This window comes from Watersipora subatra, chromosome 8, assembly GCF_963576615.1.
Source record: "Watersipora subatra chromosome 8, tzWatSuba1.1, whole genome shotgun sequence".
NCBI classification, from domain to species: Eukaryota; Metazoa; Bryozoa; class Gymnolaemata; order Cheilostomatida; family Watersiporidae; genus Watersipora; species Watersipora subatra.
Window position 1 is genome coordinate 1,419,126 of NC_088715.1, and position 61,464 is coordinate 1,480,589.

The 61,464-nt window shown below is 36.3% G+C and overlaps 4 protein-coding genes across 4 annotated transcripts; 2 read left to right on the plus strand and 2 right to left on the minus strand.

Annotated features, from left to right (window-relative positions):
- Positions 1–15,665: 15,665 nt before the first annotated feature.
- Positions 15,666–16,706, plus strand: LOC137401923 (uncharacterized). The gene is made up of 2 exons (XM_068088396.1): positions 15,666–15,872; positions 15,957–16,706. The coding sequence occupies exons 1-2, from the start codon at positions 15,666–15,668 to the stop codon at positions 16,704–16,706; spliced, it is 957 nt and encodes a 318-aa protein (XP_067944497.1).
- Positions 16,707–37,928: 21,222 nt separating this feature from the next.
- On the plus strand, positions 37,929–38,660 carry LOC137401925 (cortactin-binding protein 2-like). The gene has a single exon (XM_068088398.1). The coding sequence runs from the start codon at positions 37,929–37,931 to the stop codon at positions 38,658–38,660; it is 732 nt and encodes a 243-aa protein (XP_067944499.1).
- Positions 38,661–38,767: 107 nt separating this feature from the next.
- Positions 38,768–41,280, minus strand: LOC137401926 (uncharacterized). The gene is made up of 2 exons (XM_068088399.1): positions 40,288–41,280; positions 38,768–38,830 (listed from the first exon to the last, which is right to left on the minus strand). Exons 1-2 carry the CDS (start codon positions 41,278–41,280, stop codon positions 38,768–38,770), a joined length of 1,056 nt encoding a protein of 351 aa, XP_067944500.1.
- A 487-nt stretch (positions 41,281–41,767) lies between these two features.
- LOC137401927 (uncharacterized) lies at positions 41,768–42,631 on the minus strand. The gene has a single exon (XM_068088400.1). It carries the CDS (start codon positions 42,629–42,631, stop codon positions 41,768–41,770), a length of 864 nt encoding a protein of 287 aa, XP_067944501.1.
- Positions 42,632–61,464: the final 18,833 nt, after the last annotated feature.

Genomic DNA, 61,464 nt, shown 5'->3' on the forward strand with positions numbered 1-61,464 from the left:
AAGTACTGACTTATACAGCATATGCGAACCTAATATCAGAGAATAATTTTTACTTACTGCACAACAAGCATCCCAAAACAGTTAAAACTTATCAGTTTAATTTTAAATGTTTTTTCAAAAAATTATATGTCAACCTGTTTTATTTTGTTGTTTCTGTGACCAAAAATGTAAACTAACTCTAACTAACTGAAAATATAGACCGTTTTCATAACATCGTTAACATCATAACTGCAAATGCTACAGAGATAAATTATTACGAAGACTTGACAGCGAGCGTGATTTAAACTTCTACTGAAGATGAAACTATACAAATTATCTGTTATGCATAACCTTTGGCTAGGTCCCGCAGCCTTAGGTATAAGAATTAACAAGGTTAAGTACATTTACCTATTCTAGTTCATTTAAAAGAGCTTTTCACCATAACAACTTGCCAAACAATGATGACATACGCTGCCAAAAGGTTTGAAGTGTTATTCTTTATTATAGTTGTTTCGTTTGATACTCTAAATAGAAAAGGTCAACAATATGCTATGTGTCGATATTCCATGCTAGTCATGACAATGCTACATCCATGGAATGTGTTGCACTAATGGTACATGGAGTGACAATGATCACAAACAAACTAACTAGCAAGTGCTAATAATTTTGGATGACTGGCGGATAACAAAATACTATAGCAGCTGCCAAACATAGGTTGCACTGTACAAAATTGAATCATATTATAGCCAAGTTTCAACGAGAAAATAGTTTAGGTCTATTAGTGCACTTATGTAATAAATGTTTACCTCATAAACAAGGTGGATTAGTACTGAAAGAAATAGTGAACTGGTGCATTTCGGCCAGAAGTTAATTTTTCGACTTTTCTTTCAATTGGTATGTAGTACATCAAGAAAAAATAATCACATAACAGGCTGAATTAGCAAGCGCTAACAATGTTGGATGTCTGAACGATAGTACCAGGTACCACATAGTGGTTATTTCTTAGTTGGTTACCTAGTGCAGTGCACCCATTGATGCGCTATGTATACTAGAAGAACTTGTGAGCCTGATGTGTTTTCTTTGATGGCTAAGTTGTTGATTTTTCTTTCAGGTGATATATACAGCTAAGCCAGGGCATTTTTGCAAATATTCTGCTAAATATTCTAACAATGCAAAATCTAGCGTTCAATATTATTTGTGCATATTTTCCACAACCAAAAGCTATACGGTCTGTTGCAGCATTAAGAGCATCTGAATACTAGACTGATGGTTACAAGCTGTTATATCATATTCTTCAATTCATTGCTAACAAAATTTACCCTTTTGAAGAAGACGACTCCAATATAGCACTGGGGGAAATTTATGTGAGGAAAAAGGTCTATTATAAATAGATAAATATGTAGCCTACTCTTAGCATTGCATTAACTAGTCCAACCAAATTACAGTGGTTAACTAGACATGTAATGTAAGCAAGTTATACTATAAGGTAGAATTGAGAAAAGGCTTCTAAATCATAAACAGAGATGAAGCAATAATCACAGACTAGTAACTGACAGTCTCACTTATGAGAGACCCTCATGTGTAATAAGTATGTGTACAATAATTCTAAAAAGCAACCAGGTGGTCGAGTGGCACAGGTGGTAGATAGCTTAGTTAGGAAGTTTAGTATCAAGATTTGATTCCAGTGTAGGCAATATTTTTGCATAATGCTCTCAGCATGATTTCAAATTAATGGACAGACATGGCTCTAGTTATAGAACAGATTGATTTGTTGATAAAAAATTTGTTGATAACTTTACCCACTGAAATCTAGTCGCCTTTACCATGATCCTAAGTTAACCCCACACAGTCCTGTCACCATTGGCAACTGACAAGTATTAACAGGTACTTATGCTGTGATAATCACTGCAGGTAGGCAAGCTTCTTCACATTCAGCTTTATTTATACAATACAAAGGAACAGCCAGCAGCCCTGCACCCATGACTGCACGGCAAGATAAAAGCCAGCCCATGGACTCTGCACCCAGGCCATGACTGTGCGGCAGGTTTCACCTGACTGTGTGGGAAGTTTCAGCTGCTGCAGAGTCAGCGCCTGGGTGCAGGCTAGTTTGTTGGCACTGTGACAGCTGGTTGTTTCTCAAAGAAAGGGTTTCATTCAATTCAAGCTGGTTGAACATGAAGTAGATTTAATCAATTATACTCAAATTCCATTCCTCTGCTAGTTTAGATGCGATTTGACACCATATTAGAGAGAACAGACAACCCCTAATTTTTTGGTGCTTGGACACGATTATCACTTTTGAATTTCTGTTTTTTGTGCACAACGTACAATAATCTATATCGAGAGAGCATAACTCTAAATTTTTGATACTGAATGATATAACTAGCTCACAGGGCCACCATATTGTTTTGGCATATGGTGTCATATTGCACAGACTAGGTTCAATCAAATTGGCTGCTCTCTGATTTTTATATGAACTTAAGTAGATTGATAAAGGTTTGTTATTCATATTTTCCAGCTCATCAGTAAAAGAAATTCTTTTTTGTATTTAATCTTATCACCTGGCGACAAACTAATAAACCGGCACAAGCATTCCAAGCTCGTATCTAAACGGATTAGCTCTCAACGCTCGTCAAAAGCCTCCAACTTTTTGTAGTATATCAGTCATTCACGCTCGTTAAATATTTTAAAAGATTCCGATAAATGGACTTATGAGGAAAAGGGCCTGGGGCTACAAAAATCAATAAGCTTAAAAGGAATTCAAAACTTTTTTCAGTTTTAAACAATTGTGCGCACAATTGCTCAAGGAGTTACCTACTCTTGTCATGTATCACCATAAAGATAGCTGGATCAAAATATCTTCAGTGCTGGACTTGTTTTATATGGTTGGTTAAGAGTATGCAGATTACAATGTGCTTCTTAGTCTAGACCAGTAATTCTCAATTATTTCAAACATGTTGCCTCATGCCTATAAATAATACTATTTGTCTATAAGATTGTCGTAAGTACACCTCTTCATGAAACTGTATACTTACTAATTTTAATGAAAAGATAGGAATATACATCAAGTTACAACAAAAATAACTTTATTAACTGCCACAGACATGATTAAACACATCATACTGCTGCTCTGTGCAGAGTGTGCATGCTCAGTGCAGACAAAACCTTCATACTGCAGGGCAAATGCTTCCTGCACATAATGAGAGAGTCATTGTTTCTTAATATAGTGAAGGTGCAATAGCACTTTATCCATGTACAATATGAAAAGAAAAATGACAAACATGCAAATCCTTGCTAGCTACTTATATAGTAATAAAATATTAAACATAAATAAAATATATATAATATAAGATATAGAGGAAAAGTGGAGAGTGTTAACTGTTGGTATTGTGATGATTATCAGTAGAATTCATATCACCAGGAGTCTGTAGGTATAAAATAAATGCTTTAGCTTTATCCACATGGCTGCCACATCTAAATGTATAAATGTTAGATATGAAAAAAGAATGCTTCCCATGGGATTCGAACTCACTACTTTCATTTCAGCTGCACAACACACCAATACCCACACTAATTGATCACATGTTCACATTTATTAATAAACATGCAGTTAGTTATTCCCCCTTACAACTCTCACAACACACCAAATTACCAGGATGTTAGTTATTAATATAATTTGTAGTGATGAGCCTATATGACAGCCTTTAGTCACATTGATATGACAGTTTACTGTTCTAGTACCAACAGGCCTGATGGTAAAAGTTGGCTAGTCCAATGAGTTGCCTTCTGCTGCAGTTTTCTAGTTTATACGCATAGGCGTGCACAATGATAGGAGTCATAATAGACAGTCAACCCTTGGGCATTTGTTAAATTAGCAATTTCTTTTTATTGCATTAAAAGTTTTGATAAATGAAAAAAAGTTTATATATAATCGCAATGCCAATAAACATAGTACATTTTTAAAGTTTTAAATCACGTTTAATAGCAAATTTTGAAAAAAATACTACGAATTAAAATATATTTTTCATAGTTCAGAATTAAAAAAATGTCCTTTGAAGATGATTTGAAATAACAGAATGAATGAAAGTCTCAACATAAACACCCAAATAAATATAAATATCTACGAGTAGCCTGACAATCTATAGTGTAGTGAGAGATCATCAAGTGGTATGATAAAGTACAGACTGGGTAAGTTGATTGGTGCAGGTATTACAGTGTCTGCCTACTAAGGTAAACATCATGAGCTCAGGTCCAGTGCAAGGCAATTTTTTATCCTGGTCTCAGATCCTGGCTTCAGACATACACAGAATTTGTTACAGTAAAGATTTCTTGCCTAACTCTTTTGTCAACAAATTAATTTCTTCAACAAGACATAGTTGAATAGGTAAAACCTAATATCTGACAAGGGTACATATAAGCTTTCATAACCTTTGTACCACGCCGTCTATAAAAATGATTTTGATACAAGATTAAAATTTTGAAATTGTACATTACAAGTACTCTGACAGGGTGACAGGCTAGTGGGCTGTGAGAGATCAAGCACTCGATAAAGTTTAGATGACAGCTTAATGTACAATTATTCTGTAAAGTTCATGAATAATCGATTAGTGCAGTTGTTAAGGTGTTGTCAACCAAGCAGCATGTTGTGAGTTCAAATCCTCTACAGGGCAATATTTTATTCCAACTTCCAAACCGTAATTATACATACATAAATATGTAGCCTAATCTTGTTCAGCATTGCATAAACTAGTCCAACCAAATTACAGTAATTATCTAGACATGTAAGCAAGTTATACTATAAGGCATAATTGAGAAAAGGCTTCTAAATCATAAACAGAGATGAAGCAATAATCACAGACTAGTAACTGACAGTCTCACCCACTATGAGAGACCGTCATGTGTAAAAAGTATGTGTACAATAATTCTAAAAAGCAACAAGGTGGTCGCGTGGCACAGGTGGTGGATAGCTTAGTTAGAAAGTCGAGTGGCCAGGTTCGATTCCCGTGTAGAGAATATTTTTGCATAATGCTCTCAGCATGACTTCAAAATAATGGACAGACACGCGTACACGGCTCTGGTTATAGAACAGATTGATTTGTTGATAAAAGATTTGTTGATTACTTTGCTCACTGAAATCTAGTCTCCTTTCCCATGATCTTAAGTTGGCCCTAAATGGTCCTGTCACACTTGGCAACTGACAAGTATTAACAGGCACTTATGCTCCGGTAATCACTGCAGGTGGGCAAGCTTCTTCACATTCAGCTTTAGTTCTACAATACAACGGAACAATTGAAAGATCATGGTTTTGATTCAATAGAAGTTGTATGCCCATGACGTAGTTTAAACAAAATGGAGGACAACTCCAAAAGTGCTAAGAGTTGTTCAAGATAACCAACATCACTCTAATGAACAAATTAAATCTCACTTCTCATTGGTGCAAACCACTATTGGAGTTTTGCTAAGACTACGAAAAATTCTAGACAAAAAATCCTATGCAAAAACTAGAACACAGATTATACGTACATGTATATTATTAAATATTCAGAGATGTCTGAAGGCAGATGCTTGGTGCAGGTGTTAAAGTGTTGATCTACAAAGTTGAATATCCACGTCATATTCATAGCAGTCTTTTATCCTCACCTCCAACCCTGGATTCATACAGACACAACTTTCATTACAGTAAATATCGTATTTGTAACACAGTCAGTCACCCTGGACTCTCTTACTTTCTAGACAAAGAGGCCACCCATTTCAGCTGGTAATATATACCTGCATGTATGTGTATTGCGGTGTCGATTATAGGCACACAACACACGATGTATTAAACAATATTTACTGTAATAAAAGCCCGGCCAGTTCACCCGCCCGATTGAAACCTCGCTTAAATGTAACAAAAAAGTTGCTTCACACGAGATTCGACTCACAACTTTTAGTTTAGCTCACAACACACTCTTACTTGCACTAATTGACCAGCTCAATCAATTTGTAATAATAATGCAGTAAGTTATTACTCATGACCATCTCTCACGACACTCCAGATTGTCAGGATGTTAGTTATTAACATAATTAGTCATGATGAGTCCATATGACAGTCTTTAGTCACATTGACATGACAGTTTAATGTTCTAGTACCAACAGGTCTGATGATAAAAGTTGACTAGTAAAAGAAGTTGTCTTCTGTTGCAGGATGCCAATTTACATGCATAGATGCGCAAAGTGTAGAAGTCGTAGTGAACAGTCAAGCCTTGGGCAGTTTGTTATAGTACCAATTGCTTTTTCATTGCGTTTGAACTTTTAATAATTTAAAGATAATCATAAAAGATAAAATGGTCAAATAACAGATTTTTAATAATAAAACTCTGATTGCATTTAAAGTTTACTCCAAATTTAAACTACTGAAAAAGAAAAAAACAAAACGCTCCTAGTTTAAAGTTTACTCGAAGATATTCTTTGAAGATGATTTGAAATAACAAAATTAATGAAAGTCTCAGCAGAGTTAGTCATCGCAAACCTCGACAACAGTTGTATTAAACTTTTCGTTAACGATAGATGGCCGAAGAGAAATGAATTGAAGTGAAATGAATATGAGAAGTGAATTGAGAGGGGAGATTGACATTTGACCTTGAATGCATTTAATAGTGTCAGCTGTAAGTAGTCATTGTGAATTAACTGTGTTTTACATCTCAGCTGAATAGATAGTGTCAGCTGAGATGTAAAACATGCGCCCCGCTGTAGCTAAAAGCGCGACAGGCCTATATAGAAAACGCGGACAATTTTGTTGTAGCGCGTGAACTCGTCAGCTACAAACAATTGGGAGTTGTGCGACCACCACTGCAAACCATGTATCATGCAAAGCTGTAAATCATGCAAACCATGTAAATCTTTGAACAAAACCATTATTTTGAAGCTCAAAAATGTGTAGCATGTAATACTAGTGATTGTGTCTGACGACTTCTCAAGGTGTCAGACACAATCCAGCCTTCTCAAGCCAGGTACCGCACCTGCCATTGTATCTATCTCTATTGACTTGTGGCTAATTAGGTCAATTGGCATGTTGCGATTGACCTCAATTGGTCCATTGGCATTCTTCCATAAAGCTCCAAGTCTATTCCACTCTAAATGCGTCTCCAAAGGTTGGCTACAGAAAAGACACATTTTGTCTGGCATGTAGCAATGCCTTTAAGCACACAGGAAATATTGAACCTTATTAAGATATGAATTAGGTAACATACATCCACTCATTTCCTAGCCTTAGTATACAAACATCCTATACACTAAATACCAATCAATATGAGCTAACAAAATAGCCAATAGTTACTATCCACATTGCAGAGGTGGAGGTACTAGCACAAGTAATACTAGTGCTACTAGCCTCCTAGCTACAGCCTCAAGTACTTTACTATCTGGTATCGAGTACACTTGTCTTCTCTAGGTTTATGGTACACAGGCTAAATTAGAGGAGTTAGTTGAAAATCATCTTTTGAAAATTAACAGTTGGTGATTGATTAATAAAAATTATAGATTCTAAGAGAATAGTTAGTAGTAGGTAGATTATTATGATGAGTATTATCAATACAGTCATATATTAACATACGAGTATCCAACATACGAGAAATATGAGACACAAGCATATGAGACGGTGTTTGAAGCAACCAAAAGGTGCCCTAGAATATGAGAGGCAGCTTTAGAGAACGGCATGACTTGGCTTTTTTTCCTAGAGTATAGCAAAGTATACAGTGTCTGGAGAAGACAACTGGGACTAGACTGCTGTTCTAGTTTTTCTAGTCATATTCGGTTGTTCTAGACTGAGAACAACCAAATATGACTCATAGAGACTACGCTGATAAGAACAGCTAAAACTAAGACCACAACAGAAAATGGCATACTTTAAATAATAGATAATTCTTTTGGGATTACATATGTAGATGACATACAGTCAAACTCAGATGACTTGTCTTCGGATAGCTCAAACACATAGTTAACTCGAATGGTTTTGTTTGATCTGTTCCCTCGCAATGATAAATTGCTTTAGATAACTCAACCTCAACTTGGTTAACTCGAACAGCTTTTTGCCCAATGACTACCGATACGGTTGTTATCATTTTAGAATATTACTGTTCGGTCCTGTGAAGTTTGAGTTATCCTAGTTTGCTTGTATTTAACTCCCCTTTAAGATCGAAATAACATGCACCGCATACTGAATGTGTAACCTATACACTGTACTATAAGATATAGAAAAGTTTTTATCAAAAAACTATAATGGAATTAACAAAGTGACTTGGCTCTTTAGCCTTAGAGCTAGCTGGCAAGTGTTAGTCAGCTATATTAATCAACTCAGTACTTTATAATTCTTAAAACTAGCTCCATATTTAAGAGAACACAACTATGAAGTGATTGCGGGCAATGGAGTGTTTAACTTAACAACACCAGCAGTTGATGATTAAAACACTGAAAATAACGGCTAACCAAGGAAGTGTTTGAGAGAAACTGCTACTAGTGTCTAACAAAGGTGGATGTAAATGCTTGTGTTTTCACTTGTTAAATTGTAGCGTTCCCATTTTAAACATGAAATTCCGTCATATTACCTACACTAGCGCTTTGGTGGTCCAGGGTGCTGTGAGAGATTGTCTGGTGTTCCAATAAAGTGCAGAGAACAAGTGTGTGCACATTTATTCCAATTTTTTAGAAGGCAGATTTGGTCATTTGAAAGTGTGATGAGCTGTCGAGCGAAATGTGAGGAGTTCAAATCCCATAAGCTGCAATGTTTTTTCACAGCCAGCAACCGTGGTTGCAGGGAGGCAGACACGACTCTTATCTTAGTAAAAAAAGATTAATATCTATATTAATATAGTATCTAGTATTATATTAACAAACCCAACTTTTTCATTGAGTGTGTGTTCGTTGGTCTGCCCAGACACCATGAGTTTCCTTGTTCTCCACACTCGAAAGCACGTAGCATATGATTATGAAGTTTGACTGATTTCAGCCAAACTTTGTATGTATATGCTTCATGCCTTCCGATATATTACAAGCATATTTAGTCTCATAACCCTGAGTCATTGTTAGTGAGCCAGTCATTTACTCTTTCACTGCCGTAGGTGCATAAATGCGTTTTTGTGGTACGACTGCCGTAGACGCATTATTGCGACTTTTCCAGCAATTAAGTAGTTACCTAATTTTATTGTTCGTTGACAACATAACCCACATTTTTTAAGACTTTTATGAACTTTACAGTGTTGTCTGAAGATTTGTCTATAAAATTAGCTTAAAAAACAAAGCAATTTTAAACTTTTGTTTGAGAATTTATATTTTAAAAACGAATGTGTTTTTTGTGTGAGGTCATTAATTACCGCACCCGAGTCAGAAAACATTTAATTAGTTATGTTGATGACATTATAGCCAATTCAGATTCATATTTTCGTTAATATACAGATAATTAAAGCAGCAGCGCTGTCTCTGAGAGTGGTGAAAGTAATAGTTTTGTAAGAGTAAGAAACATGGAAGATCGTTTTAGCTTTGCATCGATCATAGCTTCACATAGCTTTATCATCGCACAAATTATATATCCAATGAATTTTGCATAGCAATGCTGGTTAAAACGTTGGCAAATTAAAATATGGAACAAAAATGTTCTAGATAGAGATTGAAATTGGGAAAACTACTGTTTACATATCACAAAGCAGTATCGGCAGTTTTCGGCAAAATGGCTGGCACTTGGCAGATACCCGAATTTTTACATAGTTGGCAGTGAAAGGGTTGAGTGACCATCTCAGACTTTATATTTTCCCTTGTTTACTTTAATACCTTTTAGAAACACTTCACTACTTACCTGGCTGATTATCTGAAGGAATGATATCATGCCTCTTTACCGCCTTTGTCGTATTTTGAGGGCTGCTATTGAGAACTTGTAGAAAGACGTCATCATGAGTGTCAGCTATAGTACCAGAAGTCATCATCGGAGTATTTGGCTAAGCGCCTGTGTCTGATATTTAGCTTCCTGGCAATAGATGCAGTTCATCTTTACCTTATCTATAGAATTATTGTCTGTTGTCTGTCTGTTCACTTTTTGTCACGACCTAATCTTTATTTCTTGATTAATGTTTTGACTATTATTTATTCAACTCTCTCTTTTTCACGCCCTCCTCTCCGCCTCTCTCTGACTCTCTCCCGCTCTTCTGTTCCCCCTCTCTCCCGCTCGCTCTCTCACTTCGGCTCCCTCTTTCTCCATCTCTTTCCCACTCCTTCTCTCCCGCTTACTCTCTCTCCCTCTTTCCCTTCCTCTCCTTTCCACGCTCTGTCTCCCGTTTCTCTCTACCTTTTCGTCTTTCTCTCATTTCCTCTCTTCCAAACACTCTCTCTCCCGCACACTCTCTCCTGCACATTCTCTTTCCCACACTCTCTCTCTTCATCTCTCTCTCTCTCTCCCATACTCTCTCTCAGCCACACTATCTCCCTCGAATATTTATTTATAGAAAACTAAGCCCTATCAACGGAAAGACAATTACTAGATGGGAAAAGGAAAAACAACTGCAGCTAGAGTATAGAGTGTATAGTGTGACCACAGTGTAAAAAGACTACTACTGAATGAAAAATCTTCTGAAGTTTGGCTACCTAATTACAAAGTCTTGGCAATATTGTAAGACCTCCTAATAGTAGTTACAGCCATGAACCACTATTCGCTATTGGTTAACTTTACTGTAAAACCTCATACAATTGGTTCAAATTAATACAAGACCTCATGCCATTACTAAACTCTATCACTTGGATCAAGTTGTTCTTTAGCTTCAAGTGTTCATCTTTAGTCACAGCAGCTTGGAATTTAGCTTGTACCTGCTGTAACTGTAACAGACCTCAGGCTACAGCTGCATTTGTACCATAATAATAACTGATAATAATAATACTAGAAATTCCACTGTCATACAGCCCACGACCAAAGTACTAATGAAAAAAAGAAAGGGTACTGTTGGTTGTCGAAAAAGTAGTTCTCAGCAGGAATTGACAGAGTATAATGTAAATGAGACTTGTTTGAGATGATATAAAATAGATTTGAGGGAGCACGACTCTAAAAAGGCGCAACAGAAATAACAGAAATGTAACAGAAATAAATAATAATAAAATAAATAATTAACTATCTCAAACTTTTGTTTTACAATAATAAAATAAATATTAATTCAAGCTGTAGACCTAAACTACTGTATGTAATTTAAATAACAACAGCAATAATGATATATGTTTATTATATCTCTTATTATATTGAAATGCAATATTAAAAGTAAATGGCAAGCTGCCGTGTAATATACAATTTGAAAGTTAGTTGTTGGTTAAAATAAATATTACTTCAAGCTGTAGACCTAAATTACTGTAAGTAATTAAACTAACAACAGCAATAATCAAATATGTTTATTATATATCTGAAATGCAATGTTAAAAGTAAAACATATTGTAATATACAGTTTGAAAGTTGGTTATGTTGAATGTAGAACTGTTTTGACGGCGATATGTAACAGAAATAAATATTAATAAAGTAAATATTTAATTATCTCAAACTTATGTTTTACAATAAGAAAATAAATATTAATTCAAGCTGTAGACCTAACCTACTGTACGTAATTTAACTAACAACAACAATGCCAATAATAAAGAAATATGTTTATTATATCTCTGAAATGCAATATTAAACGTTAAACGGCAAACTGATGTGTAATATACAGTTTGAAAGTTGGTTGTGTTGTGATGAATGTAGAATGGTTTTGACAGCGATATGTAACAGAGAGCAAGCGTTGGCATTTACGCGTCTGGAAGTTTTATGCAAACTGGAGTGAAATAAAGAAATATTCTTGTCATAAAAGGGCGTTGTAGTAATGCCCTACCTTGTAGATAAGATGTAAAGAAATCTTGCTGATGTTCTAGATAATTTGAAAAACCTTTGGTAATTGGACAAAAACGTAGGCTGATAAACTGTGTATCACATTTTCGTACCAGTAAATCGGTCTACGCCTCAAACAGTAGACAAACAGTACACAGTAAACATTTCTACTATCTGTCGCACGGCTTTATTGGCGTTTCGTAGGTCGGTCGAAACTATTAATAAACCAAGCTGTTCAAGCGTTTTGTGGCGATTTGTGGCAAGACTTTATCGTTCTATTCTCGGTCGCTCGGCGTTTCAATTTCCGGTCTTAACTTTTATTAAACGAAGCTTTCCAAGCGTTTTGTGACGATTTTCGTCCTAATAAATCGGTCTATTTATGTATAATCCCATCAGATGGGTTAGTTTTAGAAATTTGCGTCAACCTTTAAAAGGCTTGGTAACATATTTAAATAGGTTTATATGCGTTTTGTATCATTATTATACTTAAACGACTTTACTGAAAGATAGTTAAATTTGTTGATAGGATTTCGTTGCAAGGGTTTGGTGACGGCCGTCAACGGATAATTTTTTGGGAGTTGTGTGCACATGTGCATTTATAATAATTCTCCCAATCAATCGTTTCACTCTTGTTTGGTCGTGGGAAAATGATAGCATAGCCTTTGATTCACTTATCCCCAAAGTTTCTTGCCCAACATTTAATGTTTTACTATAACCCGCTGTGGGACATTACATTTCTAGTAAAAGTAATTTGGTGTAGGTAATTCACTTGTTTTGACGTTTAGTGTCCTGTTTTGTCTTGTTTGTCTTATGAAAAAATAATAAATTTTTCAATGAATACAATATATTTATTTTTTTCTCCATCTTTAAACCTTGTCAATTATTCCACAACCAAACACGAGCGAAAAAAACGAATGTTTGGAAGCTTCATGATAAATGCATATGCGCACACAACTCCCGAAAAACTATCCGTCCATGGCCGTTATCAAACCCTTGTACAATAATCAAATCAAAAATTTAAACCATTTTTGTGTAGAGTCGTTCAAGTATAATGATTAATAATGACACAAAACACATATAAACATATTTAAATATGTTACCAAGTCTTGGAAAAGTCTCTGCAATATCTTAAAACTAACCCATCTGATCGAATTATACATAAATAGATAGATTAATTTGGCCTAAACTCGCGATAAAAACTTGACTAGGTTTTTTAATCAAAATTTAGACTGGCCAACAAAATGCTGATAAGGCCGTGTAACAAAGAGTAGCACCATTAAGTTGTGCGCATTTCACCAAAAAGACATGCACATTTCACCAGTCTATGGCATTGTCCAATTGCCGAAGGTTTCTGTAATCAATGCAGAAGTACTGAAAAGTAATGGTTTTTTTTTTGCCGATTCTACTGGACTCTGACATTTTGGACAGTGATAATGAGTACTTTGGTATTCCAATTGATGTCCAAAGCAGTGAAAGTAATGAAAATGACAATGATATTTTTTAACCATTCTTATAAGATTATTACAATATTTAATTATAAGAATAGTTATTCGGTTTTATAGGATTATTATAATATTTAATTATAAGAATATCCTTTCGAATTTACAAGATCGAAGTAGGCCTATAGTGACCGATGGTGTGCAAAATGTTACTGTAATTATTTTTCTAAATATTTTGTTGATGACACTGCGGCTGTGGCCAATATTGCGGTACTGCTAAGCCGTATTTAATATCAAACTTAAGTAATCGGCCTACATTTTCTTATAGATATACATCTATTTCTATGACAACAAGCTAAAATCTGTTTAGATTTTTGAATTCAACATTATTTTATAGATATAAATGCAGAAATCTAGATGAATATCACAACTTTTTAGTATTGGTTGCTATAAGCAATGATATACAGCCTCCCCCCGCCTGTGTATATTACACAGCGGCATGCCATTTTACTTCTAATATTGCATTTCTCCCATTGCAGGGGAGAGATATAAACATAACTTTTTCCTTTCATTATTGCTGTTTGTTGTATATAATAACACCCAGTACATTACAGCTACCATTGCAGTTCTCTTATTGCACTGCAGTGCCATTCGACTGCTAATATTGCATTTCTCAACCGGTAGTACCCTTTCTTTTTCAATTATCACTTTGGTAGTTGGCTGTACATACCTGCCAACTCTCACGCATTGGGCGTGAGACTCACGCAATCACCCCAAAGAAAAAATGAAAATGTGCGAGATTCTTGCCTCAATGTACACAATTTTATATATACTATCATTGATACATCAATTGCCCCAAATCTCATACATTGCCCCACTCTTGGGTTGGCAGGTCTGTGGCTGTATGACAGGGGAATTTCTAGTATATAAATTAAATTAAAAAAAATAAATATAACAAAATATGAATACAAGTTATTTTTGCCTCAACTAGAGCTGTTAAAATAATTGGCTAATTTAAATCTTTATCCCATCCCCACGAACTATTTTATTAGGTTTACTCTATTTACTAAGTTGTGCAATCTGCTCTTTTTTAGACTGTTCAAAAATGGTATTCCAACAAAATTATTCGAAACCTAGAGCAACCAACTAGGCTTACAATGATGAAGCAATGTTTCTTTTTACATTGTACCTAGGATTCTCCAATTCCAATCAAATTAGTTTGGGCTGTCATCGTACTGGTAAACTTATACTTACTTACTGTTGAGCCTAAACTTGTGTATAGTTATATTTATACAAATAGATGCCAGTTAAAAAGTATTAGTACGTATTAACTACTGGCCCTCATAACTTGTGATAGTGTTCTTCATAGTTGGTTTGGAATGGCAGACGCGTGGCGAATATTTGTAGGTTTCAACGGGGCCGTCAGCGCATTTGTCGTAAAAAGCTCAAATGGAGTCGCTTGTAATAGCTTATTTGTCGAGAACTCGTTCGAAAAAAAATAATACAGGACATACACATGTATTTGCTGATCATCATAATAGATTATTTTCTTTGAGTGCTTTATCAGAACATAGACGTAAATCTTACTAGAGGAATGTCCTCCCTCGCTCCCCGTACACGGTAGACATTGCTACTGATAAAATAGTGTGACTCAAAACCTACCGGAAATTTATTTACCTACCCACTTGGAACTTGTCATTCATAATTCATAATTGACATCTGATGTAGTAAATAAACACAGCTGCGAGCAATTACAACTTGAGTTTCGTCTAATAGTTTCCAAAAATAGCAATATAGACTTTGCGGTGGTATGACACGATGCGTTGGGCAAACATGTTATGTTCGCCAACTGTTATGTTCGCAAAACTGTTATGGAACTAAGGGTACATAATCGCGAGCTCATTATCTTTTATTACTGCGCTTTTGCACTTCCAAAATTACAGCTAGCTACGTGCGAGCCATGTATCCCAAGAAGCATCTGCACCTGTTGTCTGTGAGACTACATGTATGTGTTTAATTAATATTGTAACCAATTTTCAGTAGTTATGAATGTTCAACAACATACTTTATCCGCAGGGTTATACTATATTGTCGGTGTTTTGCTATCGCGTCAATGTTGTTATATTAGTTAGTCTTGTTTATGTATCTATTATTGGTTTCCCAGGCTAGGTTTCCGCCAGGGAGTCGCCATCTTGATATTATTTTTTCAGTCACTTGTCTGTTGCAAATAAAGCTGGACTTACATGCATCTTATTACATAAATGATATAACATGGTGTCAGGACTTTGAACCACGCATTTGCCGTTTTTGTTATCTGCACTGTGAATTGACTTCATTTCGACGGGAATATTAAAGAAGATTGCGGCTAGTATCATATCGGAATGGCGGAGGCCGATGCTGCACGCCCCCCGCCGTTGAGGATAAAAGTTGACACTCCTAGACATTTGGATTTTGTTAATGCCTCCACGCAGTGGACAGAGTGGTTAAAAAGGTTTCAGCGGTTTAGGAACATTGGTGGCTTAGCAGAACAGTCTAATGCAGTGCAGATCGATTCTTTGCTCTATATAATGGGTCCGGAAAGTGAGGATGTATAGGCACAGCTGCAATTTACGGGAGATGAAGCGGACAGAACATTTAAAGCATTAGTGGATGCCTTCACTGCTTACTTTCAGCCACGCAGAAATGTTCTCAATTACAGGACACAGTTTTACAACCGTAAGCAGAGTGCTGATGAGTCGGCTGAAGAGTACATTCACATCGTTCACACTTTGGCAGTTAAGTGTCAATTTGATGCAGGATTGACACAAAATGATATGGTCAAGGACCGACTACTCTTTGGTATGTTTGATACTTTGCTTAGTTCTGAGCTACAGCTTGGTGAAGACGTAACACTAGATGCTGTTATATCTAAGATGCGCGCTAAAGAGGCAATAGTGAAACAAATGCAACTCGAAACGAAAGTGGCTGCAGTTAAATTAACCGGTACTGCTAAAAGTAATCAGAAACAAACACGCATGATATGGGACTGCAAATATTGTGGAGGTTCTCATCCGCCACGTTCATGTCCAGCTTTTGGAAAGAAGTGCAACAAATGCTCCAAAGCTAATGACTTCGAACGTGTGTGTAAGCAGAGCAGAGCTCAGGCTGCCGAGGTAACCGCGAATGATACAGCTAAAAGTGAAGACTCGGATTTCTTCATTCATACACCAAACTTACATGCCGATGCTGTTAGCAATGACACTAAAACCATTTATGTTGATAGGTTTGATTCTGCTATTATTACTCATGTTTTTAGTATCACTAATGAATGGTTGGAAGATCTTGTTGTGAATGGTCAGGTGTTAAAAGCGAAAATAGACACTGGTGCTCAGGCAAATATTATCACATCTAATGAACTTCAACGGGTTGCCCAAATTCTGTGATTAATCCTAATCGCACGAGGTTGACTGCCTACTCGGGACATGTTCTGCCTGTTGTAGGTGTGAGTGAGATGGAGGTATCATACAAGGGACAAAAGCATTCTCTTAGCTTTCACATACTGAAAGGGGAACGAACAGCACATACTTTGATTGGATTGCCGTCCATAAAACGACTGGGCCTTCTTAGTGTCTCTGTGGTAGGTTCAGTAAATTCTGATACTGTAGGTAGTAAAGGTAAGTGTAGGATAGCCGGTCAGTTCCCAGATGTCTTTGAAGGTTTTGTTAAGTTGAACATTACACATAGTATTATACTCAAACCAAATGCAGAGCCATATTCTTGCCCACCAAGGTCGGTATCGCATGCACTCAAAGCCAAACTGAAATCTGAGTTAGAGCGATTGGTGTCATTGGGAATCATTGCTGAATGTAAAGAACCAAGTGAATGGGTCAATCAAATAGTGTCAGTCCTAAAACCTGATGGATCACTCCGGATATGTCTTGACCCACAACAGCTCAATGCAGTGACTATCAGAGACAGATATGTTTTACCAACTATCAGTGACATATACGCAAGGTTATCTGGCTCCATAATTTATACTACTTTGGACGCACAACCAGGATTAAACCAAATACCAATTGATGAACAGTCCTCCAAACTAACAACATTCATGACACCTTTTGGTCGCTTTAGGTACCTACGTTTGCCATTTAGTCTCATATCCGCACCGGAGTTCTTTCATAGGACTATGGTGGACATAGTAGGGGATATACCAGGGGTGGAAGTATACATTGATGATGTATTGATACATGGCACTACAGAAAAAGAGCATGATGAGAGACTTAAAGAAGTTCTCACTCGATTCCGAGCAGCTGGTTTGAAATTAAATGCAAAGAAATGTCAGTTTAGGGCTCAAAGTGTGAAATTCTTGGGTAATATTTTGTCCAAAGATGGTATCCGGCCATTTCCAGACAAAGTTCGAGCAATACAGAATGCTAAGACGCCCAGCAATAAGTCAGAAATTCGTTCATTTCTTGGTTTGGTGACGTACCTGGCTAAGTTTTGTCCAAATTTGTCACAGTGCACAAATCCCTTACGACAATTGGGTAAAGATGGGGTGGATTTTTGTTGGGAGTCTGCTTAGGAGCAAGCATTTCAAAAGGTGAAAAGTTTGGTCACAAACGCACCAGTATTGGCACTCTATGATCCTAAAGTTGATGTAACTGTGAATGTAGATGCAAGCTCGCATAGTTTAGATGCAGTACTCATGCAAAAGGGACAGCCAATAGAATTTGCAGCACAATCGCTAACTTCGACACAATGTTTGTATGCTCAAGTGGAAAAAGAAATGCTAGCCATTCATTTCAGGCTTACACGTTTCCATCAGTATGTATATGGGCGAGAAGTGATTGTCGAATCTGATCATCAGCCTTTAGTTAAAATTAGCAGGAAACCCCTCAGTGACTTAACACCCAGACTTCAACGAATGCGCATGCAAATTCAGCACTACCAATACCAAGTAGTACATGTACCAAGCAAGCAAATGTTTGTATCAGATTACCTCTCAAGGTCTTGCAAGGCAAAAACGCATGAAGTAGACTTGAATTTAGATGATCCTATGCCTCAAATCTGTGCGCTCAGAGTTCGTGATGCAACTGATGTTGATGCTTACAAAGAAGCTACTGCTAGTGATGATACATTGAAAATAGTAATGCACTATACCAAGACAGGCTGGCCAAACCAGAAGCGATTGTGTCATGCATTGGCTAAACCTTACTGGAAATTTCAGAGTGAAATCAGTGATTGCAATGATTTGCTGTTTTATGGTAGCCGGCTTGTGGTCCCTTATGAAAAGCAACAGGAGGTACTTTATCAGCTGCATGCTAGTCATTTGGGTATTACAAAAATGCAGCAGCGTGCAAGAGTAGCTGTGTTTTGGCCTGGCATGAACCAAAGAATAGAAGACAAGATCATTTCATGTAGCGTATGCAAAGCTCATGAGAAGTCCCAGGATAGTGCACCTCTCATACCCAGTGAAATTCCAGATTACCCTTGGCAAATCATAGGCAGTGATCTTTTCCAGTTAGATGGTGGCCACTACTTGCTGAATGTGGATTACTACTCCAAATGGGTAAATGTCACAAACTTGGGTGAGTTGTCAAGTAAAGCGCTAATAGAAGAATTCAAAAAACAGTTTGCAGATTACGGAAGGCCAAACATCATCCGATCAGATAATGGACCGCAGTACAGTTTATGTGAATTCCAACAATTTGTCGAGCGATTTGCAATAGATCATGTAACTTCCTCACCTGGATATCCTAGATCAAACGGACAGGTCGAACGGTCAGTTCAGACTGTTAAACAGTTGATGATTAAAGCAGAGGAAGATGGAAAATGTTTTTGGAATTCCCGACAGCTTTGCCGCAATACCCCTCTAGCAGGAGACCTGCCATCACCTGCACAATTGTTGCAGGGTAGGTCATTGTTTGATGGCATTCCAGTACAAAAGCAGTGCTTGTTTCCTAGGGCCTATGATAGAAATCAGGTTATTGCAGAGACAAAGGAAAGTTAAGAGAGGAAAGCAAAGTTAGTGCAGAGACAATGTGCAATGAAAAACTATCATGATGTGAAAACAGTGCCGGAACATGAGATACTAACAGAAGGGCAGCAGGTAAGATTTAAGTCTTTAAAGGGTAACTGGGAGAAGGCAGTGGTGATAGGACACCATGACAGCTACAGGTCATACTCCATAAAGAATCCAGCAACAAGTATGGTCATAAGACGTAATAGAGAACAGTTAAAGCCTGATAATTCAATGCCTAGCTCTGTTACTTTAGTTCAGCCAAATTCATTAGAACCTAGTCAGGTAGGTAATCAGACCACAGACACTAGCCCAAAAGTGATACCAACTCAAAACATTTCACCAAATCCTGTTCCCCTTCCAGTTGCTGGAGGGCCTCGTCCTGGTGATGCTACCTCTCCCACACCGCAACAGGCTACTACCAGTGGGCGGACTCCAGTGCGACGCACCAGATTAGGCAGAACAATAAGGCTTCCTGTTAGGTACAGAGATGAGTGACATAAAAAAACATGGATTGTGTTTTATTTGCCAGAATTTCATGGCATTTCCCTAGATTGTTTCATAGTTTTTTTTATAGATCGCTTTATAACTCATGTTACAGCATTTCCTTTTCAATTGTAATGCGTTATTATCTTCTCTTGCTTGCTCTCATAATACTCATTACTACATACACTATGCAACTACTCACAATCAACATTACTTGTAGCTGTTTGTGAACCTGAGCACCTGTGCTTTCATTGGTAACATTTTGGGTTTAATTTATGTTCACGAAAGGGAGATCTTATATTAGTTAGTCTTGTTTATGTATCTATTATTGGTTTCCCAGGCTAGGTTTCCACCAGGGAGTCGCCATCTTGATATTATTTTTCAGTCACTTGTCTGATGCCAATAAAGCTGGACTTACATGTACATGCATCTTATTACATAAATGATATAACAAATGTAAGCTCGTCAGATCTTTTATTATCGTCATCATTATAATTGGATTTTCGCGCCACTTGGCGAGCGTAAGAGTGTGGGAACATATATATTGGTAATTAAAAACCCGTTTTTAAAAAAAATTTGTTTTGGTGTGTTTACTGTAGTATTATTGCGTTTGGCGATTCAGTTGCTAAATGTAGACTTGAAGAATTGCAGTTCCACTCGAAGTTTATTAGTGTTAACTTGTACAAAGAATGACTGCCGATTTCATTGGCAAAAACACGTAGCACGATATAGGCAAGGAAGACAACCCTTAGCGTAAAGCCAGCCTGGTTACACTACATAAGGTTTTGCATAAAGATCTGTGTGTGAAATTGTTGATGTAGTGCAAACGTTTTGCATGTTTGCACAAGTACTTGGTGCTTCCAAGCTTTTATAAAATGAAAAATGTGGATTGTAGTTTCACAATCAGCGTCCATAAGTGGCTTCATGTGCATAGTTGATGCATGAGAGAAAATAAATTAAAAACTGGTTAATATCGCTAGCAATACATGCATTGCGAATGGTGGCGGTAAAAAGCAAGAGAGAAGTCTGTAGTTCAAACAACACGACATCTCATTTACTCTTCGATTACACTCAACAGAAATTAGACATCTAATAACCTAGAAACAGGAAGGTTTAGCACTCAAAACATCCAATAGTACACAACTTTTAAAAATCGATGACTGGCTGAAATGGAAGTTCATTGCAGATTTTCGTATACCAAAATTTTATGTATAGATGTAGCGGCTGCAATGAAAGAATATGTCTAAGATGAACTTTTTACCTTGCTGTTGAATGGGCGCAATTGTGTTTGGGCAATTGCAATTATTAAGGCATTGATACTTCCTTTGTTTGTAACCAGTCCAGTGGAGAGGTTAAAATTTCTTTAATGGTTGTCTTGCAACAAAATTCACATTACAGTTATTTGATGTCAATTATTCGCCATGTCTCACTTTGTTGTGATGTAGGTGCCACATATGTGGGAATGTGATTACAAGCTGTTAAAAGCTAAAAAACGAACAGTTAATCGCAGCCGCACGAGCCCGCCATAGTTTGGATTCTCTTTCCAAAATGGCTCAAATGTGACGTAGATGTGTTAGATGGTTTCTGTTTACACTTTCATGCAACCTTATTCGTCGAAATATTTTCACAAATATGCTTCACGCATTCAATAAAATCATGTCTATTGTTCTTACGCGTCTGTTTTATCATCATTGTAAATGCTGTCACTTTTAGCAGTGATATCTTATAACTTGCCTTAAAAATTCATTTAATTTTATAGCCTTGTCTTGATGGAGTACATATCATTGCCTGATAATCATGATGAGCCTGTTGGTCACCTGTGATAATCACAAATTGCTGCAAAAATTATTTTCAAAGTATTGGGTCACATGATCAGATTACGGCTTGTCAGTTAGACCAGGCTGAAACCAAACTGTAAAGTAGAGAGCATCAATGTTTGATACATAGATATATTGCAAACACTTTCGGTAAAACCCAAACTGTTTGCCATAAACTGGTGCTACGATGAGTTTTATATTGAGGTTTTTATTGGGATTTCAATTCTCGTGAGAACATCACGTGACAAGACAATAACCAAATTTCATTGCTACGTCATCGAAATAAAGAGATTCAAATCTATGGTGGCTTTTCGTTTTTGAGCTTTTAAGAGCTTGTAATCACATTTCTAGACATTTGGCACCTACAACACAACAGAGTAAGACATGGTGAATCTTTTGATACCAAATAACTGTAATGTGAATTTTGTTGCAAGACAATCTTTAAATGATAATTTACAGCTGCCGCTACAATTCAAATTTTGATACATTACGTGCTACGGTATACGGCAGTTAATGCCCGTTATGACCTTTTAAAAATATGTGTACAGTTGGAAAACTCAGTATGATAGTGTGATTGTTGTAATATCCCCTTCTTATATATTTAGTACTATACATATACATGTATATCTATATATCTGATCTATTAATATAGGCCAATAATCTGGTCAGTTTTTGATCTTCCTTTAAAATGGCCAAAAGGAACATCATTATGGTGAGACATTGTTTGACATGTGCAAACATTTTGGTGTATAAAATGTAGCCTTTGTATAACATATTAAACTTGTATATAATATATTAAGTGAATGCCCTTCACATTACCTTGCATTACACTTGACATTACAATGCCTACATTACATTACATACTACATTACCCTTGCACTATACTACCTACAACTGTTTATAAGTTGCTTTTGTTACTCCTGCTACTCTGTGCATTCCTCTGGTGAGGCTGAGAGCCCAGCATGAGGTGCGATGTCGTTAGGCATATTATAACCGATGTAATGAATATATTCATTATTATTGATTGTTATGTTCAGTTGAAGGCAAAGTTTAATAGGTAAGCTCATGGTCTCTAGAACTAGAAGTGCCAAGATCCAATCCATTGTGAAACAGAATTTTTTGTCCTTAAAATTTTATCTCTATAGCATGACAGACAGGCTATCGCATTTATATATTTTACCTAAATGCTCAATGGCGTTGAAGGGCTAATAAAACAACTACGCAATGAATTTGAGTGATTTGCCCGGTAAGCCAGCGAAGGTAAACTTGTCTTCACTAAAACAATTATTGTATTGGCAGACAACTTAATAATAGTTATGTTTTGCATAACTATAATGAACTGTTTAGTTAATGAGCTTCAAGCTTGATTATTTTTACGGATGCCATGAAAATGCTAGCAGGCAATAAAAGCTTGGCTATCGAATTGTAGTGGATTAGATTGCTCGTCTGTATACAGGGAGAATCTGAGATCAAATCATTTGTGAGGCAGATCTTTTTATTCCTAAATTTTAAATGCAATAACTGGGCTGGCGAGGGTATATAAATATACACTCTTGCAGAACTATGATCAGGCACATTTCATCTAGGTTGTTCAGCTAGCTCTATCATCATCAGCTCATCAATATTCTCCTGAATATGTTATGAATAAGTCAAGTATGTTAGTTTCCAACACATTCACAACCCCAAACACTAGTTTCCATTTCAGTCGGTGCCTGTGCCACTCCCTATTCATTGGAATGATGTCATTCCCATAAGCCAAAGCTTTCCACAAGCTATTTGCAGTGTTCATGCAGTCACAACCAGCCAAGCTATGTTCAATAATTGTAATATTGTATGCAAGCTTTAAGATCAAAACGATTCAGTTGAAACCTCAAGTTGAGCTGGTTGTTTTGGGAGATGTCAAAACACTTGTCAAACAATATTTTTGTGTTCTTTAGTAGTTGTGGTTTTGTTGTCTCATTCTTCACTCATCAGTTTTAATCTTGACTGTGAGTTTTCATGCTCCTAAAGTCTGATGAGATGAAAGGAGAAACATATCAGTTTATTTTCTAGTCTCAGATTTCCATTGCTTTCTATTATTCAGTTGTCTTCTCTTTATCATCTATTTAGTAAGTTTACCCTGTTCTACTTTTAGACTATCAACACAATAGTCCACGATTGTGGTGTTAAGTCATATGACAGAAACAACAAGTCATCTTATTTGTGTTTGTACTCCTATTTTCAAATTTCAAATTTTCAACTTTTCATTCATTTCAAGCATCTACATACATCTGCGCTCGATGTTTACATTCTCAGTGCTGGTGCTTGATGCTGCCAGCCATATTATAAAATCAGAGCAAACCATGAACTGATGACTAAGTTTATGCTGACTGTCATTGTAACAGTTTATTTCTATAATATGCTCAAAGTTCAAGTTTAATCTGTCCCTTTGGTTGATTACAACCTCCAATATGACAGCTGACATCAAAAAGGTCTTTTCATTCTACTGTTTTTATATTCAGGAGTTATGCGCTCTTCTATGATAAAATAACCTGATTGTTCAGCCTCATTAACTAACAGATGGAATGGAACAATAGTGCAAGAATATCTATCATATATTAGGGATACTTGATATTCTATTACATAGACCTGCACATGTCTGTAAATTGGGAGTTACACTCTCTATATGCATATTGCTCTAATGATTGGGAAATGATCAGTTAGTGACTCTAATAAGAGCATTTGTCACATTCATCAACCATGAATCTTCTATAACAAGCATTTCATTATCATAGCATTTCAGCCTTACCTATTTACAGAGATTTGTCATTTGCTCATGACATGTCATTGCTAATATTTATTTTTAAAGAGATTTACTTCTCCACCCCCCCCCCCAAGACTTGCTTATCTCAACCCATCATTTACCTTGATCATTACAACTAGCTACCATATTTCTTGTGTAGCCTTCTTGTTACCTTTTGTGCTGTTCCCTTCCCGGTTACTCGCTTATTCTGGCAGTTATATTGTCAGGCCAGATAGGTAAGTGGTTGGCTCCAGTTTCAGCATCCCAGTACTTCCGTTAGAGAAGGCTTAGTCCAATGGCCTCATGTCCAATAGAAAGCAAGTGTAAGAAATGTTTTAACTCTTTCAGATTTTTTTCGCTTCAAAGATTCTCATTGGGTTAATTTTTTATTTTTAATTTTGTGTATTAAAATATACCGTAAAACCTTTAATTGAATGGCATGGCGCTCTATTTTCCAACCATTTTTTTACCGTGGCGATCAATTAAAGGCGGCATTCAAATAGAGACAGGCAGTGTGTTTTTTCAAATGGCTCGTCAGAATTCTCGGAAGATAAATCTAGCCATATTACTGGTGAAGCAAATGTCACCTATATTGGGCTCTCTATTCCGGTGGAGCAATATGAAACTTTTCGGATCCAATAAATCTGCTAACTTGCATAACTTACCAAAGATCTCTTAATAAATATGCATCGAGAAACCAAGAATGATCTCTACCAGTTGATATATATTGCTTGCAATGGACCTGTGATTATATTATAGCCTAGGGATGACCAAATGATTTTGGCCATTATCCGTTACAGACAATTCTGGCAAATGAAAGATCCACAACAATCTGAAGATGTGTATTTTTCTTTTTTATCATGCATAAACATGAAAGTAGTTATCTACATCTTAAACAAGGCGTCAAATATGATTTTAGAAATTTTTGCTTGTATACATAATGACTACAAATCAGTGAATATATGTGCTTCAGTAAATATGTCTGATATTAGTGAGAGAAATGAGGAGTGGGCTTTGACTTCACATTACTATCAGAACGCAGTTTTTTGCTACATACAGCGACTCCTAAAGTTTACGAAGATGAATATTTTACTTTTTATGAATGAATTACTTTTTACAAAAATCATTGATGAAAACAAGGAATTCACAAAAATTCTGATATAAGTTTACAAAAAACATTTTTAAAGCAAATTAAAGAAATTACTTCCAAAGATCCGAATCTGGATCTTGATTCGCCATTTGGCCATAGCTGTTATTGCCTGTGTCCTTTTTTGCATTTTGTTGGCCTTTTAAATTTGTATTTAATTTTAAATTTGAAGATATATTTTTATTTTATATGTATGTTTCACGGTGTTGCAAAAAAGCTCATTGCATTCATTGATATAGTTGCTACAGTTTGCGTCCAAAACTAGCTTTTTATGTTCAATAGAAGTTGAGTTATAGACATCAATCCAATGTAAGCCGTGTTAAGATAGCCACAAGGATGCTATTAAATAATAGGCTATTAATCTTCATATTTAGAAGTTATACAAGACAATCTATTAAACGATACAAATGTACATGTATATCCATGAACAAGTGACATAAATGAACTTTACAGAAACAGATTTTATCGTTATTTAACAATGAATCGTTTACAACATCAATGATTATTATTAATGTAAACAATTATGAATTAACTTATTATCATTACAATTATGTGGAGGCTTTTTTCTACCGAACACTTGATATTATGGGTTCAAAAATGTCAAAGATAGTCAAAGCTGCGGTCAAATGCAGGTTACGTTCAATAGAGGGTTGCTATTTATTTATCAACCCTTTTCTCATATATAGTTACGGCCAAATAGAAGTGGTGTTCAAATAGAGGGGCATTCAATTGGAGGTTTTACGGTATGTCAGATTTGAATTCTTTTATGTTATATAGAGAGTATTATTTTAAGATATGAAGGCACTTTTATGTATTACTAGGCAAAGCATCTAGAGATGTTAACAAAATTATCCCTCGCTACTTTTGGTCTCCCGTTTAACCCACTCAGGCCTGTTCCCGGTTACTACGGGTTGAATTTTGATTCACTCTATTGCTTAGTTGTTTAGGTACATTGGTCTTATTCATTCGCCAAACAAAGTTTAAGAGCCTTGGCATCAATTTGATACCAAATATGTGATTGTTGAATAGATTTTTAACTAACAAATTACGTGATAGATATCAACTGTTTTGAAAATCTTTTGATCACCATTTTGAGAAAAGTTTATCCGAGCGATGGCAAAAATTTTTAAGTGATTAAAAATTACTACAGACGTGGTAAATAGCTCAGGGGAAAAAATAGCAACGAAAGTGATGTTCAAGAAGAAAATGAGAACTTTCTGATGGAAGAAGGCAAGTTTTATGTGGCTATTTATATAATTTTACCGACAAAAAACGATGAAAAGCCGAAGCTTTTCTTGTGAATTTCAAACAAACTTTGTTCTAACAGTGCAATATATGGATTTTTTCATGATACACGTGATTATAACATTTTCAATCCAAATCAATTTAGATTCTTCTTGAAGCATGAACTCATCACTCTACTACCCCATAATAAATAATAATTTTATGATTTCCTTGTAGGACTACAAGATAACTAAAATTTCTTATTTCTTTTATATCCAATTATTCAACCCATAGTTAGTCAAGCATAATTATAGTTCTCAACCTCAACATCTACTATAAACTAGCCCCAACCACTAGGCTCTAATATTGGTTGATAGGGGACTCTTACCACAGTAATCATCTTCATGACTTTCTGTGTTTATAACTACAGTATCAAAAAATATTTGCAATTTGTATTACCAGTTTTTAGCTGCAGTAGACTACTTATTTTTCAATTTTTATCAGGTATTTACCATGAAAAGCTACTAAAGCACAATTTTTTCTAGGCTGTACGAGAAGTTTGAAAGCAAATAGGTTGCTGTCTACCGATCATTTTTGCTACAAGTAGGTGAAGACAGTCAAGGGCTTGTGAGTGATGATGCCATTGATGCTGAGCCTAGGGCTTCAACACCAATACCTGATGATAGTGACCTGGATGGTAATTACGACTCACAAGATGCTAACATTTAACCAAGCTCCGAGTTTAGTTGTGACATTCCTTTGCGTCCAGCTCCATGTTTTAAGTGGTGGCATACCGAGCGGAACTTTTAAAATAATTCTTTCATAAATATATGAGCGTGTTCATAAATAGTGATGGAACATTTAGAGTTATTTGATGCCAACCAAATATGCATATTTGTTCCCATTATAAAATTATTGGAGCAGCTGATGCAGTATATTCTTGGCTTTCAGATAATATAAAATTTATAGGTTTTGAAATAGCAGTGCCAGAGCTATAAAGTGAAACATGTTAAATGATTAGACACTTTTGTGATGTCTCATCATTTACCAATGTTGCACATCATAGCTCCGGAACTACTATCTTGAAAGCAATAATTTTTATATCATCTGAAAGCTAAGAATATACTACACCAACTAACTTAAAATGGCAGCAAATATGCATGTGTAGTTGGCATCAAATAACTCTCACTGTGTCATCATTTTTTATGAACACACCCATATTATACATGTATACTTGTATATTATTTCGTTTTCATGCATATTCAGTTTTACTGTATTTTTCACAATATATTTTATTGTATTTTAAAACATATTTTCTTTGCTGGTGATTGTCTGTTAGCTGGTAACTTCAGTATTTTTTATGCATAATATATTCATAATAACCTCTGCAATGCATTTCAATATAAATTAAGAAATTGTTTGACTATATAATTGATAAAACTGTCAGTGATGTAGTGTTGGTTAGAAGCTCGTAACACCTGTTCTATTGCTTGGAATTGAGAAATATTTTTTTTGTTTGCTGCTGATAAAATTTGCTATGAATCTAACATAAGTCCAACAATGTCAGTACAAAAAAACTGCTTGTGAGTTGCTATGAAACTTAAAAAAATAATTTTGATCGAAGAAAAGTTCACGGAAGTATTAAAAATTGTGGTTAGTAGAATTTGTAAAGGTGCAGAGACATTTGTAGCAAATTGGAGCCTTGAATGTTTTTGTTAAGCTGCAAAAATCAAATCAAGATTATTTTAAAAAGAATTCCAGTTATACTCAATTTCGTGTAGCTCTGTTTTAATTGTAAGGCTAGTGAAAAATTAATTAGGCTGGGGGGGCAGTCAACCCATAACTAATTAGTCCTGAATGGGATAATATCTTCTTGTTCAACAGTAAAAATAGAGCGATACCTCAACATATACGAGCTTAATGAGTTCTAGAACATAGTTCCTATTTCAATTCTCATATCTCAAAACAATTTTTCTTATGTAATAAATAAATAGGAATTAGTTTATTCCTTCCAGTAGAATAAAGAAGCTAGAGTGGCTATTACAACGGAAATGTGTTTTTCATTGGTTTAACTCAATACCTGCAGTCACAAAGTAACAAATACCTAATGTATCCAATGGTTATGGTCTGCAATGAAAGAATATCTTTATATGCTGTACTGTACAGAGTTCTCACCTTTGAGACAGACAGTAGAGGCTAGCGATGGTTCAGGAAATACTTGACTACAACTCAATCTGAACTCTACACTTTTGTCACGCTACGCAACAGTAAAGAAACTTTACATTTAACCTAAATTTATTTAGCTGACTACGCATACAATTATAAATAAGTTTTTATTTTAAGGTTAACTTGCAACAAAATTCACATTACATTTATTTGGTATTAAAAGATTAACCATGTTTTACTCTGTTGTGTTGTAAGTGCCAAATATGTGAAAATGGGATTAGAAGCTTTTAAAACCTCAAAAACGAAAAGCGGCCGTTGATTGGAATCTCTTTATTTCGATGACGTAGTCACGAAATTTGGTTATCGGCTTGCCACGTATTTTCTCACGTGAATTAAAAGGCCAATACACGGCTCAATATAAAACTTATCGTAGTACTAGTTTATGACAAACACTTCGGGTTTTACCGAATACCCCGGATCATATATAGATGCTCGCTACTTTACAGGTTTGTTTCGACCTGGTATAATCGGCAAGTTGTAATCTGATCGTGTGACCAAATACTTCGCAAATATTTTCTGCAGCATTTTTCGATTATCACAAGTGACCAACATGCTCGTCATGATTATCAGATAATGATATGTACTCTTTCAAGCTAAGGCCAAAAAATTAAACAAATTTTTACGGTAAGTTATCAGATATCACTGGTAAAAGTGACAGCATTACGATGATGATAAAACAGACGCATAAGAACAATAGATATAGTTTTATTGAATGTGTGAAGTATACCCTACAGGATGAATTTATTTGCGAAGTTATATTTTGCGAAAATTGTCATTTCATGCATATTCACTGATTAATTTATTCGCGGCTAAAAACTGCTACTCTCTATGAATAGTTAACCCTATTACTTCTACCAATTGAGTTAACCCTACGCAAGTGCGCATTGCGTGTTTCGTTTTCTATATTTAGCTTACAACTACGGGTGGATCGTGCTGAGGCGGGACAGCTAAGCTATAACTTTTTTGTTGCGTTCAGAGGTTTTTACGAATATTCATAGATTTTGAGACCTTGGATGAACCAACAACTAGTGGTAAGTAATGAGTTTTATCAAAACCATTTACTAAATTAGTTGAATTTTACTTTGGTTCTTCGGTAAAACGCAATATTTATTTTTCTATCCCTACCGCTTCATTATTTGTTTCAGTGTGAGAGAGATTTTTTATCATACACGCAAGCACAATACTGCAAGGGTGGTATATTTCATTCTTAAAAAATCACGAATCATTCAGGGAAGTCTGGAAATTGAGTTAGAAGTGACCGCAGCTACTTACGAGGAGAATATATATGTTTAAAAAAAGAACAAAATGCCCTTACAAGCCCAAATCTGTGGCCAACCGGAAGAACTTTGCAATAGTAAGCCACAAGGAGAGTTCTGATGATAACTTCCTTACCAGCCATGTAGTAGCGAAATAATTGCCTTTAACATCTACCCAAGACAGTGACAACGATATAGAGCTGCTATTACTAAAATAACTAGTCAGAGAGCACCACTACACGCTAGTATTCACTTTTCAAGAGGTTCAGTTTAATTTTATTGCTCTAGACAACCGCCATATATACTAAATTGTTTATATTTACTCCATTCATAGTTGGTAAAATAATATTTGTATTTGAAATATTTTATTTGGACACTCAAGTTTGTAATAAATTATAATATATTTATACATGAAATGAAATATATAATTTAATCATGTTTGCTGCAGCGATATCAAGGAGTTGTTGTCGATGAAGGGTCTAGGTGGACTAGTTGCTTCTCTGCCAATATTCCTGCCTTGATGAATATTACTACTTGTCTCTAGTTTTCGTAATCGGAGTAAGTTGTTTCATTCTCAATCCGCAGTCAACACAAGAAGAAAAAAATATAACTAAGTGTTAAGAAAGTACAAAAACAATTGCTGAAGTATTTAATGAAAGCGATCAGTTTTTAAACAAACGAATTAACTAATACAGTTAGTTACGGAAAAAAGTATTTGCACTGCAAATTAAATACATACCATAATGTCCAGATCAGAATCATGGTTGTCCTCAACTTCGAGATTAGCGATTGATGGGGTTGATTTCGAAGTAAAAAGACAAGGAGAGATTTTTTTGCGATGATGAAGCCATGGCGAATAACTTGTGAAAACGTTGAATAATTTTGTAAAGAGATTTGATGCAATGGCAATAAAAATTGAAGCCTGGTGATGATTTTAAAGAAGTTTTGGAACTCGGCTACGTTTAGTACTTTTGCCTAGCTGTTATTTTTGCGTTGACGCCATTCTGCCTATCTTGTGACAACCTTGAATCATTTTGTAAAGAAATGTGATGCACTGGCAATGGTGTTAACTCAAAGCTCAGGCAATGATTATAAAAATGTTTTGGAACTCAACAATGATTAGTATTTATACTAAAAACAAGCTTAGCGGCTAGTTTTTAATTTGATGCAGTAGTTATTTTCCCTTGTGATTAAAAATAAAACTAATTATTCATGGAATTTAATAATTTACGAAATTGATTATTCGTGAAATTGCGAATTTCTATAACAAGCGAATATTTTCATACTGGAGGGCATTTGGGAAATTATTTCAACGAATAAGGTTGGAAAAAAGTGGAAACAAAAACCATCTCTCACAACTACATCACATATGAGCTGTTTTAGAAAAGGAATGCAAACTACGGCGGTCTCGTGTGGCTGCGATTTTCTGTTCGTTTTTGAGGTTTTAAAAGCTTGTAATCACCTTTCCACATATTGTGCACCCACAACACCACAGAGTAAGTCATGGTGAATCTTTTCATATCAAATAACGATAATGTGAATTTTGTTGTGATTCAACCTTTAACCTAGTTTATCAAGGAATGCTAGATAACCTAATTTCTCTGTGGTGATTGCCACAAAATTAAGGAAGAGGTGAGGGTCAGCAATATAGTAGCCCAGTAAAATTTTGCTTACAAGCTATGTTATATGACAGACAATCTGGTGAATGCCAGCTGGTCACATTGGTTGAGTGCTCTCTTCATTTCCATTCACTGCTTTAAAATAGCTCAGCATGTAGATTGGGTGGCCTCTCCTTGTGTGGCAATAACTAAAAACTGTCAGTTTGAGTTCAACAATAATCATAGTAAAGTTTAAAATACTTTATAACTATCAACTACATGTATAACTAATAATCTGCTTCAACTAGTAATTTATTAATAAAACTATTTATAGCTCTGTTTCTCTTGTTTCTAAACAGATAGAGAAGTTGTATCACATGTTTTAGTTCCGTCCTGTATCACACCTGTATTATTTATTAAAGATTTTGTATGTTTATATGAAATTTTTATTCAAGGCACATAATGGTGAGTAACAATCATGCTAATTCTTACAGAGCAGTTCTTTTTTCTTTTACAATTTCAGGTCAACATAATAAAACCTTTGATATGAACGAGAGTTTTATTACTCTTCGATAACTATCTGAGGATTACATACGCCCAACCAAAGGTTGACAATGTATGCTCAGTATACATTGGGATTATTCTGTACTTTGCTCGTATGAAACTATGTCATCTGCAGAGGAACTTGGGCTGAATGACAAAATAAGCTGACTTGGAGGGTATTTCAGAGGATATTCAGTTTATAATTTAGAATTGTTTACTACTAAAATTACCGCGAAACCTTTATTTGAATGACATTGCATTCTATTTTTAACCTTTCCCCTATCTATAATATCGATCAAATAGAGGGTGTTGTTGTATTTTGCAAATAGCTCTGTGAATTTTGGAAGATAATTTTTACCATTTTACAGGCGAAGCCAATGTCTTAACCCTTAATGTCATTAACTCTTTTGAATGCAATAAATCTGCTAACTTGTCGAGGATCTCTAAATAACAAGCATGGGAAGAGGAGCAGTATCCCTGGCAGTTGATATATATTACTTGCAATTAACATGTGATGATACTATAACACATGATTCTGTTGCCCCGCCTTGCAATTTGTTAGTGCTTTGAATTTTTTTATTTGTACCAAGTTTGGAGGTATATCTTTATGTTATTCTATATTTAAAATTGTTACATAAAAGCTTATTACATTCATTGATAGGTTTGCTACAGTTTGCAGTGAAAACCAACTTTTATATGCGATAGAAGAAGGGTTATGAAGGTTGATCCATTGTAAGCTGTGTAAGGATAACCGCAAAGGAGCTATTAAATAATATACTATAAATCTGGAATTTTACAAGCTTTATAGTAATAATTTATCAGACGTTACAAATGTATACATTCACGAACAAGTGACATAAATGAACCATACTTCTGCAAGTAGTTTTAGTATGTATAAACAAAAATTTATAATTTTGAAACTGAGTATTTGCTCGTTAGGTTCGTAAATTGCGTTCTGATTGTTGCATTCAATAGAACAAGCAACTTCTGGCTACTCAATACTTTCCATAATATTTTCTGACCTCAAATCTTCCTTTGCGTTGCTGAACTAAACGATATTAGCCTCCAAACAATTTTTCGTGCAGAGATAAACACTTACGCGTTGCATTTCACGCAAATTATAAACCTATAGCTGATTCGCTAAGCCCAACTTTTAGACTAAAACTAGTCGCTTCACATACCCTCGTAAATATAATCCGTTTTTACCTACATCAAAGTATCAAAACCGCATCAAACAAATGAACTACTATTAGTCTGATACAGTTATTAATCATTTCTACCGTGTTTCTTTCAAAGGTAATTATAATTATTTGTTATTAATGGAACCGAGTCAGTATTAGTACAATTTTGAGAACAATTTTCTACTGGTCACTCGCTATTATGAGTTTGTAAAGTTAAAAAAATGTCAAAGTGATGTTTAAATGGAGATAGCGTTCATTTAAAGGGTTTACAATAAGTTTAAACAAATTAAAAATAATTTATCTACTGCTTTTTGATTGCAGCTGCTAGTACCAAACTATGTCTTTAGAAAAGTTGTAAAAATACTTAAATAGTGTCCACTTACTGCTAGCTTGCCTTGTCACATGACACACTCGCCAAAGATAAAATATCTAATTTTATTGATTCAAGCAGGCGTACCTTATCACAACTACGGCCACATTTTCCGATGGGCAGACAAATACTTATTTCAAACAAAACTTTGTGTGTCTTTGAAAAGTGTTACAAACTATTAAGCATCCTTGACCTCAATGCTGTTTATTATCTGCCCTTAAGCTGAGTGTTTGGTATTTAGGAATTTATCTGAGGAACAGTAGCCTTAACTAGTAGACCTTGACTAGCACCCGCCACTGGCTATCTTACTATGTGTGGGGGTCCTACCACACTAAGTTGTCGTCAGAATAGTCACTTTTAAAATCACTGTTGTCGCTTTTAAAATCACTGTCCTCACCTTTTTTAAGTTGGTGACCAGAACAACATCTTTCTCTTCACATTCCTTATTTTAATACAAATATCCATTCTGCTGGTAATGGGTTGCGTTAAAAACATAAAATTTGCTCAGCTTTCAATTCTTCTAATCAAAAGCATGATTAAACCAGCGACCTCAACAAACTTATTAATGATGTTTGGGAGCGTTGCTGATTAGTCCGCGAAGAGTGACAGCCATCTTAGGTTTTTAGGGCTACATTTCTTGTACTGAAACTAGACTGAGATTGTCTTTAATAATCACTGTCAGTCACAGACTTGGAAACGGATTTGCTGTCAATGTCGCGGCATTTGCTGTTTACTTTAATTACCTGGCAGTCTATAAATGCTGAGCCAGCTGCTTCAAACCAAAACTAGTAAAGTTTCATTTGATCGTGGTGATTTATGGACAAATAATAAGTTAGTAATGGTATGGCCACACATAACAAACTTGTTGTTGGTTCTGACCGAAATCACGAATCGAACGAAACACACAGAATTATTCTGTGCTGTTAGAATCGTGCTAGCAAGAACGATTCTAGCAGTTTTTGCAATTAGTATAGTCCAAAACATGTATAATGACACACAATAAAAGTATAAGTGCAATTCAACATAGTACACATGATGCAAGTGCTTAGATTGTGCTATTGTATGTATTTATTGTTTGAACACTGTTGCTACAAATCATTTATTTTTAATAATAAAAATTTACTTTTTAGCAGCAAAAGTTTTGTGGTAGAAAATGTTGTCATCTTTGGCGCAATCAAGTCGGTTGCATCGTATTTACTTCGGTGAATTGATTTAATATTGTTCCTGCGTGTGGCATGATGTTCTCGGACTACATAAATTTTAAAAGTTGCTAGAGTCGTGCTCACTAACACACAATAGTGCAACTTAAACAGTTACATCGTGTGTACTATGTTGAATTGCCTTCGTACTTTTATTGTGTGTTGCAATAGGTGTCTTGGACTATACTAATTGTTAAAGCTGCTAGAATCGTGCTCGCTAATAATTTGTTTAGTCTATTAAAAGCGTTTCGTCGACGAATTCGCTAGGCATGCACAGCTCAGATAATTCTGTGAATTTTGACCAAATAATTCTGTAACTCTGGCCAAAACTCATAACCAGCGAAAAATTTGTTATGTGTAGCCGTACATTTAATAATCCAACTTACACAATCATCGTCACCTCGTCACCTCGTCACCCACATTGATAAATAATCGTTTCGTTCGTCACTTTTTAAATATATTTGTCGTCGGGTCGTCAGAATCGTCACAAAACATGGGAAGACCTTCATGTGTGACATTTGCTAGCAAGTGTCTATAAGTCATGCACTGTTTTTGCTAGCTCAGTGTGAGTGGCTGATATGCTGAGATACCCTAGGACACTTATATTTCGCTAGTATTTAGTTTCGTGAGTAGCATGCAGAGTAAAATTTCGCTGGAACTTAATTTCGCAGCTCTGATGAGTGCGAAAATATAGTGATGTGAAAATAAATGCAGTGGAACAAACATTAGATTCCTCAAGTCCAGTTCACTGGTACGAAATATTTTTCAATTTGGGACTACCGTACTGTTTGGACTATAAACCGTTATTCTATATAAGCTACATGTGCTTTATTTTCCAAAAACGATAATAAAACAATACATAAGCCGCACCTTACTATAAGCCGCAGAACTAAGGACTGCTTTTTAACGCCATTTAAAACGGAAGAGTGCAAAACTGCACAGTTTCGTATTATCCGACGCTTTTTAACTTAGTGCCTAACAGGACAGTACCGTGAGGCATTGTTTCGTATTTTCTTTCACAGCTAAATGTGCACTAATTGGAGATTCCCGTTAGTGCGCCCTAGCGGTGAAAGAAAAAGCCATAGAAAATAAGCCACAATGAATAGCCCCAACCTTGTTGGCCTACCTATAAGCCGCTTGGCTCAAATCATCAAAAAAAAATAGCTGCTAATTGTCCGAAAAGTACGGTAGTTTGTATTTGTGAACCGCAGGTAGAAATGTGTAGACTAGATCCATAATGTAATTTGATCGCTTGCTGCCATTTGTTTCCTAGACTATCAATGACGTCAAAGCCGCAGTGACTGATCGGTACCAATATTAGAATTCAAGTATTTAAAGCACACGGTGCCGCGGTGGCCATTGCACCGGGTTGTTATTGCTTTTGGTTGGTAATAAAATTCATCACCACAATAATAATTATTCAATTTTATGACTATTCCTACCAGACTGTCATCTTCATCAGTTACAAATTCATTGACTAAACTAATATCATCATCTTCTTCATTTGTTTAGGCTTTTCCAAAAAAAATTTATTATCTTAATTTGTTTTGCCAAGCTGCTCAGTCGGTGTATTAGCTATAATGAGTTTAGCAAAACTTGCCCAATGAGCCAACCACACATGAAAATTGCCTGCATTTCTAATATGACGATTTCATTGTGAATATCAATGAAGAAAGCCATTTATTTTCGCGTTTTCGTTCGTTCGTTATGATAGTTTAGTTTCGCTCATGAAATCTTCGCGAGGGGCTGTTGCCGCGAAAACGCGAAAGTTAGATGCCGCGAATACATAAGTGTCCTAGGGTATTCAACATACATGTACTTACTTGAGTCTTTAAATATTTTCATTAACTATTTACTGTTTGTGATTGATTAGTAGTAAAATATAATATAAAGCATTGTATTTAGTACCTATACATGTTAATCAAAAATGGATATTTATCTTGAGTTCTATTTATTTGTAGCAACATGAATTGTATAAAGGTTTATTTTATAAAAAATTGCTATTTGTCATATTACTGCCAGTGGTCACGGTGTGAATATTTATAATGCCCGAGGCCATTCTGTTACTAGTAAAAGTAACATAATGTTTGTTATATTATTATATAAAATTAAGCAGCTAAACTTCACTTTAACTAATAAACAGAAACTAGCCAATTACAAGACTGTCAAACCAGCCAATTATGAAGCTGCAGTAACAACTAGCTTCTGTTCCTTTATTCAATATCTGATAAATTCATCATGAATCACTGTTTGAGTAACTCTTATTCAGCTCAGCCAATCAGGAGACAGATAACATCATTATAACCAGCTACAAGCTAAAAAGAAGCCTGTAGTAGTCAGAGCAGGTCACAAACAAAATAGCAACCGGTAAGTATAACTTATATATTATATTAGCATATGTTGATCTTGTACTTACTGGGAATAATTGAGTAGATGAGGAGAGACACTGAGTCAGTTGGATTATAATATAACTCTGACCTCCTGAGACTATCACTATCTACCCTGAGGAGACTTATAGAGTCTGTCATGTAGTGAGGTTAAGTTAAGGTCAGGAGGCTCTGGTCTCATTCCTAAGTTATAATCAGACCAGCAAACACTTCCTACTGCAGATAATTCATGTTTCTCAGCTCTTCCAGAGTCTGACTTTCCTGGCCTTATTTATATACTCTGTAAATATCCAGGGTTCACCTGCAGCCACTCTGTAATGGTTGGCAGCTTTCCAAGTCAGCAATTGAGTCACATTTTGTTCTCATTTCTCTATCATATTTTACTGTATGCAGCAGCTAATAAAGTGCAGTACATATTTTACAGTTAAACATGGAAGGCCTGCTGAAGGATTATGTTCGAGATAGAAATATAGAGATTCAAGGGTTGAAGGTAGCCTTAGAGACTGTCCAACCAGCTGAGCTATTGAGGTTACTGATTACTATAGAGCATGACTCATACTCAGCTATTATGGTGGCTGTAGAAGGAGGCCACGCAAATATCTGTCGTCTGCTTCTTTCAGCAATTAGAAAAACAGCAGACGAGTTGCTATGGATGAAGAAGGATGGATGGACTGTACTACATATTGCTGTAAGGAGGGGATACAGTGAGTGTGTAGAATTACTGATAAACACAGTGAGTGAAGATAGGAAGTACGAGTTTGTAGCTGAGAAGACTAAATACGGTAACACAGCTATAGCACTGGCTGCGGGGTGTGGAAGTAGCAAGTGTATAGAGTCTCTCCTCTACACCTTCTCCTCAATACAGAGAGACTCCCTATTAAACATACAGAATAACGGCCTCTACACTCCACTACACTATGCAGCATGCAATGGAAATACAACTGCTCTAAAGGTCATGCTAGAATCTATGTCTTTAGTGACTGTCTCTTCACTCCTTAACATAAAGAATAAATTCAACCGTACTCCATTGGAGGAAGCTCAGTATTGGACGAAGAAGGAGTCATCAAAGCTATTAAAGAGATGGCAGCTTGGCTCAGTAGTAGAAGGTAGGATTGTTATACAGTGTGATACCAGCTACTCACTTGAACTGTTCTATTGCTAAACACTTCAGTCTCAGCAACTTTCTACGGAAAATCTAAACTAAATGCTAGTAATTCATTATATACATTTACTGTGGAACCCTGTGACATACCCTGGATAATTGCATCTCTATTTACCTGTAAACTCACTGAGTCTTGCATAGAAAGAGTGGTGCTTGTCTCCAGCCTCCATCTGAACAGTTTATAGTCTGAGTATTTAAATTAATATTAATAGTCAAAACTGGTACGATTGAAGTGATGTTAGCAGCTCTTTAAATATCAACTCCTTGTGGCAGACTCAGCAGTTTGGCTTTCGTGTTCCACACTATTCTGTCTGTTAAAATTTCTGTATTTTGAAATGTCTGAGATGTGAAAAATTTAACGCAATATTAATGATACTATGATTATTGTATGTAGTGGTAGACTAGTGAGTCATTCCTTTAAAGTTGGAAGTAAAACATTGCACTCCTTTGTTATGTAAGTCAGCTAATCATGAGTGTCAGCTTTTTTACTACAGCTAATCATCTATGCAGTAGTTTTTGAGGGGAAGTAGAAAGTATTATCACCATGTTTTACACTGCTGTAGAATATCTACAGAATTTTAATTGTTGAATAGTTTAGGTTTGCTAAGACTCTATCGTTTGTCATGTTTAGCAGTAAACTGAATAACAAACCAAAGTAGTGTACATATTGTAGCAGCCTCTTGCTTTAATATTCAGTTGTTAAATCTATAACAATAGTAATCTTCGATATAAAAATTAAAATCAATTTAGTTGATTTGCTGTTGTTATGAACTATAAGACAACGTGTGATCGAATTTTCTAAGGCAGAAACAGCTAGTATGATGTTGAGTTTAGGATAAATTTCATGTTTGCTGATGCTGCTTAAAGAACTTGTTACAAAATAACGGCAACATTTATTTTCATCAGATGCATTCAACCTATCTTCCATTAACACCTGTAGGTATGAAATGATGTTTTATTTTTTATTTTTACTGAACAACAAATATTGTGGTATGTTTAAATTGGCTGACAATAACTACAAAGTTTTATAACTTTTTAAAGATTTCATGTGTTCTGTACAATCGCGAATGGCTTCTACGCCTGAACCACTAAGTCACATGTGTCAAACTCACAGCCGGGGGCCACATCCGGGGGCCACATCCGGTCCACCTTGTGATCATATCTTGCCGCAAGATCATTTATTATTATTATTGTAAAAGTTTTTCTTCACAGTCGTGTGGTGGTAGGTGACTGGTTGTAGTCCATGTTGAGTCCGGGTCTTAACAAAAGGCCAAAGGATCAACCATCTTCCTCAACTCCACTAAGAGAGGACCTTCCTCAAAATGTGAGCCGTTCCTAAGATGGCCGTCTTCTGTATAGTCTCAAAAGACATGTTCACTCCCACCTCCGCCAAGTATGCTACATGCCTCATTGATATTGTTCCAAGTGCACCAATTACTATTGGTATCACTTCGGTCTTCACCTTCCACAGTCTGTTTATCTCGAACCCAAGCTCTTTGTAGTTACCAATCTTCTCATCTTCCTTCTGTACTACCCTTGTGTCTCCAGGTATTGCTATGTCTATGACCTGGCACAGTTTGGTTTCTTTATTTATAAGTATAAGGTCTGGTCTTCTAGCTTCAATAACCTTGTCTGTTTGCACATTGAAGTCCCATAACAGCGTAACTTTCTCGTTCTCCAATACAGCTTCTGCACGGTGGTCGTACCATTTTGCTGTGTGGGGCAACTCATGTTTCTTACATATGCTCCATTGCACTGCACTTGCCACTTTGTCATGCCACCCTTTATATTTTGTCTGTGCGATCTTACTGCATTCGATGACTATGTGGGACACTGTTTCATCTTTCTGCTTGCACAATCTGCATTTCGGATTGTTTGTTGACTTTTCTATCTTGGCTTTCCTATAGTTGGTTCGTAATGCTTGATCCTGGGCAGCAATTATCAGGCTTTCAGTCTCTCGTTTGAGACATCCCCTCTTCATCCATTGCCATGTCTCCTTTGCAGCTTGATCTTCTGTCTGTCTTAGATGTTGTCCGTTTATTGGTTTATCATGCCAGTTTTGCTTTCGTTCAGTTTTCTGATGATTTCTATACTCTTGTCGTCCATCTTCACTGTTGGTATTTATGATCTTACCTGCTGTTCTTATAAATTCGACTGGGCTGCCTTCTGTGTACTTTTTCAGACTGTGACTTTCGTAATTCACAGTTTCCTCAACACTCATTAATCCCCTTCCTCCTTGGTCTCTTTCAACATATACTCTATCTACATCGGATCTTGGATGAAGACCTTTATGCATTGTCATCAGTTTCCGCGTCCTTCTGTCCAGTTGCTGTAACTCAGCCTTCGTCCACTGAATAATCCCTGCTCTGTATCTGTAAAAGGACACAGCCCATGTATTGATAGCGGCAATGAGATTTCCAGCAGTCAGCTTTGATTTCAGCACTTTCATAAGCCTGTGAATGTATTCCTTCTTGATCTTAGCTTTCATTTCAGATTGTTTTATGTCATCTGCCTCCATAACTCCTAAATATCTGTAGCTTTCATTATCTTCTAGTTCATGGATTTCTGTTTCATTTGGTAGCATGATATTTCCTCTGCCATTTAATTTCCCTCTTACCATGGTGATGGTAGCTCACTTATCTAATCCAAACTCCATACCAATGTCATCCCTGAAGATTCTCACTGTGTGTATCAGTGTCTCAATCTCATTCTTGTTCTTCCCATACAGTTTCAGGTCATCCATATACTGTAGATGGTTAACTGCACATTTGTTTTTGAGATGGTACGCTGGTTTAACTTTGCGCAGTACAGTTGTGAGGGGTATCATTGACATCACAAACATCAAAGGAAAAAGACTGCCCCCTGAAAGATACCTCGGTTGATCGATACTTTTCCTAGTTCTTTCCCTCCACTTTCCAGCTCTGTTTTCCATTGTTTTATACCTGCTGTCATGAACCTCTTGATGTTTTCTGAGATCCCTAACATATCCATTAATTTGATTATCCATGAGTGGGGAACCATATCATACGCTTTTCTGTAGTCGATCCATCCCATCATCAAGTTGGTTTTTCTTGCCTTACTGTCTTTCATAACACACTTGTCTATTATCAATTAATCTTTAGTTCCACGACTTTTCTACCACAGCCCTTCTGTTCCCATGGTAGTAGTTCATTTCTCTCCAGGTGTTCATTAATGCTGTCCGAGAACATTGCAGTCAGTGCTTTGTACATTATTGGCAGGCAGGTAATCGGTCTATAGTTTGATGGTATGTTGCCTTTGCTTGCATCCTTAAGTATTAGCACCGTTCTTCCTGTTGTCATCCATAATGTCGGAGTGCCTCTCTTGATAATCTCATTCATCTGATTTACAATTCTTGTGTGAAGAGCTGTGAAGTTTTTGACCCAGTAGCCCTGTACTCCATCCGTTCCAGCGGCTTTCCATGGTGACAATCTTCCAAGGGTTCTTTTTAGTCCCACAACGTTGATCTCCATATCAGTTTGTTTCTCTAAATCTTTGTAGTCATGTTCAGCCTCCTTGATCCATTTGGCATCTTCTTCATGAGTGTGCGGTTTTGCCCATATGTTACTCCAGAACTCTAGAGCAACATTGGGCTCAGGCGGTGGTATCTGTTTCTGTTGTTTACCTTCTAGGCTTTGATAGAATCGTTTTTGGTCTGTTCCAAATAGATGGTTTGTATGAAACTGATTCACTCTGTCAGAATATCTCTTAATCTTTGCAGCTGTGGATGTCACTCTCTGTTTAAGTTTCTCAATCACTCGGTCTATTCCTTTTTTCTTCAGCCAATAACCTTGCTCTAATTCTCTTGTGATGAATTGCCTACCTTCTTTGATGTTATTCATCTTTGCTAGATCTTTACGTGTTTCCTCAAGTTTTCTTTCTAGTCTCATTTTCCATGCCGGTATTTGGGTTCTCCTGCCACCGGTTTTCTGTCCTTTCTGTAATCTTTTCATTACCAGCCATGCTCATGCATATATCAAGTCGTTTGTACCTCCAATATCAGTGGTGTCAATAAACCCGATCGCCTGATTGATCATTCATGTTTCCTTCCTGATCTTATCTTTCGGTATCTTCTTTAATTTTGGCATATTTCGCTTTTGCTCCAGTCCCTCAATGATGTCTTTGAGGCGATTGATTATCTCTCTCTGTTCTTCACCCGATGTTGGTCTTTCGATTGGCGTCTCTATTCTTTCCATAGTAATGTCGCTCTCCATTACTTCTTCAACTGCATCAATATGTTCATTTACATTGTTCTGAATCAGAGCGTTTGTTGGTGTCGTTGTTACTCTCTGTCTTATCTCTTCTATCTCCAAGTCGGACATCAGTCCGTTTCTTTTGATGACTCTGACTTGATCTGCTATCCTTTGATCTGTTGTGCTGAACCATCCTCGATCTTTCCATATCTGATGCATCCTTTTCATGTATCCTCTCTTCTCTGGTTGACTTTGGTAGTAGCATTCCATTGCATTGATATTGTTTATATGTGTCCATTCTTTCCTCTTCTCATTGTGATTAGTTGTCCCAGTAACAGGTTGACGACCGCTCCTTGCCTGGGGGGCACAGGTGAGCTGCTGAGCAAGAGTTGACAGTTAATAATAATAATAATTATTATTATTATTATTATTATTATTGGTATTCGTTGCCAATCGATATGGAGCACTGTTAGTGGAATGCTGCACAGAACTAAGGATCTCCTAATCCATCACTTTAGCTGCCTTTGATGAGTACTTCTTGCGTCAACTTAGCTTGAAGTTTGTTTCAGAGGGATATTCCAGTCTGTTTTTATCCATATTTATGTTCCAAAAACATTTAGTTTTATTGTGTTCAATAAGTGTTTATCTTGCTCAGCCCGTAACCTAGATGGTGTTTGGATTGTTTTCCCCTTTGACAATTGAGTTTGAAATTTCTGCACTAGGTGCTATTCCAATGCATCTAGTGTGGTTAGTTGCTATTTGTCTAAAGAAAGAAGCACGCTCTCTTATTGTTCGAATTACAGAGGGTGTATTGAACCTTTGTCAATAAAATCATCGTCAAGCGACAATCATCGTCAAGTCTTACCTCTCGAGAAGCCCAAGCAAATAAATAGCTTTTGGCTAGCTGAATAGGTCAGGCGCTACTAATACTTTGCAGGACCTCACCTCTGAAAAAAAGCAGCAAAGCTTAACAGCCGCCTGCCAGCCTTGCTCTCTGCTCGCGTCTGCTTGCCAGGGGCATCTGTTGGTGCTTGAGTCTGTGTATGCCTGCACCTGGCTGTGTCTTTTCACTACCGAGTTGACTACGATAACTTGCTTTTGCCGCCTGGCACACAATGGTAGTGCATTCAGGTCGTGAAATTATTGAGTCCATTGCTTTGCCTACAAGCAAGCCTGTCCACTCTTGTCGAGTCAACAAATGATTACACTCTTTTGCCGCCAAGTCGTCTACGACGTCACATTTTCTGCAGTCAATTCTTTGCCTCGATTCCGCTCACGTTTAATCTGTCTATCAGCCTGTCTGTCTCTTTCAGCTAGTTTACGAAAATATCTGCCAGCCAGATAGCCCGTCTGATCAAGCCGGTTTTTAAGCTTGTCTCTCGAGGCTCATGTTTGAGCTCTGCTGCCCATGCCTGCTGGGCCAGCCTGCTTCTCAGCGTGCCTGCTTCTACACCCCTCTGTCTCTTCACAACTCTGCCTTCACACCCCTTTTCTTTTTGGCCTTCTACATCTACTCGTGTATCTAAGATTCTACCTACTATCTGCAGGTTCTTTTTTCACTATGTTGTAGAGTTGGATGACGCTAAACAACAGATTAAAACACTGCAAATAAAGACTGAGCAGCAGGCAGGAGGTAACTTCCTATGTAAATGTCTTACTGGTCCATTGTTAGTACAGTACTGATGAAGAAATTAAATCACTTCTGTAACTGACAACGCATATGATTGCCTTGTTATCAGGTGAATGTGCTAAGGTAATTCTAAGCACCAGTTTGTTCAGCACTTTTTGTGATTGTCAAATGCAAGCAGTAAAATTGTTGCATATTTATCAGCGGGTTTTTTTCACTTTGTTGTAGCATTGGATGTCGCTAGACAACAAATAAAAACACTGCAAGTTGGAAGTGACCAGAAACTCTCTGCTCTACAAAGAAATTGTGACCAGAAAGTCTTAGCGCTACAGAGACAAACTCAGCAGCAGGCAGAAGGTAACTTCCTATGTCATTGTCTCATTAGCTCATTGTTAGTATAGAACTTAGGGAGAGAAGTCAGTTACTTTTGTAAATGGTTATGCATGTCATGGTCAGAGTAGGCAGATTTATTTACATCCAACCACAAATATAAGCAGTAACAGTGTGGCACATGTATCAGAAAGTTTCGCACCCTGACTTTTACAGCATTGGTTGAGTCTAGACAGCAAGTTACAACACTACAGGAGGACAGTGAGAGGATGTCGTCATTAGTACAGGAAAAGGCTAGACAGCAGAGAGCAGGTACTTTTATTTCTTATAAGCCCTATAAGATTATTTACTCTCCACCTCATATCTTGAATATCTAGTATCACCCAATGCTAGTAACCTATAAAATACCTACTAGTATATATTATACTAGCTGTGGTATTGCTCTGATGGTCTGATTCTATAAGGTTGTTGTTGATCAATCATGACTCACTTTTAATAACTTTATGTAGATATGTTAAAGCTGCTTGAGTTACATAGTATGCAAGCATTTACTGCATAGATTCATGGTGTTTAATCAGAATGGCAGCATTTTTCATTTTTACACTGCAATCAGCATATGTTGATAGAGATTTTTCATTGAATTCTTCCTGCTCAGCAGTAAAATTATTTCTCATTTATATAATACTCATAATGAAGAATGTCTGTTTATTCAGATTTGGCTGCTACTCAGCAGAGGCTGGAACAATTGGCTGCGTACCTACATGCTCCAGGTGATACGAGTTTGACAGGCAATCAATGTCACGATCCGGACAGTTAACAGTGTAGTAGCCGAAGCTGACAATCTACCCACTCAGATACTAAAAGTTCTGGGTGACCTACGTTTTAGCCCAACCATACCGGTAAGACGATCCGAACCGACCAATATTCAGCTTGAAGAAAAATGTCTAGCCGACCATCAAGCTGGAGGTGCCAGCCTATGGTATATAAAGACACACAGGAGCCCCACTACGCAAGCATCATCAAAGTGATCACATGAGGTTGTTCTCTGTATTGTAATACATCCTGCTTGTATTTTATTTTTTTGATTAAATAAACTTATTCTTTCAACCTTCTCTCTTCATCCATATGCAATGCACCATTAGACTTTCTTAAAAAACTACAATATCTAACTAAATCTATTCTTTTAAAATTGATAACTTTGCTACATGAGACAGCAATAATATCGAATTGGTGAACATGAATAATAGTCCCTAATAGGGTAAAATTAAAAGTAAGTAATTAAGGTAAGTATTAAAATAGCCTTTAGTTCTATAAACCATGAGGAAGTTGTTGTTGACCTGAGGCTATGTCAAGGAGTGCCCCATTAGTTATAAGTTACAAAATATCATCTCATATCCAGTAATGTAATCTCTGGCTCCTTTTCAAAGTAATTACAACTTGAAATAAATAAACTTTATTTTGTGAAAAAATCCTCCAGATTAACATGGACGGTTTTTTGTAAATTAAATAATCCTGACTGCTGTCACGCTTTCTTAAATTGGGTTAAAGCTGCTCCTTCCTGTCGCAATGATGAGGTAGAATTATTGACACAAATGGCTCAGATTAAATGTATTAATCTCATTATCTCCTGGTAACAGTCAGCAAGCTGGTTGTTGCAATTCACATATAAAACTATTATTGTGGATTGTATAGGGGTCACCGGGGGCACCGTTGGCCAAATACCACTTATTTTACTATAGCTTGTGTGATAGTAATTACAACTTTCTGAAATTTGGACATACAAGTCAAATATAATTTATGTATTAAAACATATATTTTCAAAAATTTAGCTTATTTTCAAGATACAAAAACTGCTTATGTCTCCTTAAAGATGTAGTTGCGTCAAAATTTAAGTTGATCTTAAAAGAAAGCATTTTTTTTTTCTCTATCAGTTGATATGTTGTTTGTTGTGTTACGCGATCGCATTGCCAAGATATTTGAAGATTAAACCGGAAAAAATCTGATCGCCGTAAAAACGCTCAGGCCACCAAAACGTGCCCAGACTTGCCCAAAATGATGTCACGCGTTTGGCAACCTGTCTCTATCTCTCGTATTCACATCGGGTATTTGCGATAAAAGTCTAGTCGTACGCGGCTCTATTGGCATATATCTTATTTTGTATTTGCTCATGTTGGCTAGAATAAAATTTTAAATCCTGCTACAGATGCATTATTATGAATGTTTCAAAGGCCTCAAATAACGAAAATTGAAAATTTGTTCTACTCACTTTCTCCAAATGTTGTGTAAACATTTGGGTACCGACTACCAATTCTACCGGTCTACGGTAATTCTGTCAAGTCACTATTGTAGAACGCGGTCTTTGTATCAGCACAGTTCTGCAGCTACCCATACAAATGATATACAGCCTCCCATAAGTCCCGCCCACATTATGTCGCCTATTACCTATTGCCTACATACTATTTTTTTACTAGTAGTATTCTTAACGAATACTAGATAAGTGAAATAAGCAAGCCACCTCTTTGAAAAAAATATAGACAGGGATAGAGTTTTAAGGATGAGAATTCTGCTGCAAACTGGATTTGAACTCGCATTCTCCCGTTCTGCGGACACCCATATACCATATCCGATTCACTACAATATTCTGCAAATCATGTTTTGCATTATCTTTAACAATATTATTTTATTATATAATTTTTACAAGCAAAAATACTTTCATCTCGGCATAAAGCTTTTATTAAAAGTATTCATCAAGTCGTGGCCACTCACATAGTATTAGCTGATACAATAAGACAAATTAATCTACTGCAACAAACTCAAACAAAACATCGTGGCTTATCCAGCACGCATTCAAGTCTCGCTTTCTCCTTTATGGCAGTTTCCACACTGACAAAGCTTCTTCGGCTGGTGGGACGACATAAACATTCTGTAATCAGTAAAACAAGTAAATGTAAACAAAGTAGATGCAATAAATATGTCATTCATAGATATGTCATTCTAAAGCGTATCTATTGACAGCTTCCAAATTGGGAGTTAAATAGATTGCGAGTGTAATTTTAAAAACGAATAAACATTTAATAAAGGCACCGGTACGCCAAGCCAACGATTCGAAGCTTTGGTTCTAAAAATTAAAGATTTGCAATGATCATTCGATTTTACCCACTTCTTACGAGTGAAAATAATTTGTAATCATGACTCTAATTTACCAACGAAAATTCGAAAAAAATATTATAGCTAGGTAAAACGGCAGATAAGCTATGAAACGATGATTGGAGATAGCAAAGAATTATCATTTTATTAATTAGTATATGTATTTATGACTATAAAAAATATTACATTTACTAAAGTATAGAAGACTCTAAGTTAATTTACCTCCTTTCTGTCTTCTTCTGCAGCAAAACGCTGCTGACGCCTGTCAGCTTTGGCCATTGGCTGTCTACTCTAATATTTTACTAAAAGTTGCTCAGATAACTCTGAGTAGCGGTCGCTCGAACTTGAAGCCATTTTAAAACTATGTATAACTTAGTAAATGTTGAAACGCGTTGAATCAGTAACGAATGAGAATGAATTCTCTAATTAGGAGAATCTTCGAGATCACAGACAACGCGTTTTACAAGTGATAACATTTATTACGGCCTATATAAAAATTTCGCACGCATGATTGGCTAACGAATCGACCTCATATTTATTGCTCGTGGTTTCGTTTCAGATACCTTGCTTGTGACGTCACAAAATAGGCACCCGCTGGAACGTGAGCATTTTAAAAGAGGGCCTCATTCAAACGCATATATCTCTGGACAGGGTTGGTCTACAAAGACAAAAATGGCATCAAATTGTAGCTGATGTTTTAGCCTTTTATGGGTCCTAAATGACCTTTTTGACGCAACTACATCTTTAAAAAAGGATAGCATTAGTACCTGGCAAATGGCCGAAGCTGCCGGTATCCAGGCAGCTTTGGCCTTTTTCTTTGGCAGCTTTGGACCTTTTTCGTACATATTGTGTCTCCTACATATAGAGCCTAGATGCAAAGAGTTATGGTCATTGAATAATAAGATATAAATGGACCATGTAGTCAGCATATGATTCCATTTTATTAAAGCTTTCGTACCAGTCATGGCTATTGACCTTTAATTTAGACTGAGACTACAGAAAGATATTCATTGTATAAACTATGTACATATGCTCTGTTTACCGCTCCTGACAGCTGTACTCTCCGCATATACCAGGATGGTAATTGTATAACCAAAGACAATTATCAGCAAATAATACTAGATAATAAAAAACCCCATTGCCTTGGCTGATTGTTGATTGGTCAGCTAAGAGAAATTTATTGCCTGAATAATCATTTTCCTCTGTTCATCACTATAAGTATATAATATTATTTACTCTTATAGTGATTTCATTTACTAGACTTCTCTTGACCTAATCTACAAGTATACATTAACAATGCAGCTGTTATAGCTGAATAGGCTGGCTAGGATGAGAGAAATCAACACCAGACTAACAACAAGTGGTTGCTGGGCCGAGTTTCGATTTATAGTCAAGGAAGACAGAGGCAGAGTCACTGACATAATGATTGATGACAGATGCAGTCCTCAACTTCCTTGTATGAATAAATCATTCACTCAGGTCAACACTAAACTAACACTGATGCTACATGTGAAGAAGAGGATAGTAGCACTGGATTGAGGGGCTACCAAGGCCTATTTATAAACCTATATCATCAGCAGTCTTATAAATGCTTATCTTATCAATTATATTACAGTGTTACTGGGCATGTGAGTATAAAATATCCATTACGCCTCAAGTACATTTACATAAAACTTGACTTAAAGCAAACTGCATGGAGTGATAACTCCTTGCAAAATGCCTAAATAACAGATTCTAATGACCAGAAAACAATTATGTAGTATTTTCCTGAAATCAGTTTACAGAGCAGGAACAGTGTATTATGAATGACATGATTGCTGTTTAAGTAAGTACATCACTGTGGTAGTCTAATGAGGAGCTCGAAGAGGTTTTTGGGTGTGTCATTCACAACGGCTGCTAATTTTGCTAGTATACAAATAAAACATCTCAGTTTTTTGTGTATCACTTATGAAGAGCTCCAACAATCTTCACACATCACTGAAGCAGTACTTTGATCAATAGATAAACAAGTGTTATTATTTTAACTCTGTTAATCCCCACAGTAGTGTTATTATTGTATTTCTATCTGACTTGTACTCATGGTGTAGCATAGTGTGTAATCTAAAATGTCAATATATGTTTAGCATAAAAGCCCTCTGCCACCTCAAACACAGCAATTCACGAACTCTATCATATAGCCACATAGAGTCAACTACTCCACATAAACATTACCCATATATCAATTTTATTAGTTAAATAATGACCATCATTAATTTTGCTTCGCCTTTTAAGAAGGCAATTACTTAACGCTTTTGCAGTTTTAAACCAGAACTTTACCACTAGGATTTTATTCTATGAAATATTTTTAATCACATTAGCTTATGGCTGATTGGTCAACCATGATAAAGTAGCTGTCCAATTAATCATTTTTCTATGTTGGTTAATTTAAGCGTAGGTCACTATGATTTACGTTGATCTAGTTTACAAGTATACAGTTTACAAGTAGTCTATCTAGTTTAGCTCTAATAGCTGGATGGGCTGGCTAGAATAACAGACATCATAGATGACAGACAACAAGTGGTTGCTAGGCTGAGTTTCTATTTATAGTGAAGGGAAACAGGCATTGTCTCTGACATACTGACTGATGACATATGCAGACATCAACTTCCTTGTATAAATAAATCAGTCACTCAGGTCAACACTAAACTGACACTGTTGCTACATGGGAAGAAAAGGATAGTAGCTACAGAAGGAAGGGCTAGCGTAACCAAATTAAACCGCTCTCTAGGAAATGTGTATAGATTTTTAGAGACCTCTATAAGTATTACTTGAAACACTAGTCTGATGTTCTATTTATAAACTGGACAAGAACTGTGATGGATGGCACAAACATGTCTTGTTCATCTCCTTAATAGAAGACTACAGTGATCGTACATAGCAGTCATGTTATACAGAATCAGTTGTTCCAGCTTTGTAAAACAACCTCAGCAAAAGTAGTACGCTTTTTCTGATTATTAGAATTTGATAACAACTTATAACGACTGTTGTATTTTATCAAAAGCTGTTTTTGACAGCAGAATACATTTCTAAGGGCTCTTAGTATAATATAAATGTACAAAGTTCCACTTTACTCACACGATAAACAAAGATTAGCCTGTCTTGACATACTGTTGCTTTTGTGGAGTTGTCACAAAAGCAACAGTCTCGCTCCGCTCAATGGGGACATTTTTGCAAAAAGCAACAGCTTGTCAAGACAGGCTAAACAAAGACTAACACAAATGGTTTTTGTTTGTGTATCAGTGTGTAACTTTGCTTAACAGAATTTAAAAGCTTTAGCTTGAATTGCTACTCCCACACACAAAATATTTAAGATTCATGCAATCACTAAGGTTTAACTGCTTAGCTAGGCTTAGAGCTCTTTAGAGCAACTTCAAGGTGTATGTTTATCTTTGATCACACTCAAAGTCATAATATTTAAGTAGTACTTACTTTAGAAGAGCAAATACTGAGCAGGCCACATGCAGCCTGTAGTCTGAGTGTTTGAGTATTTCTACTATAGCCATTATTATACTAGATAGCAAACTGGGCAACACACAGTGTAACCTCATCAGAATATAGGGTTTTCAGATTACTTATGTGCAAATAAGAGATCTATATATAGGATGTTGATCAGAGATGTACCTATAGGATGTAAGTCAGAGATGTACATATGAGATGTAAGTCAGAAATGATCAAATGTGATGCGAGTATTTATGGGAGCTAAAATAAGTAAGACTCTAAATAATTCATAGACACATTAACCTGTAAAATCCAACTTAATCAAATACATATTAACTAGAAGATAGTAGAGCTTCCAGTTTATACAGCCACTAACTGGCTGATCACAAATACCATCAAACCTGCTCATAAACATGCAAACCGAATGTAATGAGAGAGGTCTGCATGTAGGTTACCTGCACCTACCTATAATATATGTGACAGAGAACAAGTGACATACCATACAAGCTAGTCATGTGACAGAAAATGAATGACAATACTATAGTGACTAGTCGTGTGACAGGAAAGGAGTGATACAATCGTAAACACAAGTCATGTGACAGGAAAGAAGAGATAAACCATAGCCATTAGTCATGTGACAGGAAAGGAGTGATACACCATGGCAACTTTTCATGTGACAGGAAACAAGTGATGAACCATAGAAGCTATTCATGTGACAGGAAAGGAATGACAATACCATAGTGACTAGTCGTGTGACAGGGAAGGAGTGATACAATTATAAACACCAGTCATGTGACAGGAAAAAAGAGATAAACCATAGCAATTAGTCATGTGACAGGAAAGATAGTCTGCTTGCATAGGAATGATAAAAGAGTTGTTAGCATCAACTTATTCATTTTACAACAAAAGACAATGAATGCAGTAGCCAATGACCTGTCCTTAATTTAGCGATGCTTGTGTAATGTGTAATCATCATATACATACAGATACAGACGGATATATAATAAATCGCATCAAATATATTAAATATCCGTCATTAGTAAAATACTAAAACTAAAAAGTTTATATATCTGTGGGACTAAAAGTGGGAGCATATAAATTTATTTCTAAAAGCCATGTTACTGGAATCGGTTTGTTATAAATATTATTCCAAGACCAATTATAAAACAGGTAAAGTGCACTCGCTCAACCGGATGTTTATTCATGACACCATGATAGTCTAAATTACCTTCAGCCATAGAACAGTATTTGATACAATCAACTCATTTATTATGTCAATGAGTCCTGCAAACAAAGTATAAGACAGCATAATGATTGGCTTATATGAATGAGATATCTGGCAAGTGCGTACAAGTTGTTCTCCTTGAAAAAGCTTGTTCTACATTGGTTTGGAGTCACGGCCTCGTGTTTTAGATAGAAAACTGTGAAGTGGTAGCATTGCGACAGAAGACCTGTGGTAAATAAAAATGGTAGATGAAAAGATAAATACAATGAATTTACACAAGTAATAATTAAGAATACCTCACATCTACCACAATGTACTCTGCAGTAGTCTAACATTTGTTTACATGTTTTCACACTAGGGAAAGGTGAATAGAAGAACAAACTTGAATATTATTTGAAATTTATTTCGTTTAAAGAATAGAAAAAGCATAACATTATTATGCTTTATTAGTTATCTTGAGGTGTTGACTGATGTTCTAGAAAAAGAATCAAGAAGATTGACCCACTAGAAGCTGAGATATAGCCAGCCAAACACAGGTCTACCTAATAAAGAATCAGAGGAAAACCCTTCGAAAATCCCGACAACTGTGACGTATAAAATCGACTTAATGTTCATGTGCCGGAGTTGTGCACCCTTACCGACATTACGTATAATGATTGTTTTGGCTACGAGATGGGAAACGCTTCTCACGATAGTAAATAATTTACAGACTAGCTCTGGTTTCTCATGAAAATCAAGCAAACATTGTGTAGTAAAGGCATTTGCCCACAACCCCTCGCCGTGATTTTTCAAAACAGAAGAGCAGATTTTGACTATTGTGCTTCAAATTTTAACTTGATCTCCACGGATATGCTCCGAAGACCCTCTGTTCAACGAACGGCGCGTGTATAGTCTATATGCGACATCCGCGATTGCAGTTCGTTTAGAATAGGAAATGAGAATGTGAATTTTTGTTCATTCATTATTTTTCTATTGTGTATCTACTGCAGCAATTAGTTGATTTTCATGATTATCGTCACTATTAACAGACTGTAAGTTCACTACAGCCATAATCTTAAAAAAGAATAAATTGACCGTGCTGCTCTTGCTGTAAGAAAAGAAAACGATAACTTTTGATTTGATTTTTCTGTTGATCTATTATCTTATTTATGATTATTTTTTATGATTAATATAATAATCATGATGCATATTATGCAAAATAATAATATAACTGCGTATAGAATAAATGATGTAACTAATATAATTTGTAGAAAGTGATAGCAGAATGTTGCAAAATAATATATGCGTGTAATTATTTTATTCTAAAACTAATCTACATGTCAGAAGGACTGGTTCGGAATTCTCAGAGCAATGATTGTTAGGCCCAATTTGATTGTTCTATACTTCCAGGAATTAAACCAATTAAAACGCCGTGATCGTTATAGGAGAGCGCATTAGTTGGCTTAATCGACCAATGGCACACAAGTCGATTTCATACGTCATATATTGATGATTACCAAAACACTTATGTTTTTTTGGGAGACCTGTTTTTTGGCTATATCTCAGCTTCTGGTTGGTCAACCTCCTTGATTCTTTTTTTAGAACATCAGTCAACACCTCAAGATAAATAATAAAGCATAAAATTATTATGCTTTCTCTATTCTTTAACAAAAGTTTACGCTTACTATGAAAAGCCAATAGAGATTAAAGGAAGAGAAAAGGTGAGGAAGTACATCACAGTGTTCATAACCTACACATATACAATACAGTAGCCTACGACCAAGTACTGTGTATATCAACAGAGACTAAGCGGAGAGATTATTCAACTATGGTAGCACTTCATGACGGGATCTTCAGAGTGAAACACTGTTGCTGAGGGAAGACAACTTTTATGGCAAAACAAATCTAATATGAAAATATTAATAACAAATAGGTTAATCAAGAAAGTAGACCAGCAAGGAAAATTAATAAAAATGAAAGACAAAATCCTCATCCTCATCCTACAATCCTCCATCACCAGAGGGCCAGACCTCTCATGAAGATGCAGTGAAGACGTTGAAAAGGCTGGAGGAAACAAACACAGGCTTCCGAGAGGAGCGAATTGCCATCCGACAAGAGAACCAAGAGGAGCGTCCCCTTTATGCACCGGAAGCCTGAGTCTGGCTTCTGAATAAAATAAGAAGGAGAGGGGACAACCCCAAATTGCGGACAAAACTACAAATACTAAATACAATGTATATCAATAGAAACTCAAAGGAGAGTTTATTCAACAGTGGTAGTGCTTCATGACAGTATCTTTAGACTGTAACACCAATGATATACATCCTCCCCCCCCCCCCCAAGAATAGCCGACGGCTATAATGTGGGCGGGGCTCAATGATCGAGCTCTGTTGGGATGAACCCGAACACGGCACCCAAACAAACAAATATGCTGAATAAAGCCACTTATAAATTTGCAAATATTATGAACTATAGTGGTTATTTTACTGATCTGTTCAATTCATTTTGTTGTCAAATAAATATAGTATCCCAATATTGTCACCATTGTGATCAGTCAGTTGCCATTCACAAGCATTCGTGATATTAATAGTCACAATTGTAAAATAGCCCAAATTCGGTTTTGTATTTAGATTTTGAATATGAAAACTACACTGCACAGCTTGGCCTGCTGTCCCATCTTATTGGCCAGGTAAAACAATGTGACAATGGCGAAAGACTTGGTCATTTTATATTAGGGGTGGCAAAGTATTAATCAAAAACTAGGGAAGAAAGGCCATTGTTCGGGCAATTTTGGGTAAATGATATTCAACTTTAAATATATATTACGAACTTTACCAAATTCAAAATTAGTAAAAGTAGGTAATTTGAAATGTTTTATTTGCCATGGATTCCTTATTTTGGTGAGGTATTCCCCCTGCATTGTAGAAACTCAAGGTTTGCTATTGTGAACCGCGGTGTACTGACTGAATAAGTTAATGAAGTGATAACAGCGAGTCGTGTTTTCCAAAACCTAACAAGGCAACACGACTGCCCCGCGAGAATTAGTGTTAGCTCTGAATCCTAAGTTAGCACAATTCTAACAGAGCTCGATCATTAAACCCCGCCCATATGACAGCCGTCGGCTATCCTAGGGGGCAGTATATCATTGATAACACTGGATAACACAAGATAAGACAACTTCTGCGGAAAAATAAATTTAACATGAAAATACTAATACCCTAGGACACTTATATTTTGCTAGTATTTAGTTTCGTGAGTAGATCACAAAGTAAAATTTCGAAGCATCTTAATTTCGCAGCTCTGATGAGTGCGAAAATATAGTGATGTGAAAATAAATGCATTGGAACAAACATAATTAGATTCCTCAGGTTCTGTTAACCAATAAAAAAAATTTCAATTTGCAACTAGTTTGTAATTGTGAACCGCAGGTAGAATGGTGTGGGCAAGGTCGATAATGCAGTTTGATCGCTTTCTGCCATTTGTTTCTTGGACTATCAACAGGCTTGTTTTTTTCTTGGACGGCCGACCGGCTGAGCCGCCCCAACTTTTTGGGAATTTTTTACGGTAAGTACAGTCCAACTCGGATAACTCGCACTCGGATAAAATGTAACATTTCATGTCAAACACAAGATTAACTCGAACGGATTTGTTTGGTCAGTTCCAACGCAATGATAAATTGCTTCAGATAACTCGACCTTAACATCATTTACTCAAAAATTTATTTGCCCAACGGCCATGAACACGGTTTTTATCGCTGTAGAATATCACTTCATTCCAAGCCATAGAGACAAACATCAACTTCTAGTAGTTCTTAGGCTTCATTATTATCATCATTAGATGCAAAATATTTTTGTTAACTACTGTTATAAAGGTTTGAAAAATATTAAGTTTTATCAAACACCCGCTTGGCCATGTCCTATCGAAAGGGTAAAAGCCTCCGAATAAACTTAAAATAAAATCCGAAAAAATGATCTTCATTAAAATGCTGAAAAGAAAAATATGTCTTTTTTTAGCGTTTTAACTGCGGTCATGTTTTGCCTATTCTAATTTAAAAGCGTCTCGTCAGTCACATCACCTAAAACAAAACCAATCTCAAAAAATAGAAAAATATTGATACTTTCCAAGAAAAAAATTTAAAATTGCACACGAAAGGCCCGGCTGAGGGCCTACATGAAAGAAACCTGTTGGGGGCATACACCGCCCCCCTTCCACACCCTAGGTGTTCATAACTAGTCGCCTAACATTAGCCACCCCAACTTGCAACCAGTGAATACAGGCCTGACCATCAATGAACAAAGCTATTCAGTTTCGCTTTTTCACTCGTTTGTTATGGTAGTTTAGCTTCGCACATGAAATTTTCGCGAATGAAAGACACCGCGAAAACGCGAAAGTTAGATGAGGCGAATACATAAGTGTCCTAGGGTAACAAAAGGGTTAATCAAGAAAATAGACCAACAAAAAAAATGAAATAAAGCTGGAGGAGCCAAGCAAGGGCTCTGATAAAAAAGGTACTGTAGATGCTCCTATAACAAGTTTCAGATAACATAAATAATTTATGTGACGTTTTAATTTTGTACTACAGAAAACTTTTCATATGATGTAAAGTGTCAGGTAGAAATTGTTTTTAAGTTCAAATGAAAAAAAAGCCAATCTATGTGAATGAATGTCGACGATGTGCGTTTCTTATCAACTTCTATAAAATGCCTATTCTATTAAAAATATTTTAATTCAAGCCAATAATACAGCAATTATGGGGCAGCCCACAAATAAAAAAAGTTCAGTCAAGTTTGTCTATTTTGTATGTCTAAAGGGGTGAGTTTAAAAAATATTTGAACAGATTAGCTTGTTTACATATACTTTACCGTTCTTTTAACGTAAAATCCTGATAAAATAAATCTTGGGGGAGCAGATTATTTATGTGGTAGGAGCGAGTACTCTATTTTGAAGTATCAAGATCAGGTTAAACAGCGAACTACCATTAGCCTGAAACAGTGAATAAAATATGATACAATCCTCAACCACCACAGGCCCAGCCATCTCATGAAGATGTGGTGGAGACGTTGAGATTGCTGGTGAAGGCCACATGACCGTTTTAGTGGAGCAGATGGCCATCTGAAAAGAGGACCAAGAGAAGCCTCCACTATATGCACCGGAAGACTGAGCCTGGCTTCTAAAGAAACAAAAGGAGAAGGCGAGGAGACCACACCAACTTGTAGGATAAATATGTAGGGCTCTTTCAAATAAAAATGTTTAGCCAAACTATATGTGTTTAGTAGAACAACAGGGCCAGTTCTGAAACTGACCCTGTTGTTCTACAATGAAAGCAGACTGAAACCATTGCATGCTTGTCCAGAGGGGCTTGAACAAGCACCAGCTACCATAGAGCCAAGAAGACGGTGCCAACATGAAAGGGGCAAGGGCTAGGAACCTGAAGGGAGAAGCGGAGCTAGAAATAGCAAAGCCAAAAACAGAAGTTTACACCTTCCCTGCATTCAGCAAAGAGCTGGAAAGCCGGCTTTAGGAGCTCAGGAAGGTGCCAGGAGCTGGAGAAACTACTAAAACAAGAAAGAAAAAATTCTGGAGAGCCAGGTGAGCCCGCCAAACCAGCACCAGTCCAGCTTCCTAACCACTTCCAGCTTCCACCAGTCCAGCTGTTTTTGGATCATCAGCTTCAAGTTAAAATATTGCAAAGAGTAAAAGGAACTAAATATTTTTTTAGATTAGATTAACAAGAACAATAAATTCCATGAGAGCCAGCTGAGCCCGCGAGTCCAGCACCAGTCCATTTTTCCTAGCTCGGAGAGAAAAACACCTGGGGTCATTAGGTACAATCTCAGCCAGACTCTGTTACCTAGTCCATTTAGCATAAATTAAATTAACTTTAAATATATTTTTCTTGCTGCATGTTCTATTAAAGTCATGCATATCACACATCGTTGAACAGCTGAGAATTAAATATTTCTAAAGATATTAAAACTGCTAACCATAAAACCATTTTCAAGGAGGAAATGGTCTCAGAGAGTGACTTCAAACTCAACTTCAAAAAATATCCAGTTTCAACTGCTGAAAAAGTTGATATTTTAGATAAATGTTTTCAAAATGTAGAAAATCTTCTGAGGAATTATTTGCTATGTATATTGTTTGGTCTGGGTAGCACACAGTGGCACTAAAAGAGCAACAAACCTACGGTAATTAATGCCCCATAATGATGAGGGTGTTAATACTGTGACTACATTTGGTAGAATTACTGGTACTGTATTTGTGAAGATACTGATAGCTAGTTGCTAGTTGTGTTTGATGTGGTACTGCATAGACATCAATTAATAGAATAACATGGAGCATCATGTACCTCAGTGAAAGTGATTGATGCTCTGCCAATATTTAGGCAGGTCTTTGTTTTAGTGTTTTGTGAAAAATTAGCTGTTTTGAGTGATATATAGATACCAACATCCCTGTTCTGGTGGCTGTAAATCATTAAACATCTCAGAAAGTATTATTATGTCTGCTTGTAATAAATAGAGCAGCAGGTGAATGTTGTAAGAGTTGGTCAGCTAGAGGGCTCAAAGGTCACTATCAATTTTTCATTTTATCGTTGGTTCTGGCTGAAATCACGAATTGAATGAAAAACACAAAATTATTCAGCTGAAATTCACAGAATTGTCAAAGCTGCGCAAGCTCGCCAAAATCATAGTCGAAACACTTTTATTTGGCCAAAAATTTGTAAGTGAGCACGAATATAGCAGTTTTCATCATTTATATATTCCAAGACCCATAACATGACACATGACAAAAATACTAACATGATTTTCCATAGGAAATACGATGCAACAGGTGTGATTGCGCTAAAGATGGCAGCTCTTTTTACAACATATCTTTAGCTGCTAAAAGGAAGGTGTTATTATTTAAAGAGAAACAATTCATAGCCATGCAGTCCGACTGATAAAGAATAAAAATAGTGTATTATAGGCAGTTGCATTGTATGTACTATGTTTACGTAATACGTAATACGTGTCTCAGACTATACCAATCCCAAAACTGTTAAAATCGTGATCGCTAATAATTTATTCAACCAATTTATTATTTGCGTTTCATCTACGATTTCTGTGTGCAGGTTCAGTGACAATTTTGTCAATTTTGACTGAATAATTCTGTTTCTGTCTTTCAAGTCTTGATTTCAGTCAGAACCAACCAAAAATTGTCACAGACGGGCCTTTAGTGGCATCACACGGAGTAGGATAATAAATTGACAAACAAAGCTAGTCCCCTTCTTTCCTCAGTGGTTGATCAGAAGTCAGCCAGCCCTTACCAAAGCTTATCAGATTGCTAAGATTCTTTGAGAAGTCAGCATGCTTCTTAGCAGACTTCTAATCAATTGCCTCAATCACCTCCACCCGTTAGCTACAATACAGGCTAATAATAGAGGTCATCTCAGGATAGTCCCTTAAGATTGCTATTAGTGGTTGATGGATAAGACTGACTAATATCACCATCAAGTAACCTGTCAAGATGGATGCTACAGGATGGTGAACCATCATAATGCATGTTGTAGTGTGATGTAGCAGGTCATAATGTTCATTGTTTATATAGTGATTGTATAGAGGCATAGGATATTATTATGCTGACCACTATCATACTGGGTTACATTTTGTGACTTACTGTGGTATATATTGCTAAAGTCTCTGTATGGACTGTTGTTATATGGAACATTCAAAATCGATGAAAGGGATGAGACAAACTGATACAAGCCATTGAGTGTGTCATGGGATAATCACCATACGAGCACTTTTAGGATGAGTTGATATTTGATTTGCCCATGAACGAGAGCCCCACTTCACGTGAAAAAGAAGTTGTGTGCACTTGTTCTTTACTTTATAAAATAGTTTTGTCAATATTATCATGCTATTGTTGCTTGTAGTGACAATCAAAAGATTAAATTTTCAGTAACCAAAATAAATAGAAGGAACAAAAACACTTTACTATTATCCTAAGAAATAGTGAATGATAATTATAATAAGAAAGAGTAGAGACGGACAACTCCTTAGATGTACTCTCAGAACACTTCTACATCATTTACATAGCTTAGTGAAAATAAAGAGATGACCTTTACTTTGTAAGACCTTGTGAATCAGTGGCTTGGTAAGGAGAAGTTTCTGATCTCTTTTTAACTGCTTTCAGACTCATTTAAATGAATACTAATTAGTAGGCCTTCTTATTTCCTTATCAACTACCCTCAATTATGGAAACTAAATGTTTTTGATGTGAATTAATCTAACTTAATTATGGCTTTCTCTTTCTGGGCATAAACTTTCTGACAGTTAAATTTGGGAAGCGAACTAACATAACAGCTGCTTAAAATTAATATTTATGTCTTTTCATATAAATCTCAATCTGTAGTTCACCTGTGTGGGCATTGTTCTCAAAATCCAAGGACGATAAGAATTGATTAAAATGGCAGTTGTGTGCTGATACACAGACCAGCAAAGTAAAAACCAAGGACCTCTCAACCACAAACCTCTATTCACCCTTACGTTATCATCATCCTGCTAACTGAGATTGCATCAGTGCCAGTCGTTAGAAGTACCTCAAGACCCGCTACCAAGATAAAAGCCAGCCTATGGACTCTGCACCCAGGCCATGACGGTGTGGTAGGTTCTAGCTGCTGCACAGTCAGCGCCTAGGTGCAGGCTAATTTGTTGGCACTGGCAGATAGTTGTTGCTCAACAAAGGGTTTCATTTAATTCAAGCTGGTTGAACATGAAGTAGATGTAATCAAATATACTCTATTTCCATTCCTCTGCTAGATTAGAT

Coding starts and splice junctions, on each gene's coding strand:
- LOC137401923 (XM_068088396.1), top strand. CDS start 15,666: ATGGCGGAGGCCGATGCTGCACGCCCCCCGCCGTTGAGGATAAAAGTT. Junction 15,873..15,956: donor TGGGTCCGGAAAGTGAGGAT/GTATAGGCACAG, acceptor GCTTACTTTCAG/CCACGCAGAAATGTTCTCAA.
- LOC137401925 (XM_068088398.1), top strand. CDS start 37,929: ATGGAAGGCCTGCTGAAGGATTATGTTCGAGATAGAAATATAGAGATT.
- LOC137401926 (XM_068088399.1), bottom strand. CDS start 41,280: ATGGTAAGAGGGAAATTAAATGGCAGAGGAAATATCATGCTACCAAAT. Junction 38,831..40,287: donor TCAATGTGCAAACAGACAAG/GTTATTGAAGCT, acceptor TAAACTGTTCAG/ATGGAGGCTGGAGACAAGCA.
- LOC137401927 (XM_068088400.1), bottom strand. CDS start 42,631: ATGAAAAGATTACAGAAAGGACAGAAAACCGGTGGCAGGAGAACCCAA.